Genomic DNA, 62,334 nt, shown 5'->3' on the forward strand with positions numbered 1-62,334 from the left:
GTCCCGAGTTTTACTGTGGATACTTTAATAACTGGATAAGTATCAAGAAGTACATACAAATGTTTGAAAAAATATGGTATTCTTTTTGTTTGGAAGCCAAAAATAAGCTTTTGGCGGCTGCTAAAGTTGAGCGAAAAAACAATGTACCGAGTGAAAAAGCCCAGAATTTTTTTACATGCAAACACACACGGCAAGTAAGAATAGAAAAATAGGTAAAAACAAATTCTAAAGCAGTTTTAAAATTTTGAATTTACGCATAGAGCATGTCTCCGGGTGCTCTGAGTTCAGTAACCGCTCTCGCTGTGTGTCCTCTATTTTAAGCGAGCTGCATGCGTCTCTGCTACATACATACAGTATGGCCGCTGTGGTAGAGTTCTACCAAATTTGGTAGAATATTATACATACTTATGCAAAAAAATTTAACTTCTCAGAAAACTAATTATGTTACTTAATATTATAAATGCGAATGTTAGTGACGTTCTTTGTTTGCTTTCCGCTGTAAGAGAGTTGCTGACGAATTAGGTAGTGGTACAAACTTTTGTGCGAAATGTTCATCTTTGTTTTTCAGCATTTCACTAAGTTCTTTAAATTTTATTTTTTATCACTGTATTACAGAAGTTGTTATATGATTATTATTTGCCAACCGAGGACAAGCTCCTGGCTTTCCTCAACAAAATCTTGGTTTCTATAGTGACATGAGCGCCCAAGCACGACAAGTGCGTGCACTGTTTGCTTGATGACGGGAGACACTTCGTCTTGTCCTCGTTCAACTCCAGTTCTTGTTCAGTATCAATGGCTCGAAATGGTCCTTTATAACTCTGACGGAGTTGATGGTGTTGCTCAACGTAATTTCACACTGCCTTAATGCTCATCTGGTACAGTGATGCCAGATTGTGGGTAATTTCCCTATTTGAGGGATATTTTGCAACAAAAATTATTAAAAGGGAAAAAAGGTACATTTCAAATAAATAAGGGCTTTTCTTTTGATGCAATTATTGTTGCATAATTGATCCAAATTTAAGAATATTCGACATTCTTACGTANTGATGCCAGATTGTGGGTAATTTCCCTATTTGAGGGATATTTTGCAACAAAAATTATTAAAAGGGAAAAAAGGTACATTTCAAATAAATAAGGGCTTTTCTTTTGATGCAATTATTGTTGCATAATTGATCCAAATTTAAGAATATTCGACATTCTTACGTAATTAATCTTTCTGAAGATGTGATGTGGAATGAAATGGTATGTAATTGTTAAAAAGTATAAGGACAATTTCGAAAATTGTCTTACGTTAACCAATTCAAGCGCTGAGTAAGAAAGAATCTTTTCAGTTGTAACTGGTGTTTCATGTAAAAAGCGGAACAAATTATCTGATGAATTGTTAAATAGCACATGAATGTGCTTCAATTTTAAATTCACCAAAAAATTCTTTTAGGCCCTTAGTGAGTGAGCAAGAAAATGAAAGTGAAAAAATTAATGAGTGAAAAAACTGCAGAAAAGGGGTTTTTTCTTAACAGCGGTCGGGCCTCGGCAGGCAATGGCAAACCTCCGAGTGTATTCCTGCCATGAAAAACAGCTTCTCATAAAAATACACTCGCCATTCGGTGTCGGCGTAAAACTGTAGGTCCCTCCCCTTTGTTTGAAACATCAAGGGGCACGCCACAAATTGGAGGAGAAGCACAGAGTATGTGTAAGCGCCAATTATTATTATTATTACTTTATATGAATTTTACTTCTTTACTACTGAAACATGTATATGTTTAAATTCGTTGGGAATTTTGTGGGATAAATTTTTAATATGTGGGTAATTGAGGGATTTTTTCCCCATTTTCGTGGGATTTTTAACAGAGAATGTGTGGCATCACTGATCTGGCATACTGTCAGTTACTGTTCCTCGGTATAACAGGCTAACCTAATATTCATGCACGCCGCCAATTCACTATCAAAAATTTCTCATGCACATACAACTTGTATGGGACCAACCGAAATTGAACGGCATTCGTATGAAGCTAACTCAATTTCCAATTTTTGTTCTGCGTGACATTTTGATTTGACATTTCGCTCAATGAAATCAAATGCAAACGCACGCAAGCCAATTTCGGGTGACGCAAGAAAAAAAATTCTACGGCGTGTGTACCAAAACGCAAGCCGCGAATATTAGGTTAGCCTGTAAGCGAGCGGTGGGACATCGACTTCGTCGGTTCTTCGAGTGGGGGCCTCGATTCATTCAGTGCTGCTAACATTTAATTAGATAAAAATGTTAGTACGTGGTGGGCATCGGTCAATAGGTGAACGTGGTTACCGTGGTTACAACAAGATAGAGATCTGAATCGATGGTTGGTCTCCGGAGCGTAGGTATGTATTTAGTACTATCAAAAGTTTTGGTGCATGGTATTCGGCTGATAAAATTACCAATTTGCCTAACTTCCTTCACTTTCAAAACATTAGAGAGACTGTTAAACTATATTAGGGGAAAACTGAGCTCTACTCCCTTACATCAAACTTAATTTTTGTATGCCAAAGGCGAAATCAACGGATTCAGATCAGTTTGACCGGATGATCGCAAAAAACTTGCTAAATCTACTTAGAAAAAATTAGAAAAAGTTAGAGACAGTGAAAAAAGCTAAAAAAAAAATCAGCACATTTATGCCAAAAAATTTTAGGAGTGCACATTATTTGAAGTAGAAATTGCTGTAATTGTAAAAAAGTATGGCAATATTTGTATTTATTTTTCATTACATACCCAACACCCAATACGGTTGTAACTATTAAACGTTTTAAAACTTATTATATTTGTAGTTAGTAGTTTGTGTTTGTAAATGAAAACGAAATGAAATGGCAACACTGAAAGTTACACACAATGCCCCTTGCAGGAGCTCGCTTGGTTAAAAAGAGAAACCCTTTAAATTTTATTAACATAACCATGATTAGCACAGTAAACAACCTTTCTAATAGAACTTTAAACAAAATTCCAAGTAAATATTTTGGAGGGAGGTGCATTTCTATTTAGTACAGTTTTATTGTATCCTAACAAAAAACAAAGCACAAAAAGAAGCAAACAATAACTAAATTAAACATTGAATAATAAGTACAATTTTTCGCAAGGCTAACTCGGTGATGTTTATGTCACAAAGGAATAGACGCCATAATTTACTTCCGACACTAAAAAAAATAAAGAAAAATAAACAAGTTAGTCAAATAAACTGCAAAAAGCACAATGTGAGAGCGAACGAGCGTCCTAAAAAAAAAAATATTCTATTACACTTCAATCGAAAACCGGACGGGCGACCGTCCATTAGATACTTAGCTGGCCACCTCTAACAAGTGTTCAATGACAATGGAAAGCAAAGTCAAGAAAAACGATTCCTTAGAGTGCATTTAGATGTACAATGAGTAGAAAAACAAAAACAATCAAATGTGCGCAATCAAAAGACAAGTTGAGATTTACAATTTTTATGCACACTTAAATGGATGAGTATACGTCAAGTAGGGCAACGGGCGTTTAAGTAGTTAAAGTGAAATGTATGTATGAGTTGTTGTTAAAGACAAAGTCCACAATGTAAAAATATTGTAAATAAACGTAAAAACGTTGCAGGGAAAAGTTAGGAGTCGGTAAAAGTTAAAGTAAAACAAACTTGTTTGCTTAGGAGTTACAAAATACTAAATTCCTAACTACCTAATTATTTAACAAGTAATTTTTAAGCAAAACACAAAATCGACTTAAAATCTCATATAAAAATTTAGGAGTAGCGTTAATAATCGGATCTAAACCGGAATACAATCACTCCATCCTTACGTGAAGCAATTTGCTATTCACGATATGTGGGTGCTTATTTCGAATATGCTTTGGGGTTTCCTCCACCAGCCTACAAAACCTGCAGGCCGTCTCTGCAGAAAGCTCCATTTCATTCAAATGGTTTATTAACTGGCAGTATCCTATCAGATAGGCAGAAAGAGTTTTATTTTAGACGATCCCGGCTAAGTTCAAAAAGTCTTTCGGAGTTCTTCCTTGAAGTGGTTATGAATATCGTTAATTTTCTCATTGTCCTGGACTTCTTCCAGTATGCAACAATGTGAGATTCTTCGCAGCTCCTAAGTAACTCTGCAGTGTATGATTTGGATCTATCGCAGAAAAGCCTAGGACCATAGAATTGCATTTGAGCCCCACGTTTTGCAGGATAGTCAACCCTTTCGTTGCTTCAAACCTGTCATGTCCCGGAACCTATCTCAGCTTTACTATACTATAGGCAGGTGGTTCAAAAGAGTTTTACAGTTATCCACAAGCCTTGATGCCATTTTAAATGAGTCTAAGGCCTTTAAAACAGCCTGACTTCAATATCGAGTATGGTACATTAAGCTAAATCCTGCCTCGCGACTTAAACTGTTATGCAACATATTGAAAGACCATTACATTAGCTTATCTGGTATTCCCCAAGTTTTACCATGAATTCTCTGAAAGGCATAAAAGCAACTTTAGCCTTGTTGGTAACTATCAAGAGATGTGAATTCAAATTCAGTCTTTTGTCCAGAGTTACCCCTAAGAGTCGCCAACTCCTGCAGCTTTTTTGTACCTCTCTATAGTCGAGTGGTGGTGTAACATCGGCTCCGTCGTCATTGGCTCAGGTCTCAGATCTGTGATCATTCAGCAGGGTGAACATCTTTCTATACATAATTTAAGTATGCTCTGAACATCAGGCAATAAATAGGCCGCCGTGTTTGTTCTCACAGGAATTTCCTCTCGATTTCAAACCTTCCCTAAGTCGCCTAACGTTTTGAGAGAATTTTTAGTATTTTTTCTGTGGGCCAGATCGCAGTACAAAGAGTACTCGGCGGGACTAATGAATGGGAAAAGTGGTTTCACTGCTAGCATAGCATGCTCTGAGAGCAAATGTGAGAGTCGAGTGCGAATAGTTTGCTGTGTGTTGCGATTGCAGCTTTTCGAGCTTGAGATTTCCTTGCATTGGTGGTGCATATTTAGACCACCATACTCCCTCAGGCAAGTCACAGATTTATTATCGTCCTTCGAAAACATCAATAAGCAATAAACAAATGCAAATGTGTAATGTATATATATAAATGTCTTTTTGAACGCAGATTCCAATAATGCGAATCGCATTGAACGTCGATGCATCGATACATCAATGTTGCTCCCCCAAAACCATCGAAACATCGATTTGCGTAAACATCGTCCCTAGTCTTTGCAACATCTGTGATGCTGATAAAACTTCTCAAAAATATGCTAATGATCACAGTTAAGTAGAAGTTAGAAACCAGACGAATTTCAAAAGGGGCGAGATTGCCGAAACCTAAATTAGCTACATCAGAGTTTTTCACCCCACTTAACCTCAATTAAGTTTTACCTGGAGAAATTTATTTTTTTCCAAAGGGACCAACTTAAATTATCACCAAATGAACGATATTTTTGTTAGGAGTAAACATCTTATACTAATTTCCGACAGACATTTAATTGAGTCAATTACCGTTTTAATTGAGTTACCTTTTTTTGGTGTTCACACACAGTCAGCTGTTCGATTGGCAATATGCTACAGTGATGGAAATATTGGTACAGTCGTATCTCTCTTTTATTTGCGCCACATAGGCAATGTTTCTTTTTAAAACGTCAAATCGGAGGACTCGGGGGAAAGGGAATAACCTTTTCTAATACACAGTTTTTTCTTGAACTTCTCAAAGATATTCTTAATTTTTATAGCCAAATTTGTTTAACGTGAGTCTAAATAAAAATAAAAAAATTTGAAGATAAAATTTTCCATGCCTGATGAAATATCAGCTGTAAAAGCGGACTAGAAACTAACTAAGCTAATTGCTATTTGTTCAATAAACATACCTCAAAGTGTAAATTTAACATACCCAGTAGGGTTGCATGAAAAAGTGTACTCAATTAATCACCAATCGAGCAATTAAGAATTGAAATTTTCCTTAATCGAGAAAGTTTGCCTAATTGCTCGATTACCTGTTGTCTGAAAAGAGTACAAGCACTCAGTGCGGGTCAAATTTGCGTTAACCCAGCAGAAAATTTGTAACTGCCTGTTATGTATCCCAGCACATCATCTGTAATATCTTATTTTGTGCGCAAACGAACATTCCTAGTTCAGTGCCATTTCTCCACCATTTCGGGAGTAGTTCTGTTTTGGGTTATTTCAAGACCATTTCGGGACTAGCTCGGATTATTTCGGAACTATTTGGAGATAATTTCGGGTCCTGTCCGCGACCATTTCGGGACTATTTCGGGATCATTTTGGTAATACTAAGCGCACATAGCGGGTCCGTTGCAAGAACTCTTCGAAATCATTTCGGGACAAGTGCACGACTTTTTCAGAATTACTTCAGAACAATTTAGGGACTAGTTTGGGATTATATCGGGATAGTTCCGAAACTTTGAAGTATTTTGGAAAGAATTTTCGTCATCCGTTGGAAAATTTGGTTTGGAAACATGTCTGTCGGAAACAGGAACAACCAAAAAGGAAGTAGGTTGAATGTAGTCACGAAGTGGCTATGGAAAAATCGTCTACTCGTTAAGACAAAATGAATTTTTTGAACATTTAATTTCTTACCTATTTAGGTACATATGTATCGACATTAGGATGGTCCAAAACAGTAAAGTCGGAATTTTAATGCTCTCACCCCCTAGGATTGTTCTATATCGAAAAAAGTATACCCCTATTTTTTATTTTGAAAACAAAACAAATTTAGAGGTCGCTCAAAGTGCTCAAAGCTTTCCATGTATTTTTATATGGGAAAAAAACAACTTCTCATAGAAGTGGTATAGAAATCTTGAAAATCAATATTTTTCGTTCGGAAAACTCTGGTTCTCTTCACGAGACTTTCAATAATAATACCCAATTGTTTATTTAACCATTTTTTAATAATGAAGATATTTTATTTAAACCCCCATTGCATTTTCTGGCATTTTCTAGGGGTAGGTCCTCCAAAACTAAATATAGTTACTAAGAAAAATTGTTAAAAGAATAATTGGGTATTATTATTGGGAATCTCTTGAAGAGAAACAGAGTCTTCCGATTGAAAAAATATTGATTTTCAAGAATTAAATTCCATTTCCACATGTAAAACATTGAGCGCTTTGCGCGACCTCTAAATATTTTTTGATTTCAAAATAAAAAAATAAAGTATAATTTTTTTCGATTAAGAGGGGTGAGAGCATAAAAATTCCGACTTTACTTTTTTTACATGCATTTTTGGACCACCCTAATGTACATACATATGCCTAATGCTTTGCCAAGCCGCACACAGATGTTCATCCATCAAATCCCATGAGTACCGGGTGCTCACGCCTTGTTTTACTAACTAATTTCTTCCCGGCTATCGAGAAACTTTACAAACAAATTTCACTTGAGCTCCCCCATAACAAGTTTCTAAGCACGCCCTTGCTAGTGTACTTAATTAAACAAACTCAGATACCAAAATATATTTAATAAACTTAATGAACCGTCAAAGAGCTGTAAAACAATGCGAATACATATAATAAAAACAATAAAAAAATACAAATTATGCATCTCGTAAAGAAATACCAAGGCAAAATATTATTAATTTACATTCGCGACCGGCTACTCATAAAAAGAATTATGAAAATTTCAATAAACAGAAAACGAAAATAAAAATAAATACACAAATAAACTGAAAGTTAAAAGGTAGACTGAAAACAATGAAATGGAGCATTAAAAAGTAAAAAAGCAGATACTTAAAAAGTATGTATGTATGTATGTACATACATATGTACGTGCTATAAAAACCTACAGAAATTTCACTTTTTGTGGGCTCATTTCGGTCGTTGTTTTGTTTTCTTTTCTTAATTTTTCTTTCATTGGTTTTTGCTTAATTGGGAGATACAAAAATTTCTGTGCGATTTGTAGCAATTTAGAAGTTCAACTAACTATGCTGATAAAAGTGAAAAGGTATGAGTTCTTTGGTTTTTCCGGTCTATTGAACTTGCTGAAGAAGAAGAAAAAGAAGGACTACATAGTAGTAATGTAGTGAAAAGTAAATTGAAATAATTTATAACAGACTTTTTTTGCTATCAACAATTGGCCAAATCTGGCGTAGATGTAAAAACTTGTTGAAAGTTAGTGAATGTTTTCGCACCAAAAGAAGACAGTTCACGACACTCAGGTCTAAGGTCATTTCGAATTTTTTTTTGTCAATACTTTGCGCTATTACAACGGCATGCGACTAGCAAAAAAATCGACAGCATCAACGTAATGAGATGTTGATTGTCAGACTAGAAATGTTTATAAATATTTGCATACATACATACATACATACATATGTGGATACTAACATGTTTGTTTTGTTAGGTGTAAGAGACATTTTTTTCAAAATTTTATTTTCGATACAGAAATGCATAAGATGCTCTGGGAACATTTCTGCATCAAATAGAAAATTTTGTAAAATTTCGCTTACATATTTTTTTGCAGACATGTACACATGCTCATACATACTATGTAATTACATACATACAAACATCAAATACACTTCGAGTTGCGTGATTTAAAATTACTTTCCGACACTTTTCGTCGTTATTTATTTTGATTTTATTTTTTTGTTTACATTTTTTTTTTTCTATTTACTTTTTCTCTTGCAGTAAAAGTGTTGCCAAATCGATTTGTATAACGGTATACATGAAGCACATGTAATCGCAATAATGTCCGCCTATTCATACATATGTATATATGTACATACATATGTACATATGTAAGCGTGCTATCGTTCAACACTTTCATGGGAAAATGTCTCCATAAGCATTGCTTTTCATTTTGTTCCACAACTTCGCCCCTTCACTCAATCACTTTTCTTTAGTGGTGCGCTGACAGACCTTAACCGGTTGTTAAACGTTTTTATGTAAATTTAAGAAAAACACACAACCATGGGCTTGTCGAAAAAGAAACAGCTGTTACTGCAATTTAGTGCATTGTTGACCTGGCATGACCCATGATGGACAGCGGTTGAAAGTAACAAATGCGAGTAAGAGCGTTGCTGTCTTCGGCTGCGGTACAGCTTAAATACTATTATGAAATTGGGTATAAATGTTCGCATATATGTACTACATATATACAGTGGCTCAAACAAATGTTCACGTGTTGATTTTTCTTTTTTTTTTCAAATATTCCCAATGTTTTTACAATTCACATTACTTAAAAAAAAAAAGTTTTGCTAAAGAACTTATTCATAATTCCCTTCGCTCAATAAAATATATATGGTGTAGTGAAATAACGTCCTCCGAAATATCGCCCGTGGGCTTTATTTCCTTTTTTAGGAAACAAATACTGCGGGCGTTATTACCTATTTGGAAAGGAAATAATTTACGCAGGCTTTATTTCCTACTGAAGGTGGGCTTTATTTCCGAAAAAAAAGGGAAAGGTTCTTGTTTACATTTTAGAATTCATCCAAAACCCCCCCGTATTTTATTCTTATACGAAATCAAAACTAGTTTAATGATTGCATTAAATTAAACATTTGTTTCGCTTTATTATAAGAAAAAATTCAAATTAATTATGCCTTTGGTCGGTGGACCTCATTTCCATTTCAAAAGAAAAATAATGCCCGCGGGCTTTATTTAATTTTTTTTAGGAAATAAAGTCCGCGGGCGTTATTCTGCCGGCCTTATTTCACTGCTCAAATATGTACCAGTACAAAACGTCACAACGCAAAAAGTACGAATTTGACCGCCAAAAATTACACAAATAGTTATGAGACAAAGAAGAAATTTACTAATCGACAACTGTTATTAGTGCTGTCACATGATATAATTTCGGTACGACAATTATGTGTTAGCAACGCTGCTTCCAGTGTTATACATATTAATATGCTCTGATTAGGGTTTTGTGATCGTCAAAAGGTATATCTTACATTGCTTCTCGAATAACCTAACCAAAACGTAATGCCCGCGAAGAAGTTCTTACAACTGTCCATGTGACGTATTATATTACGGAGAACTTAAGTATTTCTCAAATCTCCAACGTAGTTTCTTAAAAGTACCTCAAGTGGAGGACCATAGCGTTCTCAACAAAGGGCGCACTTTTCCTTGTATTAAAATAAGACTGTTTCTCAAGTTGAGAAAAGGCTAGTTCTCAACTTAAACTCCACTGGTTCTCAAACATATCATTGAAATAGTTACTAAAATTGAAATAGTAAAATAGTTCGTAACTTTTTGATTGAAACGACATAGATAAATTTAAATACTTGTTCTTATTTTTTAGCTTTGACTTTTTATGTAGTTACCACAGTCACAGTCGTCCGTCTATAATCCGGCAGTCAGTCAACCACTTTATTCGAATCGCGATTAAAAATTTTTGGAATGAAAATCAGAGAATAACTAAAGTATGCTTTTCGAGAGGTACCGTTTTCCGATAACAACGCTCTAACAACTTGTGCTCAGTTTTATATGCTATTTTATCGTGATAAATTGACGTCTTTGTCACTGATTGGTGTGCTTAGTGGGCCGCGGATTCCTTGGTTCTTACTTCTTTAAAATGAAAATCCATGATTGCCGATTATTTCGTGCCCTAATTGAATAGATTTTTGATGGAAGACAAATTTTTAACATGCCACATAGCACGCCAAAAGATCGACTTATTGACGAAAGCGGTTGATGAATGAGTTATAGTGGAATAGCAGCGAATTCTTCCAAACATTTATGATGGACGGATTGCCAGTCGAGCTGTTCATGGTGGTATGGAAGAGGAAAGCCTCCTCTGCATTAAAAAGACAAGGTGGACATGGGCTTTACTTCATTTGGTCTTTCAAATTGGCAAGAAGAAAAAATGGTCAGCGTACGAAATGAAACTCGGTCAAATTCCCTTAATGATTATAGCGCCAATCAAAAACCAGAATATTTAGTTTCTGTGGCTTGGTTATTACACATTACTTAACCACAATGTCGTGAAAGGAATTAATAGCGATTTTAATACAAACATACATACCTGCATATTTATGTGCATTCAAACGTCATGTAAGACGTTGACATGTAAATTTTAACACGTAATTTTTTGCAGACTTTCGGTGAATGGTAATAACACTTTGAATTAGGCAAACCTCATAAAAACTTAATCCGCCACAACACATATAACATAAACATTAAAGACAATTTTTACAAATTACATACATTTTTTGGGGCTTATAGCGAATTTGGTGAACAGCAAAAATTTTTTTTGTCTAGATATGTCTGTACATATGTATATGTCACTTAGCTTCCCTTTGTTAGTTAGAGAAAATTACTTTTTTCTTGCTTTTGTAATTTTTAGTTTATTTAGTTTTTGTCAGCTTTTGACAATGCTGTCTATCTCAAGGGCAATGGTAGTTACGATAGGAATTATTATAGGAAATAACACAAACGGCAATAACGCAAAGTTTGCTTTATTTCACTTTTAAAAGGGAAATAATACCAAAATCTTAGTTTTGCTTTATTTCCAACAAAGGACACCTGGCAACCCTATATGTACCTCTCCATTTTCTTCTTTTTATTAAAAGAATTATTTAAGATATTTAGACAATCAAAAGATTGTCAGGATTTCAGTGAAATGAGTTTAGAATGGAGCACGATATGTTCGCCTTTTATCGATATATATTTATGGACATACATAAAAAGTGTGCATTAGAGCATTCGAAAGTTTATGCACTAAAGTAGACTGTACTTTTGGAAAGAAATGTATAATAGGCGTGTTTTTTTACACGCATACGTATCTGCGCTTAAAAATTGTATGGAGCTTTAAGCGACAAACTTTATGTGCGCATATAAACAGTTGTCGCTAAAATCAAAATTACTTGTTTTGAAATGGAAAATTTCGATGATTGTTTTTTTAGACGTTAAGCGTAGATGTATATGTATATGTATGTAATAAAACGGGAATGAAAAGTTTTATTTTTTTCAATCAAAATACTTTAAATCAAAAAAAAAAACAAGTGCCTTTCTACCAACCCAAATTTTTTCTGCCAGTTTTGGTAATAATTTACCAAAGTGGAAACCCTGGTCTCGAATGACTTTTCCTTGTTCAAAGAAGAAATACTCTTTCAAGGCTCTTCACCTAGACCTTTTTTGATTGTAACATTTACGATTTGGATTTGGACATTTCTGATCTGAGGGCTCTGTATAAACCATAAATAAATTAGAATTGTCAACTATTTTATAACGTAAACTATTTTGTACTACAATATACAAATTGATTTTTTTTGGATAGACATCTGGCTGTAGTGCCGTATTTTCTATGCATTTTTAATGCGAAAAAAACAGGTTGGAGAGGTAAAAAAATTTATTTTTTTAACTTTGATGAGGGAAAATGTTTCACTCTGCTGTTAATTATATGGAAAGTCGAACTTTAGTAATTGTTTTATGATTTTTAATGCATACATGATTGTTTTTAATACGATTTTTCATCATAGAGCAACATTTTGCAGTACAAAGTCCTGCCTGTTGGAACCCTTTTGGTCTTAAAAAAGTTGTCTAGACTAAATATTTTATAAAGCAAAGTGGCAGAGTATTACTTCTTTAAATTTGTGTCAGTAAACCATTTTAAAAGTTGATAGTTAAAAATAAACACAATTCATCCTCTTACCATTCATCAAAGTTCCTTAAGATTGACTTGCTAATTAAATGCTAAAGGAATAGCAATTCACAATTGCGTTCGTACTGGTACATACATACATATGTACATAGCCATACTACGGTAACCCGTTGATTTAAAAAAAAAACTTTCATTAGCACTTTTTTGTTTATATTTTTCATAATTTCTTTATTGAAGGTGATTAAGCAGTTTCTGTAAATAAGCGCCTCTGGCGTTGGGTCAGACATTCATTTCTTTTTACGGTTTTTAAGACAATATTAAGTTGTTTAATTTAGCAGCGGCTTTTAATTAAACACCATGAATTTGTTAACTACCGTGACTTTTGGAACTGAGCATGATTGATTAGTTTAGCTTCTTAGTGTGTCTTAATATTGTATATTGTATGTGTGTAGCAAAAAACTATTTACAAGCAATTCTGCTGAAAGTTATTCAAGTGTGAATTTTTTCCACTATTTATTTACGTATTTACATGTTTCTTCGAAAATCTTACTTTTTATATCGTCACCTTAAATGCGAAAAGGCGTAACAACATCGCAACTGAAATGGAAAATTGGCTAAAATTTTTATTTTTTTATAATATGATATGGGGAGTTGTAATTCGATGAAATCTATCATATAAATCAAAAAGTGAATTTTGAATTTTGAAGTAGCTAGTTATCTGAAAATTACACGTTGTGGGCTCTTAGCCAAGATTACAATAATTGCAAGAGCATACCTGGGTTCTCGCAAAGTTATCTTCTGTGATGAGCTAATATTCTAAACGGTTACAGCTAAGTTATATTCTGTCAACAGCGCTGAAAGCATGGCGTGCGGAAAGCAAAGCCCATCGGCAGCCGATTTCTATTCTAAAATCCAGATATTTGTTTTTGTTGTTGTTGTAGCGGCTACAAAACCCCGCCCAGATCGATTGGTATCTCAGTCGTTGTCGTCAAGCTCAACTAACGGAAGTCCCAAGAAGCGTGCAGCCTCTATAGGATCTGTCCACAGCGACAAAGGCGTTATTTGTGTGGGGTTTTCTGGGCATACGCAGAGATCTTTCGAGTCGCGGGGTGTCTCTTGGCATGCCGGACACTCATCTGCATCTAATCTGCTGAGGTATGAGTTTAACCTGCTGCAGTAGCCAGAGCGAAGTTGGGCTATTGTGGTCCTGCCAGATATTTGTTGTAGATCTCCGGCTCGTATGGTCTGAAAAAAATTAAAGAGAAGTAGCTGATGATTCCATTCATCTTTCTTTACACAGCTGTGATAGTGCGAATCAAATGCATAGTCTCACCGATTGTACCCCCATAGAAATAGGTTTTTGCTCTAAACTTCGCTGAAATCGAGAGCCGCAGCTTTGTGAAACTATGGTACACAGCGAACCAGAAATCTACATCTGTATAAGAGTAGGACGTAGGTAGTAGAATTACCATCCAGACTGCCATGCATTCACCTCCTATATTGAAATTCACCACAGAAGAGCAAGGTGACACGACATATCTCATTGGCAAACGAGTTAAGATAATACATATATATTTTTTTTTTTTGAACGTCTGGCAACACGCACTTCAGAATTCAGCTGGTATGGTTATGGCGGAAAACCAAAATTTAATTGGTCTCTATGACAATGGTTATGGCTATGGCGCTGCGTTGTGGCACCACTAATCGAATACAGTGTTGGCCATAAGGTTGGTTGGAACAGCTGTTGTATATGGTTATGGTTATGTCACCATTAATTTAAGCTTAATTCGTTAAGGGCAAGTACCTTTTTAAATTAAAGTAAAGACTTTTTTATTTTCTTTTTTATGCCGCTGCACTCACATATCAGCACACATAGTCATTCCAAAGCCTTTAGCAGCTTTTTATTCCAAGCGAGTATATTTATGTAGTGTGTTGACTTCTGTTCGCTATTGTCTCATTGATTTCGTGCCAATTTTTACACATGCCGGCACGCCCTGCAATCACTGTTGCTGCACTTTATTGATCATTTAAAGCACGTGTAACTTCCACTTTCATATTTATAATTATTACACACGTATTTCATGTAACTAATTTATATATGTACATAATACTTGTATTTAATATTTGAAAATTTCTTTTTCGACTAACTTTATATAAGTATAAACATACATATGTATGTATATTTTTATGGATATGTGGTCTAACATATTGAGAGAATAAAGTCATTTAATTTGCAGCGGTTCGTAATTATCAGCTTCGGCAATCTGGTATAGCAAAGAAATACCAGAAAAAAACCTAAACCAATGTTATTAACAAGTTTCTCAAATTGTTTGCACGTGACACGCCATGTTGGAAATGTCTTGTATTTGCCACAAATGCAATTAACTTAAAGCAATTATGTTAAAATGCAAGAAATAAATATTTTCACATGTACATTCATATAGCAAGTCAATAAGTAAAAGCAACTGCAGTTCGTACTACATGAAATATTATTATTTCCTTAATTTTGCGCTTTTGTGACCACATATCTCGATGGTCCTCTGCAATAACTACACAACTCAAAAATTTAAAAAAAAATTAAATAAATCTGAGTACGTGTAGTCCCTCTGATTCATTTCTTGTTAGTTTCATACTGTAGAGACTTGTCAATATAAATTTGACCTTGGCTTCAGTATTTGTCTCTGATCTTGCCTTTATCTCTGTCCTTGTCTTCGGGTTTATTTTTGTATTTAACTTTATTTTAATCTTTATAATTATTCTAACCTTTTTAGATGAGGTGGGTTAAGGTGGGGTAAAACTCATATTTTTATAATTGATGTTCATAGCTTCTGTAGAATTTAAATAAATTCGACTTTCCAAACTCGTGGCAACCCTTTTCAAAAGTATGTTCCAACTAAACCTTCTTAAACTTCGTCCGTTGGCATTGTGATACTCAATTTACTGGTGAATTAAGTTGAACTTAATTTTTTTTAAGGAGATGGAAACCCTCCTACAAGTTGTTAAAAAATAAAACTTTTTCAAAACCATTCCAATTGATACCCATAAGTATTAGTTCATTGAAATTGGTAAAAAAACTTGAATTATTTTAATCTAAATTTTTAACATGTGGCCACCCGCTTCAAAAACCTATAAACATATTACATATCTCCAGGCAAGGCTCTTAAATCTTTTCTAAAATCGAACGAACGATACATTAAGAAGTTTCATTACTACTGAACAGTGGCGCATGCCTCAAACGATTAGACATGAGCCACTGTTCAATTTGGTTTCGAGTTGTGTTGTTATTACAGAGAACCACCTATATGCTTTACTGTGGCAAACACTTTCAGTCTCAACATTACGAAGTTACTTTGTTCAATTGAAAGAGCACACAAAAAATTTGGGAGTAGTCTTGGATAAGTAAGTTGCTGTGGAAGCGCATTGTTGAAGAAAGGTTGAAGATGATGGTGTATCCTGGGGCGTCGAGAGTGGCGCCGTGCCCCGGATAAGATGTCATCGGCAGGCCGTTTGAATGAAATCATTTTGAAGTAAAACTTTTCAGCCCTGAAGGAAGATCGATGCATTTACATATTCACCACTTCAAAAAAATGTAAATCAATCATTACTAAATGGGTATCACTCGAATTCTTTTTGAAAAGGCCTAATTTCAAAACAACATGCAGGCGGTTGCCACCTGTTTAAAAATAATAAGAAGTCACAAAATGCGTATCAGATAAAAGAGGTTTAAGGAGATTATATTTTGAAAATATTTTGAAGATGGTTAAAAAAAGAAAAGTGTCCAAATTTCCTATGTTTTTGCCTGAATTTAATTATGTGGAGTTTTATTGAAATAAATTACACCGAATGTATCACGCAGAAATTTCACACACTCAGCGGGTGAGGGCAAAATACTAATTAGATGTATACTTAAACTCCTCTCACCCGACTACTTATACTTAAAGCGGACGAAAAGTATTTTTAGTACAAGCTGTAGGTATGTATGTGTATAGCACATTAATATGCAAACTCTATACACACACTATGATGAAAAATTACCAATATAACGGCCAAAATTTAAATTTGAATAGCCATTATTGAAAAGGTATGAGCTTTTTATTTCGGATTAAGCTGCGAACAGACAACAGGCGTATTTTAACTTAGCCAACAACATTCTTTGCGCATCTTGCGAACAAGTATATGAATAACAAAATTGTCGACAAATCTATAAAGCCCATATACGAGTATAAATGAATGTTGGATTGCGCGCGATCGTGCATATGGTCACTAAGAAATTATTAAGTCAATGTCCAACATGCATATGAATATAAGTGCATACGTAGCTACATAGATATGTAAATATTTATAGGCAAACATACATATATGTATGTATAATACAGACAGGCATGTGTAGAGCAACTTTTGTTGTGGTCATTGTGGCTGTCAAGCGAAAGTTTTAGTATTCAATGTCGCTACAACTGTCACTTATTTATTTATTTATTTATTTTTACAGTTTCTTATGTCTTTTCTAGCAACCAAGCATACGTTAGTTCATCTGTCCATTGTCGGATTTATGTATGTATGTCTCCGTATGTGTTAGTATGCACTCTTTGCAGCTGTTTTGCGGCATGAAGACCATAAATTTCACTTTTCATAATTTTAAAATTAGTGATATTCTAGTAAAAACATACATACATACATACCACAAAATCGCACAAGCATAAACTACTGGCATACAAGTTATAATGTATAGCTGTAAATGTGTTTACATATGTAGTTGAGAAAATAGCAAAAATAACACATGTCAACACGAATTTTGATTCTGAGTTTTGTATCGGTTGAATTCGTATCCCTATCGATTTAAAAAAGCAATAGTTTTAACTAATAAAGCTTGCTTTTGTAGTTAACAAAACGAAATTTCGAATTTTATAGAGATTTTTTATTTTATGAATTGGCGTACATTAGATGGAAACTGAAAGTAGAGCACCCCTAAAGAATATTTACAAATCAGTTTCTAGAAAAACTTTTCGTCGAACATAGAGGTCAACTTCATAAGTACATTTTTCGCCACATCTTCGCCATTTAAAGTCGGATATTAACAGGGCAATTCGAGCAACTAACTGTCTTTCAACTCCCCACAGTTTTTCGAAACACAAACCACAATTGTGTCAATTCTGACAACTATCTTGAAAGCTCTTTTCTGTCTTTCGAAAGACTAACTGAAAGATCTGCTACCGAGAAGGTCTTAGCTTTATGCTTTTCACTTCTTAGCAACACGTTTTTTTTAAATTAAATTAAATAAATATATGTATGTATTTTTCATTTTAAAACAATATAAATTAATAAATAAAAGAAAATAAAATTAGAAAAAGAAGCAATAATAATCAAAAAAGAAGGAATTAAATTAGATTAAAAAAAATTATTTACAAAAAATGAAAAAAACCATTCAAAAAATTTTATGAGATACTAAAAATTTAATGAAATAAAAAATATGTTTTTCTTTTTAAAACAATGAAATCTAAAAAGTTAAAATAAAATAAAATTAACAAAAGAATAAAAAATTAAATTTAGATAGAGAAAAAATAAGTTTCTAAAGAGTAAATAAAATTAAAAAAATATATATTTTTCTGTCCTACACAATAAAACTAAAAGAAAGTTTAACTAAAAAATTATTTAGAAAGGAAAAAAATTTAATAAGTTCCAAAACAACAAATGAAATTGAAAAATATTATTTTTAAAACAATAACAACCAAACAATTAAAAATGATTTTATGAATTATTTATTAATGATGAAAGGTGTTTTTGGCTGCGTTTTTATATAAGCCAGAAAATATGTATTAAATAATATGTTGACAAAGATATATTTCTTTTTTGTTGACTTGTGTATTCAGCAAATTTGTACACTGCTAATGAAAACACAATTAGCAACAGTGAGTGGCAAGAAACTTATGGCAACTGGGTAACGACCTGGTCTCAGTCTCAGAATTCTAAAATAAAAACATTGTAATATACCGAATATACCCACATGTATGTATGTATATAATATGCCGACAGTGGTGTAAAAAACTGGTAGACGGCATAGAGTTCTGCAACTGGTTCGAAGTTGTTGATCTTGGCACTAGTTTAGTTTTCTTAGCTCGAATACAGCATATTTACTATATGTGTATGTATATGTATATTACGGTGGACCTTAACATATGAACATCATTGTACAGCCATTTATTTTTTTCTATGTACAAAATAAAGGCATCAACGCAAGTTTCCCAATAAAAAAAATTAGAGGAACAAATTTAATTTTTTAAATCGCAAAAATTAAAAATTTTTTTTTACATTGCCAAGCTATAATTCAGCGAGTTTATAAATGTATATGAATGAGTTTCAATAACACTTATGTATGTACATTAGGGTGGTCCTTAAAATCAAGTGAAGGATTTTTTTCAGTCTCGCCCCCTCAATCGGTAATACCCCTGCCACAGATATCACATATAAATTTTGCTCCCGATTAGAGACGGTTAAGGCGTTTCACACAGGGGGCAAAGTACAGATTCCGCTATAGAGACTCAAAAAATTAAAATTAAAATCGATGCTACCATATTCGAAGATATCACATATAAATTTTAGCTTAGGAAATCTGATGTAAAAATTTGCTCCCTGCATTTAAGGACCTCCCTAATGTACATATGTAAAATTTTTAAGATTCCAAATAAAAATTAGTTTTTTTTTCAAACCCTGGTAGCGACCCAAAAATTATTTATTTTCGTGTATGTCTTTATTTTTTACGTAGAACAAAATAAAGGTATGCCCCGATGTTGATATTTTTAAGGATCACCCTATTGTATGTATATGTACAAGTGTTCATCTGCTGCAATATGTACATATATATGTAGGTATGTATGCAGTTCTAGGCTTGGTTACACTTGTTTATGCTTGAATTTGTGTTTTAATTAGTTTCAACATTTTCTCCATTAGTCTCTTTTGTCTAGTCTGGCTATACTTCTATGTGCTTACATATGTATGTACATACTATGTAGATATGTATGTGCGTTTTGGGATTTAGTTTCCTTGCTGCTCCACTGTGGAACTGGCTTTTGATTAGTTGCAATTTCTTTTTGATGAAACAGAAATGCATCAAAAAACGTACATACTATGTATGAATGTATGTATGTATGTTCGTATTACCAATTAAATGTGAAGCAAAGAAAATGTTATTTTACGAGTAACTACTTTCAAACTCAATGCAATTTTGGTGGTTATAGAGGCTCGAGAGGTGAACTATTTTAAAAAATAATTTTATTGCCGGATATATGTGTCACTCACTGCAAATATTACGGCATAACTCCACAGGCAAACAATGATGGCCTACCAACTGTCATTTTGACGAGCAATATGATTGCTAGCTTTTGTGTGTGGGCACTTAGATGTCTTCATATAAGCATTTGCCACATGATGACACCAGACAAAATTCTCTCAATTTCGGTATCTAAAAATATTTAAATCTTTAAAAAAACTTGCTGAATACTTTTCTAAAACGTAATCATAAATAATCCAATAGGGAACAGATTCTTGTTTTGATTTAATATCAATATTTCATCGATGTTGCCACCAGCACGCTTTCTTTAAAATGAAAAGATGGCTGTCAAACTATCGAATTGCCTGCAATAGACGTCAAGCAATAAGCGCTGACATACATATATTGCAGCCCATTAGAAATAGGCGGTATCCATTGGAAATAAATTTTATGACATGGTTATCACCTCATCAGTGTTTTCCTGTGGAGACTGGGCCTAAGAAGGCAACCCCTGGGTTCGACCAAAAGACAAGTATTTTTCGAAACCGTCTTAGTTATGCGGAGGTGTATGGAGAACTTTTCTTGTTTGCTTGTAAGATAGTATGTTCTAATGTACATACATACGTAGATATGTTTGCACTCGAATGTAGTAGTATTATTACTGCCCACATTTTTTGTTAGTTGCATAGTAGCCTATGTTTACGGTGACCAGATATCTGTGGCCAAAAATCCGGACATTTCTAAAGCATCGAATCCGAAGATAAAATTATATTTTTAAAATAAAAAGGCTTCATACAGTTTTATTTAAAACAAAACAAAGAGAAAAAAATTGAAAAATGTTTATTATTTTTTATTTTTTTCATATTACTTACTAACTAAAAAACATGTAAATCAAAATTTCTAAATTTGTAGAACATTTCTAAAAATTCGACGAATTTGAATAAATGTTCATCACAATTTGAAACATTTTAATCAGACTTTCTAGAATTGTTTTTAGTATGCAGTTTTAAAGCCAGGTGTAAAAGTTGGAAGAAGCATGGACTTACCGTTGATTTTTGGCAATTTTTTTCGCGCATTTTCTTCCATACACAGTATGTTGAACATTTTTTTTGTATGGAGAAAATGAGCAACACCTTCCACAAAATTTACTAAATATCAATGGTGAGTCCAAGCTACTTAAAATTTACAAAACTGCATATTCAGAATGATTCTAAGAAATCTAATAAAAAGTTCAAAATTTTGATGAAACTGAAAATCGTTACTTAATCGGTACAAATATGAAAAATCAGGGCACTTATACGTCCCGACTTTCAAAAACTATTTAGCGGGACAATTTTCTCAAAATCAGTACTGTCCCGCCAAAATCGGTACGGAATGGTCACCGTACCTATGGTGTCATTGTGTTTGAGGGCTACCATAATGGCAATAATGCGAAAACATTGATGCTCATGCCGATGCTGTTATCGTAGATGATGGGTGTTGATGCCTTGTCAGCGTAATATTGTCAGTGGTAATAAAGTGTTCGTTAATAAAGTGCCTTCGTGTTTATTTTTGTCACACACGTGCTCATTGACATATTTTGATCCTTTTCGAGCTACTTCCATTATTGATGTATACATTTGTATGTCTGTACATACAAACTACCATACATATATTCTTACATCTTGTGAAACTGTAGTATCATTTTCTTTTCATTATGGCTGTACAATACCTACATACCTAACTTTGTGGTCAGTTGAGTAAGATAAGTGTCATTTTGACCATTTTTGGCTATTTTTCATTTGTTTATTTAATGTTTAATGTTTGTAAATGTCTACCACATTACATAACCAGCACCACGTAAATCCAAATTTCACTCTTCTTACAAAAATTATAAAAATTCAACAAACTTTAACAATTACACCCAAACATTTTTAACTTTTTATTAAAGTGAAAATTCAAGACGTTAGGAAATCGCATTGATTTTTAATGACGGTGTTGTGCATTTTGTTTCATATGTATAAAGTAGTGTTGGGCAGTATCGTTACCAAAATTACTCAGAACCCGATTCTTAAAAGGATCGACAGTAGCCGATTTTAAAAAGTATCGATACTGACTACTCCATAGTACTCAGTACTCACAAAAGAACTCAGAACTCAAAAATACCCTGTTTCGATCATCACCTTGATACATGTACTCAGGATCGATTCAAAGTACTCAGTATAAAGTACTTACAAATATACATAGGAAGGGTAACTAAAAAAGTCCTTAGAATAGCCATGAAAAGACAAATTTGGTCAATTAAACTAGAATAATTGGTCTCCAAGATGTGTGGTTGAGGCGGCCACCCAAACCAATTGGTGCATAATATTTCCCGCAGTGAAGTCGGTACTAGAGATTGGCGAGGGATATCGAGGACCCGTGAATCTTCGGTACTAATTTTAAAATGGCCGTGATAGGCGGTATCGGGTAGTTCATTAAAATTTTGTGGACGGGAGGGTAAAAAAAAATTATTTCCGCCCACTCCCTATGAATTCCGAAACTTCCAAGAAATAAGAAAATCTACTTTGACAGAATAACTAGAAAATGGCATATCTTTCAGCATGGCGAAAGTAGAATATACGAAAAACATTTATTTAAAATTAATGCCAAAGCAATGTGTATTTTTTTTTATAATAAATATCGAGACTCGCGGGACCCGTGGTACAAATCTGAAAAACGTAGGGATCGGCGGCTAATCAGGACTGTATTGTTTTGAGTACTCGCATTTGCTTGCTGAAAGATCAGCTGTCGCTTTTCGTTGATTTTCCTCTATTCCTGCAAAGCTGTTGCAAAACAAATGGTTGTGTATCACTTAGGATTAACTCGCTCTAACGCCACTATAGCCACATAACTCGTTATTATGCAGAAACAAGCACTTTTATTTTCTTATTTTGAAAGATTGGTGTTTTCTTTCCATCTCAAGGTCGGTGAATGAGAGGTTTTTTTTATTTTATATATTTACCATGTTGTTCAAGATAAAAGTTATTTATTAAATATGGTTCATTCTTTAACGTAAACCATAAAATCACATTCAAACTTCATACAAAATTTAGAAAAATTCTACAATCCATCAAAATTTTGAGCTTTTTAATCAGAATTCTTAAGAGGACAAAATTGGAACAAAAGTCTCCGGAACTTTTTGGAAAAGAACTAAANTTTTTTTTTTTTTTTTTTTTTTTTTTTTTTTTTTTTTTTTTTTTTTTTTTTTTTAAGATTAAAAATTGTTCAATAAATGGAGAGTTCATCCTAATGCTAAACGATCTGGAAGTTTAAATGACTCAGACTTCCCCTTTATTCTTAACGTTAAGTTCTCAAAACTCTTGGTCTCGTTTTGTTCTCTACCAAAACGTTCCCCAGGCTTTTGTTCTTCCCGCGAGTTTTGTTCGAATTTTGTTCTTTACGGAAACGTTCCCAAACCTTTTGTTCTATTTTGTTCCCATTCAAACTGCTCTCAATACCTTTGTTCTCGTTTGGTTATTTTGTGGCAATGTTCCCGACATTACATTTTGCTTTCTCGGTCCCTGATCTCAGCATATATACAGCGCGCCATTTTGTTCTGTTTCTGGCAATCGCTTTGAGGTTCTTATAGCTTAATCCGAGTTTCTTCGCCTCTCATCGACTCCACATTTCGCGTGGACTGCCGGGAAGCCTGCCATTTCTGTCCTCGAATCCACCTTTTAAGAATTTGAAAGGCCTACTCTTTAAGCCAGAGCACAGTAATGCTAAAAAAAATTAAAAATTTTACAATGCTAAGATAAGATCGACTCAAATGACATCAGTGTTGCGAATTCTACAGACTTGCTTAGCGATCCTCGTATTTCAATTTTACGCCACTTTTCTCAACAAATTCATAAAACTTTACAATCGCTTACTAAGACAAACTAATAAATATTTAAATTTATTACTTTTCAATTGAATATGAAAAAAACTGCATAAATGTCGAAAATTATGCCCAGTTTCGCTATCAGTGCCGGCACCCTGAAATTGTGCATATGGAAACTGTGCATACGAAATAATGCATATGAAAAACCCGAAATAATGCATATATGCACAGTTTCGGTTGAAAACCGAAATAATGCATATGGTAAAAACCGAAATAAAGCATACATGCACAGTTTCGGATGAAAACCGAAATAATGCATATGGTAAAAACCGAAATAAAGCATACATGCACAGTTTCGGATGAAAACCGAAATAATGCATATGGTAAAAACCGAAATAAAGCATACATGCACAGTTTCGGATGAAAACCGAAATAATGCATATGGTAAAAACCGAAATAAAGCATACATGCACAGTTTCGGATGAAAACCGAAATAATGCATATGGTAAAAACCGAAATAAAGCATACATGCACAGTTTCGGATGAAAACCGAAATAATGCATATGGTAAAAACCGAAATAAAGCATACATGCACAGTTTCGGATGAAAACCGAAATAATGCATATGGTAAAAACCGAAATAAAGCATACATGCACAGTTTCGGATGAAAACCGAAATAATGCATATGGTAAAAACCGAAATAAAGCATACATGCACAGTTTCGGATGAAAACCGAAATAATGCATATGGTAAAAACCGAAATAAAGCATACATGCACAGTTTCGGATGAAAACCGAAATAATGCATATGGTAAAAACCGAAATAAAGCATACATGCACAGTTTCGGATGAAAACCGAAATAATGCATATGGTAAAAACCGAAATAAAGCATACATGCACAGTTTCGGATGAAAACCGAAATAATGCATATGGTAAAAACCGAAATAAAGCATACATGCACAGTTTCGGATGAAAACCGAAATAATGCATATGGTAAAAACCGAAATAAAGCATACATGCACAGTTTCGGATGAAAACCGAAATAATGCATATGGTAAAAACCGAAATAAAGCATACATGCACAGTTTCGGATGAAAACCGAAATAATGCATATGGTAAAAACCGAAATAAAGCATACATGCACAGTTTCGGATGAAAACCGAAATAATGCATATGAAAAACCCGAAATAATGCATATATGCACAGTTTCGGTTGAAACCGAAGTAATGTCTAAATGCACAGTTTCCATATGCGCAATTTCGGTGCCCCATCAGTGCCATTCAATTGAAACCATACATACAAAAAATTCTATTTTAACAGCAAAGTGGCAAATTGTCCATACATAGCCAGCAGCATAGCTGCATAGAAAAACCGTTATGTGGTAATGTTTTAGCTTCCGCGAAAAAATCAATAAAGAAAACTTCAAAAACCAGCTTAGCATGGGCCAAATGAAGCAAGTCAGCGCACAACAGTCAATGCCACAAGCGTGGAGCAGAGGAGAAAACAAGTTTGGCTGCCACTCGTGTGTTCACACTTCTTGCTGCAAACTTCTTTTCTAGACAAGTTTTTCGATTTTTATAACGGACACAAACAAAAATGTTGTTGAAGACCGTTCAAGTGGAAACAATGATGTTAAGTAAAGTTGGAGCTGGGACAGTGAAGCTGCAGAAATGTCGTTCAATTAATTGAATGAAATTCCAAATAAATGAAATGATATGTACATATGTACATATGTAACACATATACATATTTATGTACATATGTATGTACGCAAAAAAAGTGGCTTTATGCACCTGCTGATGGCTAACTAGGCATTGCCGCTAATTTGGCTTATTTCTAATCACCAGTTGACACCGGCAATACACTACGACGGACGCGTATTCAATTTAGCAAGCATTTAATTTAGTAGCACTAAAAGTTTAGATCAACGTAAGAAAAAAGCAAAACTTAAATAAAATCTGGAAAGAAAAAGAAAGTTAACGCCGCTAGTCTTCTACCAGCAATATCTTACGTACTGATCACTGTGCTATATTATGTAGGTATGTATGTATGTGCATATTTGCATTATTAAAATTTGTATTTTTAGCTCACAGCTGCGGATGTGTGGCTTTTAAATCTTTGCACAGTTGGTGATTTGTCTGTGAAAATGATCAAATTCTCAAATTGCCTGATCTGCAGCTGAGCAATTGGAATGAAGCAGGAAGTTGAGCCAATTTCTTTTACTACATGCCTTTCATTTTTCTTTCATTTCTTGGACACAAGCACGCATTTGTATGCTGGTACCTGCGAACAAACTCTTTTGAATTTTATCATTATTTAATAACATTGATCGAATTAGGAAAGCAAAGCAGTAAGTGCCGCAAAATTACTAACATCAAAAAAAAATACATATCGATGCCTCTTCCTCTATAATAAAAGACTTATGTACATATTCATCAATTTTATACGTTCATACGCATGTAGATTTGATTGAACCTATGAAATGAAGCTCAATATTGAAAAAAGTTTAATCACAACATATAATCTCGCATAGTGGAGCAAATATGCAAATCGCTATTGTACATTCAGAAAAAAAATTCCTTGATGCTAGGAAAAAAGTATATTATTCTAAGGAAATATTACCTTGAAATGGCTCCAATGACACTGCTGTATTATTATGAGTAAACGATTTGACTCAGTTTGAGTAAAACACAATTCCTTAGTTTTTAAGAAAAATTTCCTTGCCATTTCATCCTCCGTGAAAGGAATAAGTATGTCATTTGGTTCGCGGCGCTCAAACGAGAGATGCAAGGTTCGAGTCCCAGAGCACGAAATATTTTTTTTAATATTTCTTCTTAATTTTTTATTTATTTTTTTTATTTTAATTTTGAAATTGTATTTAAAACAAAATGTATCTAATTTATTTCTTATGGTATTTGAGTATTTAGGTTTTTCCATATATGAAATTAATTTTACAATTTGGAGTTTATATTTTTTATATTGAAATAATAGACTTACCTTACTCTAACCACCTCCAACCGGACTCAAGCCTGCGATATCAGAACCAGCAGCAGTAGTCTTCACGCGACGCCACAGCCGACATTTGCCAGGAAACCAATTAACTTTGCCTTAACAGTACTGACAAAATTCAAAATTATTTAAGGAACCTATTACTTATATTGAGGAAATTATTACTTATATTGAGTAAATTTACTTCCACAAAGTAATGACGCCCTATTTTTAGCAGGAACCTGAATTAAGGAAAAACTTCTGAAATTGAATCAATTTTTCGTAATATTAAGGAAAAAAAAAGTAAAAATCTACACACCCTAGCGGAATCATGCTCTGTAATCGCTCTGGTCATGGCTGGATGAACGAAAAACTAGGAATTTGCTAAGGCTCTCAAAGCCAAACGTTGGGCTTCTCCTTGGAATAGTAACGGAATACAAGGCCATTGGTCCCATATGCACCGTGTTCGGAGCGCCGTATAAGAATTTCTGCAGAAGCTATAGAGATGAAGAGTAGATATTATCCGTCCTTTACGAGTGCACTGTACTCCAGAGAAAATACCGCAAATTTTACTGTTGCTTAAGTTAAGTTTAGGTAGTACTGGCTGTCGAATGAATGCCACACGTAGACCGCATACTGCATAGACCATGTTTCCAAAAATGGTTATACGTATCAAATTCCACCTAACCAACCTGAGACGATGTTGATGAAGGTTTCCTCCTCTTTGGCAAACTTCATTAAACCTTTTGGTCCTTTTTCGATTGTCGTCCGTCGACTCTGTGATTGAACTTCTGCATAGTGGAAGTACGTATGTTGCGCCTTAAAAACTGGGTTTTCTTCTTCAACTTTCTAGTCTTATACCTCAGAGCTTCGTAAAGTGGGTTCCGCGGAACCCAAGGGTTCTATAGACAGCTTGCTTTTTTTTCTAACCGGTATGCATTGTTGGCCGCTGTAGCCCAGGGGTTATATACACCTTTCTACAAGAAAAGCGAAGAATTGCCAAATGAAATGTGAAATGTCATAGCTGGGCACTTGTTAAATCACCTGAAATCTTTGTCAGATTATTGAAACATACATTTGTATCGGTGTCTCTGAAAGAACTTTGGGTTAGTGTTAAGAGTAAAAATCATGAAGTCGCTAAAAAGGTCATCCTACCTCTGCTTCCTTCTGTCACAACGTACTCTGTCAACAAAGCATGGTAATAAATTTCGTTTTTGCTTAATGCTATGTTAGGACGAAATAGCAATTTTTAAATGCGTGGCAACCCCACTCAAAAAAAGTTATTATACATACGGCCATGCCCACTCATTTAACATCTCATTTTGTTATCCAACGAACAGTGAAGATCTTATAATTTTAATCACGTGGCAACCCTACTAAAAAATAATACATTTTTGCACATCTAGAGGCTAAATCTTTTCGTTTGACAGTGATGGTTCAGATCTGATAGCTTCGCTTAATAAGATTGAATATAGTAATTTTCTTAACAGGTGGCAACCCCACTCGAAAAAATAAATCATTTATGCTTATCTAGGGATAATCCCTCTTATTTGACACCTCATTTTTTGCAATCCAACGAACTGCGCGGATCTTATAATTTTTTAGACAGGTTGCAACCCTATAGAAATTCTTAATACCAAAGGTCTCGTTCCTGTCTATACAGAATATATTAGAAAAAATCTCTTCAAAATTCGTTTAGAGGTTTTCGATACTAGCGCATTCAAAGAATCTCTACTTTCCTTTATACTATTTATAGGTACGTTAGGAACTTTCAATAAGTGGCAACCCTATACAAGAAAATTCAAGCTTATGTACATGCGAAGGCCATGCTCTTTCATTTGGTATCTCATTTTGTAATTCAACGCACGGTGAAATTCTTTTAATTTTTCAACAGGTGGCAACCCTATTCAGAAAAATAATACATTATTGCATATTTAGGGGCTAAGTCCTTTCATTTGACAGTGACGGTGCAGGATGCCTATGCTTATTCTGATTGAATGTAGTAATTTTATTAACAGCTGGCAACCCTATTCAAAAAAAAAAAACATTAGTGCCTTTCTAGAAGCCAATCCCTTTCAATTGATGCCTCATCTTTTGAAATCCAATGAACGGTGCGGATTTTATAGTTTTTTTAGACAGGTGGCAACCCAATTTTAAAGAAAAAAATCACTCTCCTATCGATACAGAGTATATTAGAGAAAATCTCGTCAAAATCCGTTCAGTACTTTTCGAGATTACCGCGTACAAAGAATCTCGACTTTCCTTTATACTAAGGTATAGATTAATAATAGCGAAACAATTTCTATCTTAAAGTGTGTTTGCATTGTTCAACTTTGCGTTCAACAATTGCGTTCAACTCAGCGCAGGGTTGCACGAAAAAAAAGTTGAATGGCTAAAAATATCAAAATATGAAAAAATATCAAAATATTCGCCATAAAAAGGTGTTTGCATTGTTCAACTTTGCATTCAACTTTTGGTTGAATGGCCTTTCAACTAATCGCTTTCAACAAAGTTGGTCGCCAGCCAACATTTAGCCATTCAACTTTTTTTTCGTGCAACCGTGCGTTGAGTTGAACGCAATTGTTGAACGCAAAGTTGAATAATGCAAACACTGCTTTAACATTAAAATATAAAATATGTATACTATTTCTAGTAAAAGTTATAAAATGAAAAGTGTTTAGTAAGGGTTCTATTATCATAATAGTTTAAGAATCCCTGTTTTAACTATATGTGGTTATTTTTGCCTACTTTATTCAGGAAAACTACTCGCGTGTTACTGAAAGAACTTTATTTAGCCTAGTGTGGCTTGCATTCCGTATATTCCTCTCTATGTTAGTCTTGCTTACCAAATCTTAAAGAGTTTGTTTCGATTCTCCTGTCTCTGGCGACCTCCTCCCTGGGTCCCTCGTTGAAAACCATTATTGAAGCATTTTTCGTCTTGAATTTCATAAGTCCTTAAACAATATTACCTGGGACCATTTTTATCCTTTCTAGAAAATCTTGGTCACGAACTTCTAACCTTGTCTATTAACTTTTTGTATGTATTTATCAGAACACTTCTCCGAGCTCTTCGTGGATTGTGGAATTTTCGTATCTTTACACAGTTTACTAGCTTTCCATGTGAGAATTCCGAGCACAGCTTTCACGAAGGGATTACCACCTTGCTTGCTAATACAGTTTCCATCCTACGTACTGCATTCCAAAATCTGACCGCCTTCGCGCCCACTCACGTTTTTCTGTCGCCTTTGTTGTTTGTATCAGCTTACTAAATTTTGCCTTAAGGAAAGAAATCACTAAATCCCATGTAACTGACGGGTTCGTAGAGGTTGTAGATGAGTTAGTTTGAATCACTTTATCTGCGAAGCCTCCTGTTATGCTCCCTAACTAATGTTCAGACGACACAAGAAGGCTTGCATGGGCAATCCTAAGTGCGGCATATTGAAACAGCTGAAGTTTCGTCCACTGCTTCCTACTAGTTCCTGATGACCACATAGCCGCAGCATGCACTGAGAAGTGTAAGTTTAATTACATAAGCAGAGCTAGCCGCAATAAAGTATGCTTCTGATTGGTTTCTCTCTAGTGTAATACCTTTTAGCCAAGAGTAACTATAAAGGTCCTTGACTGCTTACGGGCTCGTTCAAGAATGGTGACAGATTGTTTTACTACGTCATCGACCGCATCATATTACTTCGCTATTAAGGTTATTTGGGTTCCGGTTCACAGCAAAATCGCTGGAGACTGCATGACCGATGAACAGGAAAAACAGAAAACCCTTGAGAAGGTGCTTCCGAATAGAGAAGGTCTGGGGGATCCGCTGATTTCTTGCGGTCTGCTTCTGCGGTTAGTCAGCTCAGTGAGCGCTGGGCGAAGACCTTGAAATGCAAGCTGGTTAAATCCGTTTGGCCACGTGTAGAGCGGCGATTCGGAGAACTCTTGAGACTCAGCAAGTTACACCTCTCGCTATTGGTGGGAGTTCTAACTGGTCATTGTATTCAGCATTACCATCGATTACTCTTACTGCATGAGTTGCGTGGGCGACGATGAAGTGGCATCAACGCCTGCTGCTCTGTCGCCCTGTCTTTGCGAGCCTAATCTCTAAGCACATTAGATCACACAGCCACCTTTCCTAACTAAATAAGTTCTTTTATTAGCGTACTTTAGAACCGGTTGGCCTATCGTCCTGTGCTGCCGGTGCGCGATTTGAAGATCTTGATGTAGCTCTGTACTTTACTCGCAGTTGCGATTGCCTGCGCCTAGACGAAGTGCACGCTGTCAAAAGTAACCTCTAACATTTTCGCATTATCTACGATCGTTGCGGCCACTGACTTCATTAGAGAAAGTCTTAAGTTTCGTGCAGTGCAAAATCTGAAAAGCTCTAAGAGATATCCACTCACTTTTAGACACAAGTAACCAATGACGCCAAAATAGAAGTCATAGGCGTAAGAGATCAAGGTACTGCCCTCAGGTGGAGGAGTGAGGTGCGTTTTATCCCTTCATCTTCAATTTTTCGAACACTGTGCTAACATCACTTCAAGATTGCTCATACATATTTGCATACTTACATATGTATGTATGTATGTAAATATGAAAACTGTGGCACGGTAGCCCCAACGCGCTCAGCCACAACCGAAACTTTTGTTGCTGACAACACAAATTCATACAAAGTTACATACTTATATATGAATGTATGTAATTAAAATACCTAAATGAAGACACCTGTGTATGTATGTATATAGATATATACATATATTTACACTCATATTTACGTACAAAGCCAGTAGCATCAAACGAAAGCCTATACTTTTCCAGATTGGCTCGTGCTTACCAAGTTTACCACAATTCAATGCGAGAAGCCACAAAACTTGCAATGGTATACATAGTGTTTGAGAAAAGAAATGCAACAAAGGAATACGTAGAATAGAAAGAGCCAGTAACCAGTTTTCGTAAAAGTAGCAGCGAGCCAAACCAACCTAGACACTGGAACATCGACACTCAGCGCATGCGCGACGATTAAGCAAAGTTTTAAATGTGATTTCAACGCGCTGGTGAACAGACGAAAAACGCGGAGATGCTTAATACGACAAAAAGGATTTAACAGTGAATATATGACGTTGGAAAAAAGAAAAGCAAAAATTAACATAGTGATTGTGCTAAAAGAGCAACAGATTGGAGAATAATTATAGCGTGGAAAAGAATTTATTGGCAAGTGTGAAGGCGTGAAATGCGCAATTTGTGGTTTAAATTGGATATAATAATGAAGCACAGTGTGCAAATAAATGGATTCAATAGTTAAAAATGCATATGTCGATTTGATTGAAAAATAATTAAAAAATTTAAAATTACAAATTTTATTAAATCGAGTATTCAATAAGTTTAAGTAAAAATAAATAAACAAAAATATTTGCATACAAAGCACACAAACTAAAAAATATGAAAATATTAAAAGTGCATTTTACGGTGCTCGTGTTAGCACCTTTTTTGCTATGTGGCTTTGTGCATTGTGAAAATGAGTTCGAACGCAAAGAAACACCAACGAAAACTCCCACCTCCACAACTCAAGCGCCAGCGGTTGTCGAAACAACCACCGCCGCCGCCGTGGCGCCAGTTGTAGGCGATAGCACTCGATATGCGCGTCTCATGAAGGTCCTTCGGGACCCCAAGGCGTTTGCCGCTCAGCGCTACCATGCCGCGACGCAACGCGTAATCGCGCGCGCTGACCACCAACCACCAGCAGGCCTCGCCTACCGTCGCGCTTTACAGCCGCATGTCGCCGCGGCGGCGCCACCTTCTGCTTACCACAAGGTGCGCCCGCCAATTATGCGTCGCGTCCAAAATGGACTACCCGTAAATGGCGCGCCACCGCGTTTTGCCTACGATACGCCCAAAGGCGGCCAAAACCATTTGCCTTCTAAGAGTTTAGTGCCATTCAATGCAGGCAAAGTGAGCGTTTATCGCCCGCCATTCACGTACGCGCAACAGCAAACGCACCCAAACTCCTTAGTGCTACAGTCCGCTGCGACTGTTCAAGCTACTAAGCATCAGCTACAGCAGCCACAGACACATTTTGGGGAATATAATTTCAAAGCATCGCCACCCTTCAGCGGCAAGGCGATTGTGCGCCCGCTACTCGAGCCGCACGATCCAAACTACAGGCAACATTTGCAGCAGCTACAGCAGTATGCAGGCAAACCACAGCAAATGGTGCAACAATATCCCATACCACAACAACAGCAACACCAGCAGCAGCAGCAGCAGCAACAACAGAGCACTTCGCATTTCCCTACAATCTACCAGTCTGCGCTGAAACAAACTGCCAACCGCGCGCCAACATTTCACTACGAAACGATGCGCCCGCACGAGGAACCCGTCCTCCATCCACATGTAAAGCATGAGCAACCACCGCCAGGTAGCGCTGGATATGCGGTGTACGAACACAACGATTTGGCTGAAGAGGAGCAAGCGTACGCGCATCCACACGCAAACTATCCGCCTACCGCGCGTACAGAGGAAATATCGCAACAATATCAAAGATTACAGCAGCAGAGTCAACGCGCAACTCCTGACACCACTGCAAGCGAACAACAAGCTGAGGAATATATAAAATTTATGAACTCCAATGATTATTTTCTACCCAAGCGTGAACCCAACTATAGGCAGCGGGATACTCAGCAGGATAGCCAGCAGCTGCAACTACAGCAGCACAAGCAGCAACGGGCGCGTGAGCAACAACAACAGCAACAAACTACGTACAACCACTACCCGCAAGCGCAGTCGCAGGCGCAAGCACAGCAGCAACATTCGCAGCATATACAATACAGTAAAGCTTCAGTGAGCGATAGCGCTAGCTTCAGTTCAGCCACAGCCAGCGCTGCGGATGCCGCTACTAATTACTTAAATCAGCCCATACAAGTATCGCAACTTTTCTACCAGGAAGACCCCGTGCCCAGTATCGTACGCGGCAGCTATCAGGCGGGCAACAATCTATTCGTTGTTAAATCAGATGGCAATAAAGCTGTAAAACATGTAGTGCCTTCACCCTCTACACGAGCGCCCACTACACAGGCGCCTGCCTACGCGAAGGTGCGCTACAACTCGCAGCAAAACCGCACGCCAGAACCGCAACGTTTCGAATTCACAGAGCGCGACGCTGTGCACTCAGCGTACACCAATTCACCGCCATCATTTGGCAGCGGTCACGAACACTTGCACTACAGAACCGCAAGTGAATTCAGCACCTCCACAACACCAGATTTGTCTGCTTCAAGTAACAATAACTTTGGTACAGCCACAATGCCTTCCGCTGATGATCCGGAGGACGATGAGGATGTACAGAGCGCCAGTTCGGTGAGTACTTGCATAACTAGCGCTGGTGATTTAGTGAATTAAACCTTTTTTTTTACATAGGACTTTTATGGACGCGTCCCACCGCGGCTGTCAACATCAGCGGGTGACGTGCCTGCAGCGCCGACATCGCCTGCTCCGGTCGAACAGAAAGACACCGAAGATTATTGCGAACGTATGTGCGCCAATGTGCAAGATGGCGATGAGGAAATTGTCTGCGGCTCTGATGGCTACATGTACACCAGCGAGGCGCAAATGGAATGCTACGCCTCGTGTCTGCATATCGGTGAGTAGCGTGAAAATTACAAATGAAGAGCGAGTGAAGACGTTGAGCCGCATGAAGTTGTGTGAGACGTTGAATTTGACAAAAAAGTGATAAGAGGCGACAAAAATTTAAAAATTTTAAATATTTTGAGTAAGCTTTCATTATAGTGGGTCCTAAAAATATTGAACAGTCGAAATTTGTCGCACAAATTTGGCAGTTCCTATGAGAACTTGGAAGTTTCCAAGGCTTTCATAGTTCGCGGGAATGAGACTAATATGCATTTGTTAAAGCTTTTTAGGTTTTCAAAAATGGTATTTGTAGAAATATGAAAAATCAAACTTTACAAAATTTTCGCGAAAATATTTTTATTGATGAAAAAGTGTTTTTTATTCGAGATAGGATAAAAATGCGTTTTAAGAAAAATTTTAAAATATGTTTGAAAACATTTTATTTGAAAAATTTCTCCAAAAGTAGTTCCAAAAAAAATATATTGCTTTTTTTGTAAATAAAAATGGTTGAAATGGCGAAACTCGACAAACAAATTTTGACAGTTCTGTAAGAAATTTGTATTTGAAAAAATATAAAAATTAATAATTTTAAAAAAGTCTCGCAAAAATATTTTAAAATTTGTATGATTAAAAACCGTGCATTATTTGTGCTATGAAAAAATTCTTTTTTAGAAAAAAAAATATTTATATAAATATAAAAAAGGATAATTTTAAGAAATTTTCGCAAAAATATTTGACACTATGTATAATTAACAAGTGCTTATTTTTTATTGTAAGAAAAATGCGTTTTATAAAAATTGTTTCATATTTTTGGCAACATTTCGTTAGAAACAAAAATTTATTATTTCTTCGAAATTCAATATTTTTGAAAATTTGGTTAATAAGTTTTTATATATAAATCTCAGTATTTACATATTTAATGAAAACTGGATTTCAAAAAGTATTGAAAAATTAACCTTTAACCCTTAATCCTTTTCCAAAATATTTTGATATATTAATAAAAATACATTATAAATTTTTATTTTCAAAAAACTAAATAAAAATAATTTTTACTTTTATAAAAATATTGAAGTACTAAAAAAATTTATAAGAAAGTTTTTTTTAACAAAAAGGTACTTTTTATAAAAACTAACAAACCATGAGTTATTTTATACTAGTTTTATATACTAAAATTCAACAAAGGGTTTTTATTAATTTTAGTAAAGTTGTGTATTTATATAAAAATATAGAAATATTTTTCAAAAAAATTTCGGAGAAAAAAATAAATTTTCAATATTTTTATATTCAGTTTTCGCATAATAAAAAGAGTTATTTTTTTATAAAAAGAAAATAACGCATTAAAGGGCTATAGAAATTGAATATTCTACGAATACATACATAACTAAAAAGTGTTTAATTAGTCAACAAATAAAATTATTTATTGAAATGGTTTTGGAGATATTTTTTGATAAAGTTCAGGAAAATATACTTTTTCAATAATTTTTATAATCCAGTATACAATATTTTTCTTATAAAAAGTAAAAGCATTTCACTAAAAATATTTTTTATTAAACATAAATATTTTAACATTTAAGTAAAGAAGTGTGTATATTTTAAACAAAGTAAAGTAATTTATTTTTACTAAAATAACAATATTAAAAAATGGAGAAATTTTATGAAGCAAACATATTTTAATATATTCTCAAACTCAGGTTTTAAAAAACAGAAAAATATGTGATTTTTATATAAAGGGTATTCTTTAAAAAGGATTAAAAAAAATCGTAGAAAGTGGATTTGCAATTAAATTTTTTAAAATTTAGCTAAAAAATTGTTTATCTGTTAAACCAAGTGAAATCCTTCATTTTTATAAGATGTCAAAATGTTTTTGGAAAAACTTTGTGAAAAAAGCAATATTTTCCAATATTTTTTTTAATTCAGTTTCCATAAAATGAAATGTTATTTTGGAAAAAAATTAAGTCTTTATAAAAAGTTAAAACAGAATTTATCTCTACATGTTTTAATACAATTAAGATTCAGCTAAAAAGCGTTTTTATTAATTTAAGTACAATTATTTTCTTTTATATGTAAATATAAAAATATTTTTAATAACCGTGGTTGAAGAAGTTTGATGAGGAGTATGGTTTTCCATACAATTTTTTCATTAAAAACGGCCCTAAGCCCGAAAAAAACCTAAAGTTGTTGAATATAATTGTTATAAGGTCATATATAACAAAACCAATTTTTAATTATATTTTTTAGAAGTTTTATAAAAAAATCTCTTTCGATATTTTTTAAAACTATACATAAAATTATCTTTTAAAAAAGGTGTATTTTTTATAAAAGTTTATATTGGGTTTTAATTAAATTTTCCAAGATTTAGGAAAATTAGTCATTATTTGTTGGACCAAATAAAATAGTTTCTTTTTGCGAAGAACCAAAACATTTTTGGAGAAACTCCATGAAGAAATTATTTTTTAATATACGTATTTAAATTTCAGTTTTCATTTAAAATTAAAAAAGATTTGCTTAAAAAATTTATTTATAAAAATTATCTCTTGCAAAATTTAGCTAAGAACAATTTATCATAAGTCTTAGAATTACAAATTTTTAAAAAAAACCTTAGATTATTTTTTATAAAAATTAAATATTTTAATAGGTAGCTAAATGTGTCATATCAAAATATTAAAGAAAATATATTTTTGGAGAAATGCATAGGAAAAAATTAATTTCTCCATACTTTTTAGAATTCCACTTGCATAAAATAACAAAATGTATTTTTTCTTAAAGCGTGTATTTTTTTTATTTAAAACAAAATAAGGAATGTTATTAAAGGGATGTTATTTTTAATTTAATATCTTAAATGTGTTTATTTAGCATCGAAATTTTAATAATTTACTTTTAGGAAAATGTCAAAATATTTTTAAAATATGTTGAGGGCAATTTTTTCGAACACAAATCCTAATATAAATGAAATAATTTATTTTTTACGAAAATATCCATTTTTTAATCTTTTTGGAGAAATTTTATGGAAAAAATTGATTTTCAATATAATTCAAAATTCAGTTAAAAAAAAAATCATTTTTTCGTGGAAAAGTGTATTTTTATAAAATAATATATATAAAAATAAATGCATACAAAACTTATATCACTTACATACATATATACATATGCTCGATTTTACAGTTTTTTATGAACACCTAAATCAGTATTTCCTTTCCAACTTGGAAATATTTAAATTGTTATAGTCTTTGACCTGTAAATTTCTCGTGAGCACCATCGTTCCATGTAAATACTAAATATTTTTTTCTTTACAGATGTAACGGTTCAAAGCAAAGGTTCCTGCAGCACTCGGTGAATTGTCGGAACTCCATTGATACCGAATCACTAAAGCCGACCGAACGAGAAACACATTAACTAACTTCTAGCGAATTTCTAAAGTATTTCAATTTTACTTGCATTACTCCTAACTTAATATAAAGTTAGTTTGGTAATAGATATGTATTTTAGTACTACTATCTACTACTACTACTATTACTACTATTACTACTATTTTAGTTACTACTTAGGCGCATTTGTAAATTATACTTATTTATTTATTTGTTCGAATGAAATGCAAATCAAAGAGAATAAATTATCAACACTATAAATTTATAGACAAGTGGCTATGTTTTATGTACTAATATTTACATATTTATGTTAGAAATTAGAGTAATGAAAAGTTTGCCAAAAAGTGTAGTCCTCGCTTATTGCCTAAAATCTTAATATCTGGTCCTCTGACTGGCTTTTCTAAGCATCAGATTTATGTATGTATATCCCAAAAAGTTAGAGCTGTGTCCAAATTGACTTTCTATGCAAACTGGGGAGAAGGACTCACGAAATAACACCCTTTCACTATTCTTGTTACAAGTGAACAGCTGATTGACTATCAGGTATGCACCAGGTAGGCGATCAACTCAGGTTCTAAGAATTCAAAAGCTTCATAGTAAAATCGTTTTAGTGTAAATTGGAAACTGTGTTCAAAAGTTATTTTAAACTTACGGTACCGCCTTTTGAAGCCAGATACATACTATTGGAATTCTCGTATGTACATTGTAGAAATTTTTAATTTTTCTATTTTGAGCTGGAAAGCTAGAGAATGACGTTAAGTCAAAATTTAATAGGTCAAGGTTTATGTTATTTAATGAAAACAGTGGCAATAACCTGATTTAGAATTATAGTCAACGATGTATCCACTTAGCAGAGAACGCCATGGTCCAGTATCAAGCCTCTTTTCTGTTTTTCAACATCGATTTGCTCGAGTCGTTGTTTTTGAACTAAGTACTTAACTGCATGCCTAAGAAACTCTATTTAAAAAAGGAATGACCATAAGGAAGAGGAGTTTTAGTTGGGCAGATTTGAGGCCGAAAATTAAGGCATGGTTATTGACGTTCGAGGCTCCTACACAAGCCGTACATGTGTTGGGTATGATGGGGTCGATTCTGTGTAGGCAAGAGTTTAACCTGCTACAATATCCTGACTGTGTCAGATTGGCGTGGATTTGTGAAGCACTTAATCTGCTACAGACGTTGGTTGGATTACGTTTACGGTACTTTCAGTTAGAGAGCTCAAGAGGGTGGTGGCAGGCCCTCGGTGAATGTCGTTTAAAGCATGTCTTTACACAATGGGGTCTAGGTTGTGAATGTCTTCCGCTAATTCGTAAAGATGACTTCCGACGTGCCTCGGTGACGTTCCCGCTACCAGCCAGTACCATTTTGGGTGCTCCAAACGGGAACCACTAAGCAAAACGATAACAAAAGTGTTCTACAGTATTCCAGTACGCCTAAAACCCTGTCCGCTAATCACCGATGACCATAGTCTACAACCGTCCGGCAAATCTGTTACCAACAAAGTTTCTACGCCTTTTCACGGAGCGCTGTAAGGGCGCGCACAATTACGAGGTGGGCCAGTAACAGATTGAACGAAGTACTGCATATGGCTGCCGAAGTGATGCAGCAACTGCTGAAGTTTGCTCAGACTTTGTTGCTTTTTTCATTTTTCCTAAAAATCAGCTGCTACTCCAGCTACCTTCAATTCTGTTGGAAGCGTTGCTGTTAATGGCAAGGATGTCCAATCGTCGAAGTCAGGCTTAATATTAAGGCCAAAAGAATACAAAAATCTCAATACGAAGTAGTTGGGTCTAAAATTGTAAGACCCGCCTAATAGTGATGGCGCCTCAAATCAAGATTCCTAGGCCAACAACTATTGCCTAAGTTGTATCCAAAGAAAATCCACTTAAGGCCCGTCCACATACAACTTTGGCGTTGCGTCGGCGCTGGCGTCGCTTTGACAGCAGCGCGAGTAACGCCCGCGCTTGCTACAATGAACGCTTAGCAGAGAATACTTTGGTCACTAAATTAACATACTAGCGGCACCAAAAACCAAAATTTTACATCAATAATTGCTTTAAAAAATATATTTCTTGCCCGCATTTGATTAAAAATGAAAATTGAATCACATAATTTTGATTATTTGGAACAGCTGACGAATGACGCGCGCGAAAAGTTGAGAGTTGGTCATCTTTCTGCGTTGTGTTGGCGTTGGCGTTGCCCAACTTTGGTTATGTGGAGACTTTCATATAAATGCATGTATTCATAGTCAGCTGTCGAAGCGACGCCAACGCCAACGCAACGCCAAAGTTGTATGTAAACGGGCCTTTAGAGCTCTTTTTCCGAATTGGCATCATCATCCATACGTACTTCACCTCCAAGCCAAAGCCCACATGAACAGGGCCATAGATTAAGAGATGTTGTTTTCGTACTTTAAAGGTCGGGTATAAGATCGACAAAAAGAGTGTTGCGCAAATTTGTGCAGCTGCCTTGGCTCAGAGGTTAGAAGTGCGCACTATCACTCCGCAGGACCTGGTCCGAGCAACATATAAATTAGACAAAGATTTTTATCAGCGGTCACCTCTCAGCAGACAATTCCAAATGCCATCAAAAGGCTTCTTATAAAATCCATTTTCCGTTCAGAGGCGACGGAAAACATTAGGTCTGGCTGGATGATTGACGTGAGCTTCGTCCACATGTTGGTCTGCGTACTTCTTCATCAAATGAGTGGACGCCTTTTAATGAAATTTAGCTAAACTTAAATTGCAACCTACAGAACTGTGGTGAAAAATCTTGTAAAAACTTAATTGGAAGCTGATATTTAGAGAGAGATCTAGAAAATTATTTCTAGGAAATCATTGGTAGTTCATTTAACATCTTGAAAATTCTAGAGAACAGATGGCATCTGAAGTCTAGAATTGTAAACTAGATGCACGCGGCTACAGGCCCAACCCCATGCAGTTCTGGCGGGCTCTTAAACGCCACCAATATCGGTACAATATTCGCCATTTGTTGGACTGTCTTTTGTAAGACAATTGAGAAACTGCAGACAAGATAGTCTTTTTTTTGTTTATTCTGCCACGAAAGTCTTACGAAAAAAAACTCGTTTGCCAACTTTTATGGTAAAAAGCTCTTTTGATAGTAAGCACTTGAGCTTTTCCAAATGGAGATGTATGTACATATCGTCACCTAAGGGTGAAAAGGTGCCAAGTCCATTTTTTTAACTGTTCATAAGAGACGAAAAATCAATGTAATTTCCTATTACCTGCCATTCTGGATCAAAAACTAAATATTGAAAAAAATGGACTTGGCAGCTTTTCACTTTTAGATGGCGATATATTATTTTGTTTGCGCTGCTCCAACAGTCACAATGGCCAAGTGAACCAAGCACTGTTGTGCCATTCGTGAGATCATAGATACAAATCCTCGGACAGAGAATTTTTTTTAATATATTACTTTTTTAAATTTAATTTTTTCTTTTTTTGCTATGTAATTTTATTGTTTAAAAAGTAAAATATGTATGTATATATTTTTTAAATTTTATTTATTTTTAGAAACGGAGTTTTGTATTTTTTCATTAAAATTTTTCATTTTTAATAGTTTTCTTGTAATTTGTATATTTTATTGTTTCCAGAATAAAAAATTAAGTGAATTAGCTACTCACTTTTTAATTATTTTTTTATATAATTTTCTTTTCAATTTTAAATTTGTTGTTATCAAAAGAAATATTTTTTAAATTTTCATTTCATTTTTAGAAACCTATTTCACTATTATAAGTATGTTTAGATTTAATTTTGCTTTAGTTTTAAGATTTCATTGTTTTAAAACGAAAAATATGTTTTCTTTAATTGATTAAATTTTAGAAAATTGCTTTTTTGAAGACAAAGTTATGGTCATCTTTCAATTAGGCTTTCGAAAACGAAAAGAGCTTTCTAGAAAGTCGCCAGAAATGAGAATTATGAGTTGAAAGACAGTTGCCAGAATAGACCTGTAAATCTTATTGTGGTTTAAACTTAGTTTAAACGCAAGCTAATTTAAACTACGGCCAACCAGCTATTTAATATGAACATTTAAATGGGCACTTTAAAACTGGACCTTAATCTTAAAAAACACTGTTAATTTCAAAAATTTAACGACTTTACGCCTTTGCGCTCGTTCCTATATTTGCACTGCCTTGACTGTTGCTTTAGCGCGTCATCTACCAACTCAATTTGCTAACTTAATGTTATCACTAAAATACAACTTTGCACTATGTGGCAACATTGTCCAAACTGCTATTTGACAATTGCCGATTGACATTTGACTTTTGCTGTTTGACTGCAAAAAATAGCGGAGTCCCTTGTCAATTTTTGCGATTTTTTGCAATTCAAGAACAAATTATAAAAATTGTGAAAAGATGACGACTTATCTGACCGATAATGATGGCAAATTCATCCCAGCAACTCAGCGACCGGATGGTACTTGGCGCAAGGCTCGCCGCGTTAAAGATGGCTATGTACCACAGGAAGAGGTGCCCTTGTACGAGAGCAAAGGTAAGCAGTTTGCACAACGTAGGAGTACGCTACCGCCTGGCATGTGCCCGCTGGTAGCTGAGCAAACCAAGAAAGAACGTGAAAAGCAAGAACGCGCTAAAGCCAAAAAGTTGGCCAAACAACAAGAAAACGCAAATGCTTCAAAAGCGGGGTCCGCCAGTAGCGGGAACAATAAAAAACCGAAGCAAGCCCCATCTCAATCACAACCAACTCCCGGCTTGTTAGTGTTGCCCGATACTGTTACGGCTAAGGCCGCAGTACCAAAGCCTAATGCTAATACAAATAAGGCATCGAGTACAAATAGCAACGATGCCGTAGCCAAACTTGCAAATGACTTGCAGTCCAGCCTAAAAGTGCAATCAGATGACGGTCATGAAGCGTTGAAGAAACTAAAAAAGTTGCGCAAAAAACTGCGTGAAATTGAAACAATCGAACAACGTATTAAAACTGGTGAGCTTAAGAAACCTGAAAAAGATCAACTAGATAAAGTGAAGCGGAAAAAGGATATAATCAAGGAAATTAAACAGCTTGAAGATGAAGAGCTGGCGTTATCAAAACGAAAGGCAAATGACTAAATTGTCTTGCTGCCCGCAGCATTAAATAAACGTCATGCGGCTCTGAAGTGCCATGAAACAATGTACGAGATGAACTGTATTTCCTGTACACCAACACCCACTGATTGTCTAGCCTTCGGGTTGACAAACCTCAGCTAATTAATACATAAATAACTGATCTAGTGTTAATATTTTAAGGACTTTCTTATTTTAATATCTATACAAAAAAGTTTTTAAACTTTCCGTTTTATTTAAATACTTAACTGCTTATTTTTTTGTACATTAAGATTAGTGATATTAAATTTTTATTTATGTATATTTGCGCACGAAATCTGTGCATTACAAAAATGTTATCAAAAATTGAGGTTAAAATTTATTTTTAGCGCAAAAATGAAAATTGCATACTTATAGGCACAAACTTAAAAAATACATTAGTTTTTAATTAGCGATTAGTTTAAACTGTTTTAATTTTGAAAATGTTGTTATTTTAAACAATTTTAATTAAAATTTAAACATTTATTGCATGTTTATAAATTACAAAAACTGTTGTGTTTTTAGTTTTTGTTTTGCCCAATTATAATTTGATGTTTGCGCTAAATCTAAAACAATTTTTAACACACTATAAGAATACAAAGCAATCGAAATATTTAAATTTTGTGACAAAACATTATCTAACATCAGCTGATCTTCTATAGTATGTACTCATTAAGTAAAGCTGCAAGCATATGCATAGTACATATGTACATATTTATATAAGTCTTAAATTATTTATTTATAGAGAAAATTCAAAAAAATTACGACTGCCTATAACTTGCGCATTCTGTTACCATACAAAGACAAAAATATACATAAAGTACTAAGCAAAATCAAAAAATAAAACTAACATAAAAGTAAATGCTTAGTAGTAGAATAAGAATGATAAAACTTTTGGTATTTTTATGCGGGTGGTATACTATCGAAAAGCATTTAAAAAATGTCCGAACCAATGTAGAAATCGTCTACAATTTAAACAAACAGTACTAAATAAGCCAACAAATTAAGTGAAGATTGATGAACCCAAAGATGACGATAAATCAAACTGTATAGAGCAGCAATGTTACTTTTATAAAAACTATTTATAAAATAGAGTTTAAATGTGTGCGAAGATACTTCATATAAAACTATGAAATAAGTGAGAAGAAAAAACAAACGAGTTATAACAATTGTACTTCTATATTTTAAAAATAATTTTACAATTTTATGTGAGGTCTATTTTAGTATGTAATCGATATTATAAAAATAAAACAAAAACAAAATATTTATGTTTAGTTAATAGAATTAAAGTCAATATTGAATACAAACGAAGTTGTGAATCATGTAAACTCCAACGACATTTAGAGTCCAATAAATGTTTATCAATGAAAAAATGCGTTTTTTGTAAACAAAGATTAAACAGAAACCCTATAATAATATTATAAATTGTGTAAAAATTAAATTTAAAAAATACTTGGTATTTCTATATACTGAAAAAAATTGCCCTATTTCACTTCTCTACATAAGACTTAGTTCGAAATGTCCCTCATTTCTCGACCACTTTCATATGTTTCAATTTTAATAGCTCAACCCGCCACCGACGGGCATACCTGCCGTCCGTATCAACATATGAAATTGCTGTTGATGGAGAGAGGGAGAACCAACGGCAACGTCACCGACATGCGGTGGTGATTTTTCTTTAACACGGGAGTCCCCCGCTTCACTGAGTGTATGAAATTTCTGCGTGCTAAACTAGGTGTAATTTATTTCAATAAAAGTCTACATACTTAAATTATCCCAAAAACAGGAGATTTTATTTTTTTACCATCTTAAAATATTTCCAAAGTAAAACTTTGTTAAACCTCTCTGTTGTGATACTTTTTCAATTAACTTATCCCCTGAATTCAATTTGAGATTTTATATAGGAGGCATGCAAGAGGGACAAGTAGTTTAAAAACGAAGCCTTTTCAAAACATTTCGATCGATACCCATATTGTAGCAATACCTTGGAATTATTCAATTGATGGCATTTAACTTTTTAAAGATTTAGCAACCCTTTTAACCCTCTTTCGTTTGCCACAGATATTGTGATATATACATATGTATTTAAATTTACTTATTCCCATAATTCATGTTGAATTTGAGTTTTCAGCAGATGGAAATCCTACTATATGTAGAAATAAAGTCCTTTCAAGGCGCATTTGATTAAATATAATAACTTATTTAACTTATAATATAATTGTATTTAAATTTATTTTTAAAACAGGTGGCAACACTCTTCAAATACCTCAGGAAATTCTGCATGTTCAAGATGTCTAAACACTCTTGTGTTTGACTTTTTCACCTGTGTATAATTTAATTAAATTTGACTTTTCAAACATGTGGCAACCCTCATCAAAAAAAATATTGTCAAACTAAAACCTTATTTAACTTCTTTCGTCTACCACTCATATTGTGATACATGTTCCAATTCCTTTAATACATGTAAAATTTGATTTTGTAAATAGGTGGCAACTCTGACACATGTAGTTTAGAAATGCAGCTTTTTCAAACCCATATTGTAATAATTCATTTAAACTAATTGAATTTAATTTTTAAATAGGTGGTAACCCTGCCAAAAAAACTCAATAATATTCTAAATTTGCAACTAAAGTTTTTTTAACAATGGGACGTATGAATAAAAATAAGCGAATGCTTTTTCTTAAAATTTCAGACCATCTACTCGATTTATTCAAGCAAAGTTTAAATAAAAGGTATACATTTTTAAGAAAAAGCAACTGCTTAATTTTTATTCATACGGCCCAATATTTCGTTTGACACCCATTTTTTAAGTTTTAAGATAGCTTGCGAATAATTAATTTAAATTTGACTTTTCAAACAGTTGGCAACTCAATTAAACATAATTTCAAACTACAACTTTTTTAAGCCCCTCTATCCATTTCTTAATATAATTTTCAAACAAATAATTCCCTTACTTCAAATTTAATTTATCTTTTTTTTTAACAGGCGGCAGCCCTCGTCCATGAGTATGGAATTGAAATTCCAAGTATGCATAACAGAGCCTTTAGCAAATATTTGCAAGCTCCACTGCCAGATGGCGTCCACGGTTGCATTGCGAGCAAAATAAATTTTTAATTATTTCCAGTGCAAAGCAAAACAGGACCTATACGTATGTTTCTTCTTATTTTGACTTTCTTCAACATTCGCTTCAATTTCTTTGTGGAACTCGACAGTGGTGTCCGATTACGAATACAGCTTTTTCAGCCGAGTACCTTTCAAATGTTTGGAATTAATTAAATTAATTGAATTAGCAAATGTTTACAAATTTCTTTCATTAGCAAATCGCAACAAGAATGTTGATTTTTAAATTTAACGAACCTCTCTATTCAAATTATTGTTGACAAAAATGCAACCGTGTGCCAAAATCCTGCTTGCTAATTCTTCCGCTCCAAATGAAATGTTAACATTGTGCTCTCTCCTTGCAAGTTTTACTATTTTTTTTTTGCCAAACGAACACGATTTTGTAACAATTGGTACCAACTTGTACCAGTTTTTTGCATAGCGAACACTCTTATTATGGGTCAGAAACTTCCAAATAGCCACTTTAGCAGCGTATGTACACGACCGAAGACCTATTCTGATCTAAATGAATCAATTGAAATTTTTTTTTGTCCCATTTGACAATAGTTGCAATCCCATACGAGTCCGGACTAGTCAGAATTAGTCAGAATTTACAGGAATTCGATCCCGTACTCAGTCCACTGAGTAGTGAGAGGACAAAAAAGAGCGTAAATAAGGTCCTCTCTCTGTCAGAAATTACCAGTTTTAGTACGAAGATTTTTTCTTGGTAAATGTGTCAAACGATCAGCTGTAGTGTGTTTGACAACAAAATTGTAAACAAGGGAAAAGTGTACTCTGCTAATGCATGTTGAAAAGTATTTAATTAATTGTTTAAGTGGATTCTAATAAATTTCAAAGTGTGAGCTAAGCGTGTTTACATACAAAATAAGCAAAAATTTACATACAAAATTGGGAGGTTATGTGGAACTTGTTAGAAGTTACCATTTCTTTTTACTAAAAGCGATCCCGTACTTTTCAGTGTACTCTCCCCCTCTGAGCGAATTTTTATTTTTTGACAGTTTTACTAGTTTTAGTCCGAGGAATACGGCATTGGACCTATGCAGTTTTCACTTCTTTGACGACATAGTGAAAATAAGTTTATTCTACTAAAATTTAACGGGCTATAAAACTGCGTAAAAATCTGATCACAAAGTCGAAAATTTGGATACATTTTTGCAGAGCTTTTTAATTTTTGCGCAAAGTTTGAAATATGTATTTACATAGATTTTGTTAGATAGTGAGCTATACTTTTATAAAAAAAATATTAAATAAACAAAAGTAGGCAAAATTTGTTAAAATGTCCAAATTTATTTCTCCACCACTGTATTTAAAGAAAAACATATACATTCGTATATTAAACAATAAGAGAAACTAAATTGATACCATCGTCCAATGTGCACCTTTTAGAACTAGGTTTAGAGTCACCCTGATCCGACTTAAATTGAATCTAACATAAAGTGGTGCTGGGACTAGGGATCGAACTTTTTGTAGTTGTTGTAGTAGCGACTTACTTAGCCCTGCCTAGGCTGGCTTGTCCATCGAACTTTTTTTCTACCGGGTGTTAGGACTCACCTCAAACCATTTTGCTGCGTCGGCTTAAATATTCCTTTCCAAAGGCTTCCATACGAGGATGGTTACGGGTGCAGAAGTCCACGCATATGGGGGAAGTTTCTAGTCGCGATTTTCCATAGAGGGGTCAAGAACGATTCCTTTGCGTCCAGTTCAAGCAGCTTTGGACTTCCAAAGTTTACACTAAGGGCCCGTTACTTAATGTCTGGTTAACACTAAGGGCCGTTTGCACCATGTCTAGTTAATTCTAACTCCCAGTTAAACATCGTTATCAACACCCATCATATAACATGTGATCGATAAAGCAGTTGATGTGCTTAACTGAAGGATGTACATCCAGTTAGCGTTAACTGGACATGGTGCAAACGGCCCTTACTATACAGTTAAACGTCGTTATCGACGTTATCGACTCCCTGTAATACGTTCCGACGACAACCGGATCTACGTATCGGAATTACTCGGGTTTTACGCGACCAAGGTTTGTTTTATCGGTGATCTAACCCCCTTTAGGTCGGCGAAATCCATCAAACGTTGTTCGATATTGGGGCTAAATCTGCTACGTACTCTTCTGCTCAGGGCTGATATCGAGTCAAACCCTGGGCCAGAAACTTACACCTGCTGCGTGTGCCAGAGACGACTACACCACAACTCCACCTAAGTCAAATGTAATACTTGCAACGGGTGCAGTCACCTAGGAGTCTGCTCAGGCCTAAGCACTCATCGGCAGTGGACCACATCATATGTGGTCCGATGCTTCTCAAAAAGAGCTGTCTCCACGGCATACCCAAGCCCGCCTGAGTAGCTCAACACAAACACAACAGCACCACACCCCAACCGCAACATACCACACTACAACCGGAACAGACACAACCACACTACCACCCACGCGCCGACGCTAACAACTCCTGGTTCCTCCAACGATCTGAACGGTGTGTCAGTAACGTGACATCGGTCAAGTGCAGCACCACGCGGGATTGGACGAGGAACTTCGAGAGCCCATGTTGCACTACCACCACAGGGCGTCACTTTCCACAGCAGCACACACAGCCAACGGCGGGCAGATAACATACATCACTTACACCGCGCATAACAATAACTCTCCCTAGGCACACGAAGCTCCTACAATTCAACTGTAAGGGGCTACAGAACAAGATCGATTCGATAACCGTCTTCATGGACCGGCATGGAATATTGATAGCTGCGGTCCAAGAGAAGTTGCACAGCAATTCAGATAGTTAAATATTTAGGAAAAGTCGTCTAACTTCGACAATTTTTATGCGTTTGCAATAAATGAGCTGTCAGTTTATTTAGAAATATATCTAATTTTAGATAGTAGATATTTCGAAATTGTGGAATTCATCGATGGTCAAAATTTAAAAAATTAAGAGGAATATGGGTTTTTTATTTTATCCGATAAAAAATCCCAACAAGCCAAATTCGACAATAGACTGTTATATACCATTTTAAAGGCCTATATATCCTCTTTGAGATAATATTCGATCTTTGAAATCGAATCAAAAATAGTCATTCAAAAACCCATAAATCTACAAAATTGTATTTTCTGACCTAATCGACAGATCGCGACCTCTAAATGACCTTTAAAAAATCTATAAAAATAGGAAATCATATTTCTCATAAAAACGAAAAAAATTAGGGTGTTGCCGTTGATAATTTTCAGAAAGTCGCGAAAAAGGGGTCATTGATGAAAAAAAGGGTCACCATATTATTTTTGCTTTTCTTTACTAGCAAACGAATAACAGGCCGATTCTGAACAGAAACTCTTTAGGAGTTTTCTCTCTTTTCCCTTTCCTCCTATCATGAATAAAAATTTCCTGCGGATTTTTTATATTTAATGGCGTTGGGCTCTCAAAAAAGTGTCAAACAGCTTTTTCGAAGTTCGAATTTCCTTCTATTGGAGGATTTCTTTCTGCGGAGAAACCAATTCCCGGAGAAATAGCTCCCTGGGAGTATTAAGAATTGGGCGGTAAATCTGTTGAATTTAAAAAGAAAATAGCGGGACAAGCGTTGCATAAAACAGGATTGCAAACATACACATAAATCTAGTTGCTGCTATAAGAAGAGTTGCATTTCATTTAAACGTTTTAATTAAAGCATTGTTTAGTACTTTTGCTATTTTTTAATAGCATGGTTCTGTTAATATTTCCTAAAAACAATCTCCGAAAAGGGGCAAATAATTTTGGAAAAGGGTCAAAATATCAAAATTTTCAAAGAGTCGGGTCAAATGTTATTGGCGCTTAAAAAGGGTCAAATTGCCCCTTTAGTCGCACAACGGCAACACTTGGGTAGGGTCTTGAAATTTCGTCGAATTTTACTAAACTTGAATGGGCTATAAAACTGGCGGCGCTGGTCCGAGCAAGATATAAATTCGAAAAAAGGTTTTCTAACAGCAGTCGCACCTCGGCAGACAATGGCAAACCTCCTAGTATACTTCTGCCATGAAAAAGCTTCTTATAATATCCATTAGCCGTTCGGAGGCGGCGTAAAACTGTAGGTCCCTCCGCTTTGTGAAACAATATCAGGACAAGACGCTCAGCACAAATCGGAGGAGAAGCTCGGCCAAACACTTACCAAAAGTGTCAGCGTCAATATTAGGTATTACTATTATTATTATTTTAAAACCGTTTGCGGTATACCCAAACTGATAAAACTTTGTATATATTTTTTTATTTTTGTACAAAGTTTGAAATTTGCACTTATGTATGTGGTTTTTGTTATAGAATGAACTATATTTTTAATAAAAAATAATAGTTAAAATCAACATGTAATGTTGATAAGCTCTATATATGAATCTGTATTAAATATTTTCTAGAGTAAATAGTCCATAGTTGATCGTTTTCTTGTATGTACTCATAGTATATTGTATTCTTTCAATATTCAATATTTATAGCTAACAATTCACGCTAATTTAAGTTTTAATAAATATGTATAAATGTAAGTATGTATATTAAGTAAAACTAAAACTATATTTTTGAAGAGACAACAAATACTTTTATGTTTAAATTAGCACAATATTTCATGCCATCTACCGCTTGTCGCTTGCCTAACGTAAAACTGTGTGTGAATGAATTTATTTGAATTACATGTGTGTTTGTAAATACTTTCTTCTTCGTCTCCCCAACCCAGAAATGGTGATATCGATTACCTTTTTACTAAACTTATGTCAATACATAAATATCAACTAACCAACAAATTTCTTTATTTATGCATTTATGTACGTATGTATGTATGTATGTATGAATGTATTTAGCTGCACTCTGTAGGTATTATTAAGTAGCATCGGCCGGCCAGAAAATTGTATGCAGTTTTGTAGATACATAGGCTATCCGCCTAGCCTAGCTGCTTAGTCCTCAAAGAAGCGAGCATTTCTTTTGCGTCCCATGTTGCAGATTTTAAAATGACAAGGAGACATATCTGAGAAGGAAAGCAAAAATTTAACGAAATTAATTTTGTAAGCTTCAAGTTTTCATAGATTTAGATTTCGCACAGTATTTAAATTTGTCGGTACACTTCTTACATTGTTTGTGTACTGCACAAGTCGCGTGAAGCATGCAAGAAATGTACGGATGAGTTCCCAGGATGAATAGTATGGTAATTAGCATGTAATCGGAATGATCCAGACGCCACGAGATAATGCAATACAACAGTACAATTGTTAATAATTATGTGAATACATGCATAATTAGAGAGTAAAGATGTACTACTTACATTGTATATTCTTCTTAATGCCATGATCTTTAAATGCAGCCGGTGCTGAATGAGGTTTCTTCTTCAGTGGCATAGTGGGTGGCCCAAAGGACTGACTATCAGCGCGTGCATCATCTATGCCATCAACAGCATTTGCGGCTAATTGTCGTAGACGTTCAATAAAGCGCGTATTTGCCGCCTCATAGCTGTCATCAGCAGCCCCAGAATCATCGCCAACATCTTCGCCATAATCTGGAATTAGCAAAAGATCACGCAAGCCTGGCCATTTGCTTAGGTAGTTGGGCTGTTGGCGTTGATATTTTTTCTAAAAACACAAAAAATTAAAAAAATTAAGAAACAAAGGGACATCAGGCACTGAATAACGATTAAATATGGAGGTACAATAGTGGTATTCATCTATGTAGGTAAATGTCTCGTAACCACGTAAACCTCGTAAATTTACTTAATTTTTTATGAAAATCGAGGCATTTATGCGTTTAGATGAATATCCATAAAAATATTTTTTTTTTATAAAATTTCTTATAAAGCAAAATCGTTGGTCTCAGTAGCGTAAAATGTTAAGAAAATTCTATCGGGTTTGTGTAGAAGCAAGACGGTGCCTGGACCACAACGGGAATGGTAACAGTAGAACTTCTCCCGGACACAAATTGTCCAGCAAGTTCGCAGAGAGGGTAAGGCTTCAAACACAAATCCAAAGGATCTTAGATCTATTAGCCTTTCATCCCCTGTGCCTCAGAGCTTAGAAAGAATAAATAGTAACTACGTATCTTTCACCATTGACAGTTGGTTACTGTCTAAAATCATCATGTTTATCTGAAGGGCAACTCCACGGAGACCGCGCTACATAGCCGGGTCAGCCTTATTGAAAATTTACAAGGACTATTGTCTTGTAGCCTTTCTACACACTGAGGGAGCTTTTAACAATATAAATTCAGAGACCTTGAGAGCACTAGAGGTGAACGATTCTCAACAGGAGTGCGTAAGGCAGAATGATCACCGCAATGTAGCGTGCTCTCGCTACTTCTTTAGAACTTAACCGTGCGCTCCCTTTTGCGCGAGACGGAATAGGGAAGCGCCAAGGTTGTCGTTGATGTGGATGATGTACCTATCGCATACAGGGACAAGATCCGCAAACTCTGTGCGACTTTCGGCAGAGAGAGGTATGGAAAGATGGTCCACGCGTTGTGGCCGCTCCGTCATTTTGGAGAAAGTGGAACTTCTTCTATTTGCCAGAAGAAACAAGACTGTACAAGCAAACCGAAATTCTGAGGTGCCTACAGAATGGTGGCCTGCCTTGGTTAAGGCTTCTAATCTTAATCGACTCAGCAAAGTACAGAGTATAAGTTTGATCTGATTTAGCGGAGCAATCCGGACAGCGCCGAATGACTTTTTAGATCTTCTGAAGGCAGAGACCGAGTGAGGCAGTAGACGGCATCTCTTAAATCAAAAATTTGTGCTGGACTGTCGCCGATTTCCGCAAGAGAAATCTTAACCTATACATAGAGGGTAACTGCATGGCGGACGAAGATAAACGAGCTTCTAGGCATAGAGGGAGGATATATCTCACACAATTGATGCTCGAACAGACCACTGCCTAATAGGAAAGTACGCAGAATGTTCGGAGTGCTTTAGATGCTGTATAAATTTCAAAAACTATGAGTGGGAGAGACATTTCTTCATCTTCTCCCTATGTGTGCGACTTGTCGAGAAGCAGATTGCCTTTCTGGAGTCTGCGTTCTTTAGTGACCTTGACGATTTCGGAGATATAAACCTTAGACACCTAATGTGTTTCGTCAGCGATTCACTGACGATTTGGCTTTACTGACTTTGTAATCTAAGTAGGTCTCCTCTGAGAGAGTCATAACAGAGTGGAACCGTTCTGAACGCAATAAGTACTGGGGAGCGGTATGGGGCCATTAACAGAAAGGATATTAGTCCATAAAATATAAATTAAATCAAGCTATCTACTTTCTTGGTATCTAACTGGTAAAAATATTTCGCATGCGTCGAATAAGTGTGATCACAGAGTTAGAAGGTCGACTCTGCCTTGAAGACGATTGAGACTTAAGAGCACAATCTCTGAGGCTGTCCAGCCCCAGCTAGACAAAGACTAATCTATTTTTAATCTGCAATGATTGAATCGTTTGTAATAAAGAATTCACCTACCGGGCACTTTAAGATTCATTAAGAAACCCGAAGGTATCTTGGGCGTTCTCGTTTAGAAACTCTTTTAAGGATTCAAAAGATCTTTCCGGTTGCAGTACAGCCGTGCAACGTTTGGACCATCACTGTTTTATATGTATGTACCTTTGACACTAAATATGTGTCATTCCCATTATAAAAATATAAACTCATCTCAAAACCAAGTGAAGACTCACCAGTTCTTTGTAGAGTGTATCATCATTAACATTGTTCAGCAATTCGTTCAGCAATAATTGTTGCATCTCAATCTGTTGACGTGTGCCATGGCGTGGCGTGCCACCCGTCAGCGTATTGACGCTACCAACAACGGGCAAGGCGCATGCGTCGTGCGCCAACCACACAATAGACACAAATAATGCGAACCATATCTGATGATAGTTGATTGCTGTCAATGCAGCTGAGGTGCGTTGATGTGTCATTTTGCTGTGGGCAAGAATTGTTGAGCGCGACAGTGTAAATATACTGCAAACGGAAAAAAAAAGAAAAATAAGTACATTAGTAGGTATACGCAGGTAATTGAAGTACATACAACAAACAAAATGGATGAGTTTTCAATGAAAGCATTGAATTTCAATAACAGAGAAGCAACGATGACGTAGTAGCTGCTTTGCGCGCCCTTAAATATAGTTTGTTTTTGTTTTTTATTTCATTTTTTCCATAGCTAAATTCCAACGCCTCGCGGCCGAAATTAGAATTTTATTCACTTAACAGTTCTTGAAAGTTATTGCTCAGTGACGCCTACGCTTTGTTGCTTAACCCATTTAATATCTCACCGAGGGTTTCCAATTTCATACAACAACCGTTAAACTTGTAAGTTGAAACCTTAAGTTCAACAAGTGTGAAAATTTCAGCACTTGACGTCTTTCACGTTGCATAAAATTTACGTACGTACATATGTATGCATGGGTATGTAGGTATGTGCACATTACCGCACGTGGCCTATGACTTAAGCCTTAAGGTTTCACTTCATCGTCAGTTAAATGTTGTTAAAGTTTTACAGTAAACGTAACGGGGTTTGAGAATCTATAAAAGTAATATTGCGCCTCTAAGATAAATGTGTGTATGAAGAGGAAGTAACAACACAGAAATACTCTAAAGGCGCCGCGTATTTGCTAGTTTGATATATATATATATATTTTTTTTTTTGCTTTTAATTACCGTATTATGCCACCTTAAGCTCGCACTAAATACAGAGTAGTCTATTTTTCACATAGGCCCATTGTTAAGCATTTTATGAATGCTTTTGTTAACGCATAATTAATATTTAGCTTTAATTATTATCCGGGCTGCAAACCACTCCAAAAAATGGGTGCGGTTCGGTTCAGTGGTTCGAACCACTTAGAAAAAGCTTGTACAGGTACAAGAACCGCTTCACGAGTATCCCTGAATCGTGGTTCGGTTCGTTTCAAGTGGTTCAATTTCTTTGCGCTAAAGTATATAAATATTACAAAGAAATGACAAATCCATTAAATTTAAAAATTAAAAGCTTTGTTATTGAGATCAAATATAAATATCCACATGTATAGTGGTGGAAAAGAACAAGGTCACGGCATTTTATCAAGTATTGGCTATTTTTCTTTTCTTTATTTAATGTTTATTTTTTAACCATATATACCCAATTTTCAAACTTTGTGCAAAAACTATGGCCCTTATTATGGGCCGTTTGCAGCCCTGATTATTATCTTTCAAAACATCTCTTAAAATTCTTTGGGGGTCCGGTATGCGGATGCAAAGGTTACATGTATTATTATTTCAATGAACTGTTTTGAAAATATTTATTTAAACTTAAATGTGTGGTGATATTTTTCGTTGCACGTGTGTACATTAGGTTGGTCCAAAAAAAGTAAAGTCGGAATTTTTATATTCTCTATACTGAAAAAATGTACCCCTGTCTTTTTTTTTAATCAAAAAATATTTAGATGTCGCTTAAAGCGCCCAAAATTTTCCATGTGTTTTAAATATGTGGGAAAAACAATTTTTCGTAGAAATTCTGTAGCTTTTCAGGAGATTTGCATTGATAATACCCATAAAAAATCGTTGGTATTAAACAATTTTAAAATAAAAAATTGGAATTTTTATTGGAAGTCTCCTGAAGAGAATCAAAGTTTTCCGATCGAAAAATATTGATTTTCAAGAATTATATACCATTTCCAAGAAAAATGTTTTTTCCCATATAAAATACATGAAAAACATTGAGCGCTTTGAGCAACCCCTAAATATATTTTGGTTTCGAAAAAAACACGGAGGTATATTTTCTTTCATATAGAACAGTCCTAAGTGGTGAGACCATTAAATTTCTGACATTATTTTTACACATGCATTTTTGGACTAGTACATTAGACCGGTTAGCTCCTCAAGCGAAATAAAAAAGTTTGAAATTGTCAGCTTTCGCATTAGAAAGGTAAAGGTTTATAACTGACGTCTAGGCACCGATAGTGCGTTTAGAGTTCTATTTTGTTCTTTTCCGTCTAAATTTTTTTTCCTTTGACCTTAATAATAGCTGTAATTGAGACATTCTATGGTTATATAGAGCGCAAATAAGAGCTTATTTTCCTTATTTTCAAATGACTTCTTCCGGAAAGATGGGACCTTAGTCGGCTCAGCGAGCGCTGGATCTAAACCCAAAGCCCTTCTGGCTGGTAGTCGAGCTTATTTATCTGATTAAAAGCAAATCATCGATCCTGGCGGGAGACCTGAGTGGGCATTACTTAATAAAAACCCATGCGGTACGACTTAAAACCATTTCGGTGATTTCCGCACTTTTTCACAGGGTCTTGCTGTGAATGATCGCTTGATGACTCGTAGTAGAGCTTAGAGCTTCACCAGAGGACAGCTCTCCAGGCGCCGACTTACCTATCGTCGTCTAGCCACCCCACTACTTTCAGTTGTAAGAAGAACTAGGCCTTGCTTTCATAAAACACTGCTGTTTTTTTTGAAAAAACAAATTTTTCCAACTTTCTCGAAGTCTCTTTTAGAGAAAAAGCTTTATTTCATTTATTTTACGAAAAATCTAATCATAACTTTCAAACTAGCACATGACGTAACATGCTCAAAAATACACTACCATTGGCGAATGTCACTAATAAAAACTCACTTCACCAAACCGAAAATCTGGTTTTACCGATCAGTGTCTGAATCGCGGCATTTGTGATCAAATGATTAGTCGTTTCGAATCGAATCGAATCAAATCTAATAAAATGGCAGCTGTTTTCTCCTCAACATAAATTTATAAAGACGAAGCACACTCGCTGTCGAATGCCGTGATTTCAAAATCTAATTTCGTTACGAGTTAAATTCGATATCGACTGCCGCGATTCGCGCCGAGAACTTTGAAATTTCGATCCTTCTTCTTTCGTGATTTTTTCTCAAAAGTCCGTACCGTTACACTTACATTTTGATGTAATGCAACAGGATCCGTTTATTCCTTATTTACACTTTTGTCCACAACAGTTGCACTTAAATGTACATCTTGTTCCCAATATGAGGCTAAACTGTTTGCACCACCAGCAATGAATGCTAAATAAATCACCAGTATGTCTGGCTGAACACTTTATAATGGTGAACGTAATGATGACATCTCTATCAACAACAGCATTATCAACTAAAGCAACAGGTACTATCACAAATAATTTGTAATCAAATCGAATACAAAATCACAATCTAAACACCTCCTACAAATACATTTGTAGAGAATATATGTAGCTAGATGTATGTATGTATGTATGTATGTATGTATGTATGTAACTACATATAATAACATTAAGTTTAGCAGGTCATAAGTAAATTGATAGGCCCTGGATTTGCTCACCTTTGCCCCTCACACCCACATAATTAACTTCAAATTTATGTATGTACATAAGGGTGGTCCAAAATTTGTAAAGTCGGCATTTTAATACTCTCACCCCTAGGATTGTTCTATATCGAAAAGATATATCCCTATTTTACATTTAGAGGTCGCTCAAAGCGCTTAAAGTTTTCCGTGTATTTTATATAGGGAAAAAAACATTTTTTGTAGAAATGGTATGGAATTCTTGAAAATGAATATTTGTCGATAAAATTTTCGAGCGTTTTTCCTGTCGGCTAGCATCTCAAGCTCTTCGCACTCACGTATTTCAGCCTTTATCTTCTTATTGCGGCAGATACGTCTCGCTTCCTTCTTCAGTTCCCTATAACGGTTACACATGGCTCGCGTTACGCCGTCTATCACAACATGGTATATTTGGTTTCTCGGTTTTCGATCTAGAGACAGCCATGTAGTAGCTTGATGGATATTTTTATGCTGGAGCCTAGTACCACAAATTACCATGTTTCGAGCCCCGGCGAAGTCGATCAGCCTCAGTCCGTTACCAGACGTTTCGTCGTGGAGGCTGAATTTTCCGACAGTGGCGCCAAAGATCCCTTCCGTGCCCACCTTGGCATTAAAATCACCGACCATGATTTTTTTATCGTGTCGTGGGGGCCTCTTCCTTGTCTTCCGTCGGGGCATGGGCGCAGATGAGCGAGATGTTGAAGAATCTCGCTTCGATGCGGATTGTGGGTAGACGTTCCGCCACCGGGGTGAACGCCTGTACTCGGCTACGGAGTCTCTCTCCTTCTACGAATCCAATACCGAATTTGCGCTCCTTTACGTGGCAGCTGTACCTTGCCCTGCCCCGTTCATCCCAGTTCTTGGATGGCGGTGATATCAGCCTTTGTCTTCCCGAGGACATCAACCAGTCGGCCCGAGGCACCTTTCCCATTAGAGGTCCGGACATTCCAGATGCATACCCTGAAACCATAGTCCTTTAACCCGTCCGTGGTCGTTATGAGAAAATGGCGGTCTCATCCGAGGCTGTTTGTTCGTTTTCATTAAAGTCAAATTACCAACGTTAAAAATTACCACCGTTAAATCTACTACGGCGACTAAATAGAATAAAGACAATTATTTATGAATGCCTACAAATAACCCCTAAAAAACTAAGAAGTTACACCTTGCTAAATTGCATATCATGTATATCATATTATCACATATTATAAATTACACATTGAAGCGATTTCAGTGGTTTAAAGATATTTCAATATTTGTAAACTTGCATATATATTGATAACCCATTTTGGGTAGCTTTTGTGATGTCGTTGCTTAGTGGCAATGTATAATTTTAGTTCACCACCCTTGGTTGTATTGTCTGGAGCGTGCAACCTCACCTCGCAGCTGAGAATTGTGCATTGTACATAAGCATGTCAATAAGCATAATCAAATTCACTTTTATTCTAGTGATAAGAAGCGCCTAGCCAAAATGATTCCCTTCTCCTTTATTTTGCTCACCGATATGTGGTACTTTCAAGCAGGGTACGAAAATAAACTGTACAAAACAATTCCCATTTTCTCATCGATCATCATATCATTTGTGGTTTTGTACAGTTTTGTAAATAGTCAGAAACAAATTGTAAGATTCACTGTCATTTTCCCCAACGAGAAACGTTTGCTTTTCGTTTGTGACAATTGTACCATAGGGTACGTTTTATATGTATGCAAACGTTTCAATTACGTGAAAAATAATTTTTTCTGTAAATTTTCATATCCAATTCAATTAAAAAACATTTTTATTTTTTTTATTCATTGCAGCCATTCGTTTTGTATTTGTTTATTGCATATATGTACATACATAAAAATATTTTCCCTGCACGATTCATTTCGTTTGTTGTTTCGTCTGTAACTACTAAACTACTGTAGTGTACTATCGCCAAAGTGAACTCAGCCGTTTTGTTTCGTATTGTACCGAACTGTTAAAGTAATAAACGAAACGAAATAGTAACGTACAATATAGTTTATTTTCGTACACTGCTTTCAAGAGACCTATTAACCGCTTGTCAGTTGAAAAGCTTGTGTGTATGTACGGACAGCTATGACATGCTTAATTATGTATTTTTGTTGTTACACGAGACTTGAGAAATCTTATTAATTAATGTCAAATTGTCATTTAACCAGTTAGAAGCAGTTGCGATTAGGTTCACTAGCGAAACTGCCCTGATTGCCGAATATTTTATTAATCGCACGAGTAAAAAAAAATTTGGAAACAGATACCAAATTATTGCTATGAATGAGATTATATAGGTACTTGCTGATAAGCATAGGCAAATGTGAAATCCATACGTTGTGTGACATGCGACTTTATCTTACAGCATTTTGTTGCACGCTTCTATAATTTAAATTCCACTACTACTTTTTTTTGTTTTAAACATGTAAGTATTTATGTATGTTTGTATATTATTATTCTCAACTATTTAAATGCAGATCAACAGAAGGAAAAATTAAAATTAATTCACTGTAGTTTATACTATCGGGAAAAATAAAAAACTACCTAAGCCGCCCCGGAAAGCCGTACAAACCGGAAGAAACTGCTAAGGGCCGCTTAGGTCCGATTCATTTAACAAGTGGTTTCACGTTGTTTGTGTGAAAGATGCCGTTTGATGTAATTTATTTACAAGTTACTTTGTGCATACATACGTACATAGGTATAGGTATGTATGTATGTACATTACATACTTAAATATGAGAATTTACTTCCAACAAAAGTGCAAATCAACTGACAGTTAATTAAAATCACATTTATGAATATACATTAGGGTGGTCCAAAAATGCAGGTGGAAAAACTAATGTCGAAATTTGTATGAAATTTGTACAAAAAATATTTAGAGGTCGCTCAAAGCGCCCAAAGTTTTCCATGTATTTTATATGGGGAAAAAACAACTTTTCGTATAAATGGTATAGAATTCTTATAAAACAATATTTTCCATCGTTCTTCTGTTTCTGTTTATCTGCAGAAGATTCCCAGTAATAATACCCAAGTTTCTATTTAACCATTTTTTCATCGCAACTATAATTTATAGGTCCGCCAAAAACCCACAAAAACACCGAACAATGCAAACGGGCGTCCAATAAATAATCGTTAGTATTAGAAAATGGTTAAATAAATAAGAGTTTTCCAATCAAAGAATATTGATTTTTCAGAATATTCTACCATTTCAACGAAAAGTTGTTTTTCCCCCCACATAAAAATACATGGAAAACTTTGAGCGACTTCTTTAATTTCAGAATAAAAAATATGGGTGTACTTTTTTCGATGTAGAACAATCCTAGGGGTGAGAGCATTACTATTCCGACTTTGCTGTTTTTGTACCACCCTAATATGCATGCACTGTTGATTTCATTTGAGCGCACTACATATGATTTACCAACTATTTAGTTAAGTAATGAATTAGAGATGGGCGATCTCATGACTTTGGACGAACAACGTTATTTGTAACTGTGAATTTTGCAGTCACAGTGATTTTCATCCGTGACTGTGACAAAAACAATGACAAAAAGAATTGCAAACAGGAATCTTTTACCAAGTGAACTAAGGGCATTATTTTCGTCGTTTGTTTTGGTCATTCACGCTCGCTTTAAATGGTGTAAAATTTTAATATTTCCAACAACTTTAAACAATTTTTAGTCTTAAATAACTGGTCGCAGTTTCTCGATATGTAACTGCGACTTCTACTTTATCACGGCCTCAGTTCGTAACAGCGGCTGCTATTTTGAGGAAGGCGCAATCCTACTAAAAAAAAAACATATTTGGCACCGTTCCTTTGTCACAGTCTGTCACGATGTGTTTTTGGAAGTTGTCACAGCAGTTACCCTTGACTTTTGAGTAACCGTAACAAAGTCACAGGTACGCAAATATCTGCCACCTCTATAATGAATAGGGACTGCAGTGTATACATAATAAACATTTGTGTGAAAAGAAAAATTGCTAATAGTGCAAAAACGGTCACGTAGCTTGTAATATATATGCCGATAATAAGGGCATATCGCATACATATATATATATATGTATATGAGTTCTTGTCAGGGTAAGGCCAACATTTTGGTACGATGTAGTTATACAAATGTTGGAAGGAAACTACAGTTCGCCGCCGCCTACGAACGGTCTTCTTCTTGTTTGACATGGTAACCACTAAAGTGATATCGGTCAAGTCCGATAAAGCATACTGATCTTTTCTCTTCTGTGCTGACTGACACCACTTCGAAATGCCAAATGAAGTCAAATCCTTCTTCACCAGGTCTTTCCATTGCACTGCAATCACCAGCGGGTACAGCGTTGAATACTTTCAGGGCTGGAAAATGACTTTATCTACGGTATACAGATCCGTAATCTTCGACCCAATTTTAAGGTCACGTGTTTCGGCGTTTTTTTTTTTTGTCGTTTCAAAACTTGATATTTTCCTTACAGTGTATTTTGATATAAAAAGCTCGCCAACCGGAATTTAGGCCAAGTTTTTCGCTGACTACATTTTATCCTCGCATTCACAATAAAACTTTATTTATTTTGATATAACATTTGTTTATTAAACAGATGAGTGAAATTTACCAGCATTACTTACCGGTTCATACCTGCCAACCCGATAGGTAGGCCAGGAAAATAATAGAAAACCCGACGATTTCATCCATTAAACAGCTGAAGGTCGTGTCATGTTCGGAGGTTATAGTTCATTTCCACCAAGACTTAATTGCAGTTTATGCCTATTGGAAAAAGGAGATTACAGCTCCAAGGAACTCCAACGAAAGAAAAAAATAAGAGATAAACGTTGCCGATCACCTCTTGATAAAATTATTGTAACTTATCTGAGCTCTAACTGCAGTTAAGCGTTTGGTGGAAATGAACTTTTAGGGCTGTTTTCTCAAGTAGGTTTTAAAGTTTATCTGCCCTCTAAACACGAATTTTGTTCTGAAAAAATGTGTTTGAAGGACAGATAAATTTTTTCAGTATAAAATTTGTGTTTAAAGGGCAGATTACTTGAGAAAACGGTCCTTAATCAATTATTTTTTATTGTATAGTCTATTACAAATCAAAAGTACATATTCGTAAATATTTAGAATAAAATTTGTTAACAAAGTGATAATAATTTGTCGATGCCAAAATCTTTACACACATACATACATTAGTCCAAAGTAAAGTCGGGCGCTACTTAAACCGGACGCACAAGAAACATTTTTGCCAACTCCCTGG

The 62,334-nt window shown here is 35.1% G+C and overlaps 3 protein-coding genes across 4 annotated transcripts in view; 2 read left to right on the forward strand and 1 right to left on the reverse strand.

Moving 5' to 3' along the window:
• The first annotated feature begins 32,001 nt into the window (after nucleotides 1-32,001).
• Nucleotides 32,002-39,387, forward strand: LOC108360730 (probable basic-leucine zipper transcription factor Q). Its single transcript, XM_017613148.1, has 3 exons — nucleotides 32,002-33,973; nucleotides 34,034-34,256; nucleotides 37,537-39,387. The coding sequence occupies exons 1-3, from the start codon at nucleotides 32,060-32,062 to the stop codon at nucleotides 37,575-37,577; spliced, it is 2,178 nt and encodes a 725-aa protein (XP_017468637.1). The 5' UTR covers nucleotides 32,002-32,059; the 3' UTR covers nucleotides 37,578-39,387.
• A 2,277-nt stretch (nucleotides 39,388-41,664) lies between these two features.
• Nucleotides 41,665-42,901, forward strand: Pym (partner of Y14 and mago). Its single transcript, XM_017613160.1, has one exon. It carries the CDS (start codon nucleotides 41,984-41,986, stop codon nucleotides 42,692-42,694), a length of 711 nt encoding a protein of 236 aa, XP_017468649.1. The 5' UTR covers nucleotides 41,665-41,983; the 3' UTR covers nucleotides 42,695-42,901.
• A 7,435-nt stretch (nucleotides 42,902-50,336) lies between these two features.
• The window catches only part of CNMa (CNMamide), a 13,102-nt gene continuing 1,104 nt past the window's right edge, over nucleotides 50,337-62,334 (reverse strand). Inside the window, exons 2-5 of one of the 2 annotated variants that reach the window (XM_017613162.1) lie at nucleotides 53,479-53,764; nucleotides 51,101-51,404; nucleotides 50,880-50,921; nucleotides 50,337-50,806 (exon numbers count right to left, since the gene is read on the reverse strand). In XM_017613162.1, coding sequence (XP_017468651.1) covers nucleotides 50,736-50,806; nucleotides 50,880-50,921; nucleotides 51,101-51,404; nucleotides 53,479-53,721 — 660 coding nt within the window. In that variant the 5' untranslated portion in view covers nucleotides 53,722-53,764 and the 3' untranslated portion in view covers nucleotides 50,337-50,735. Of the gene's footprint in view, nucleotides 50,807-50,879; nucleotides 50,922-51,100; nucleotides 51,405-53,478; nucleotides 53,765-56,693; nucleotides 56,824-62,334 lie in introns of those variants that run through there. The other variant, XM_017613163.1, reaches the window with a different exon arrangement.

The sequence above is a fragment of the Rhagoletis zephyria genome, unplaced genomic scaffold (assembly GCF_001687245.7).
Source record: "Rhagoletis zephyria isolate East Lansing unplaced genomic scaffold, Rhagoletis_zephyria_1.1 Rzeph_scaffold_00618, whole genome shotgun sequence".
NCBI lineage: Eukaryota > Metazoa > Arthropoda > Insecta > Diptera > Tephritidae > Rhagoletis > Rhagoletis zephyria.

What these genes read in the sequence shown, in the direction of transcription:
- Pym (XM_017613160.1), top strand. Translation starts at nt 41,984, where the DNA reads ATGACGACTTATCTGACCGATAATGATGGCAAATTCATCCCAGCAACT.
- LOC108360730 (XM_017613148.1), top strand. Translation starts at nt 32,060, where the DNA reads ATGAAAATATTAAAAGTGCATTTTACGGTGCTCGTGTTAGCACCTTTT. An exon ending in ATGTACAGAGCGCCAGTTCG is followed by an intron (nt 33,974 to 34,033) that starts GTGAGTACTTGC and finishes TTTTTTACATAG; the next exon opens with GACTTTTATGGACGCGTCCC. An exon ending in CGCCTCGTGTCTGCATATCG is followed by an intron (nt 34,257 to 37,536) that starts GTGAGTAGCGTG and finishes TTTTCTTTACAG; the next exon opens with ATGTAACGGTTCAAAGCAAA.